The sequence below is a fragment of the Meles meles genome, chromosome 8 (assembly GCF_922984935.1).
Source record: "Meles meles chromosome 8, mMelMel3.1 paternal haplotype, whole genome shotgun sequence".
NCBI lineage: Eukaryota > Metazoa > Chordata > Mammalia > Carnivora > Mustelidae > Meles > Meles meles.
This window is the reverse complement of record NC_060073.1, coordinates 18,597,178-18,667,359: the sequence shown is the minus strand read 5'-3', so window position 1 is coordinate 18,667,359 and position 70,182 is coordinate 18,597,178. Positions and strand designations below refer to the sequence as shown.

Genomic DNA, 70,182 nt, shown 5'->3' with positions numbered 1-70,182 from the left:
CAGAGCTCCTGAAACCCTTGGAATTCCCTAAGTGATGAGAAGAGAAAGGTGCCTTTTAAAAATGTTAGTGAAGTGACTTTTGGAAAGTCCCTCGGAAGCTTAATGGTGGGGGCTGGTTGCCAGGAAAAGCAACCACGTGATTTGAAGGTTGGAACTTTCAGCTCCACCTCCATCCCCAATTTCTGGGGAGGTTTGAGGGGTTGAAGTTTGAGTTCAGTCACCAAAGGCCAATGATTTAATCAACTAAGCCTATGTAATGAAGCCTCCATAAAAACCCAGAAGGATGGTTTTGGAGAACTTCCAGGTGGTGAACCAGAATGAACCCAGTACTGTGCCCCAAACTCCGTGGGGACAAAAGCTCCTACATTCAAGACTTGGTCCTATATATCTCTTTATTTGGCGGTTCATTCACGTCCTTTAACATCCTTTGTGATAAGCCAGTAATCTAGTAAGTAAATAGGTTTGCTGAGTTCTGTGAGCTGCTCTAGCAGAAAATTGAACCCAAGGAAGGGGTTATGGGAGCATCCAATTTATAGCCAGGGGTCAGAAGCACACGTTATAACCTAGACTTGTAATTAGCATCTGAAATGGGAGCAGTGTTGTGGGACTGAACCCTTAGCTTGTGGGATCTTACATTATTTCCAGGTAGGTAGTGTCAGAATTGAGTTAAATTTGTGGGATACCTGGTCAGTGTCCACAGGAGTTAATTGCTTGATGGTGTGGAAAAAATCCCATCCATGGGACCTCCAAAAGGCCTACCTTTAAATACCATCACAGTAGGGATTAGGTTTCGATATATGAATTTTGGGGGGTGGGGAGGACACAAACATTCAGTCTCCAGCACTTTTTAAAAACTTCCAGGGGCTAAAAAAAAAAAAACCTTTTGGCGGCTCCCTGTTGCCCTGACGTCCAAGGTCTTTTACCACTTCAACATAATCTACCTTCTTTAAACATTTTTATTTATTTATTTTTAAAGATTTTATTTATTTGAGAGAGAAACAGAGACAGTGAGAGAGAGCAAGAGCTGGAAGGAGAAGAAGGAGCCCAATTCTGGGCTCAATCCCAGGATTCTCTAGGACTGGAGCTGAAGGCAGATGCCTGATGACTAAGACACCCAGGGGCCCCTACCTTCTTTAAGTTCTTGCATCTCCTTGAGGGAGAAACACTTACGCTGTCCCAACTGTAGACTGCCTTCATACAGTCCTAGTGGTATTTGGTCATACGTGGGCATATTTGTCAAACCTGTGTGATGGGTATGCCTGAAACCTACTTGTTAAGGGACTGAAAAGGGACTTGGGGAAAATTTTTGCCTTAGGGCAAAAGGAACCTGTAGTAATTTGATTTGGGATTTAGTTGTAGTAGAGCACATTGTGATTTGCCTACCTCCCTGGCCTCTGCTGGACTTGGGTCTGATGCCTATGGAAAGCAGAGCCGGGGGCTAGGAGGACAAAAAGACTAAGTACACTACAGCATCTGTGAAACACTGAGGGCCCTTGAGTACTGCATTCAGACTGCTCTTGCTGAGCGTACAAAAAAGGAGAGCGCCAGTATTTCTCCTGCACAAATGACCCTAGAGCAGGTTTTCCAGTTTAAAGTCTCCAGCATATTGTGTGTGTGTGTCGGGGGTGGGGGGAGGGTGCCTTCCGGAAGTCTGGTGACCAAAGGAGTGGGGCGAGTACCTAGCAAGGACTGTTGTCCTGGAGAGCAGGGATGGTCCCCTGAAGGAGACTGGAGCCTGGCCAGCAAAGCAATTCCTAAGAGTAACTCGGTGGATTTACCTATATTAATTGGAAACTACCTGGAAATGGATTATTTCATTAACAGATTACTTCATGAACATAGACACTCCCTGGGCACTCCCAGAAATGCTTTAGAGACCATTTAGCAGGGACTGACGATCTACTGGCAGAAGTAGGTGGGGGAGAAGTCAGTGGAATGTATTCATGTTTTAAATGTAACTGTGCTTTTACCCGCGGTCTGGGGAAATGTGGGTTTTACTATATTTGGACTATTTCACTTGTATATGTCATGCTTGTAGAGTTCTGTGTGTTTTTCTGTATGAGTTTTCCATTGGTGCTATACTAAATTACTACAGTTAGTGGCTTTAACAGTTACATAGGTTAGAAGCCCAACATGGGTTTTATTGGGCGAAGATTGAGGGATCAGTAGAGCTGTATTCTTTCTGGAGACTGTAAAGGAGAGTCCTTTTCCTTATCTTTTCCATCTTCATGAGGCCAACACATTCCTTGACTTGTGTCCCCTTCTTTCATCTTCAAAGCCAGTAATGTCACATCTCTCCCTGACCTCAGGGAAAAGTTCCCTGCTGTTATTAGGTGGGTCCACCTGGATAATCTAGAATAAACTCCCCCATCTCTAAATTCCTGAACTTAATCACATCTACAGAATTACTTTTGCCATGTGAGGTAACTTAGTCACAGGTTCCAAGATTAGTATATGGATATCTTTCCTGCATGTGTGGGGTGGGGGAAGGGGCATTTTTCTACCCACTATATTTATGATTTACTAAATATATCATATTCTAATTTCATTTTTATAACATCCTTGAATGGTAGTATTATTCCTGTGAGATAACTTTTCTGAAGCACTGGTTAAAAATATAGTTCCTATCAGTTGTTACTATCTTAACCCAGAGTTCAGTGTTAGCATTACTCACTGATAAGGACAACCAGATTTGAAGTGTCTTCTGGGTGATACAAAGTGAAGGATATGGCATAATCTGTAAAAGATTTTTAAACAAACATGCCATAAAATTCGCCCTTCTAAAGTCTACAGTTCAATTATTTTTGTATATTTATATAGCTACATAACTATCACGACAATCTAATTTTGAAGTATTCATATCATCCCCAAAAGAAATCTAATACCCATTAACATCATTGCCCGTTTCCCTCCTCCTCGGCCCCTGGAAACTACTAATCAATTTTATGGTCTTTAAAATTATATATTTTATTTATTTATTTATTTGAGAGAGAGAGAGAGAAGGGGCAAAGGGAGAGAATCTCAAGTAGACTCCTTGCTGAATGCAATGCCCAACATGGGGCTCGATCTCACTACCCTGAGATCATGACCTTAACCTAAATCAAGGGTTGGATGCTCAACAGACAGAGCCACCCAGGTTCCCCCCACCCCTTTTTGTTTCTTTGTTTTTCAAGCCCCAACACAGGTCTTGAACTCATGACCTGAGATCAGGACCTGAGCTGAAATCAAGAGTTGGACGCCTAACCAACTTAGCCACCCAGGTGCCCCCTCAGTCTTATGTTTCTATAGAATCGCCTATTCTAGACATCTCATATAAATGGAATCATACATATGTAGTCATTTGGTTTTAACTTAGCATAATGTTTTCAAGGCTCATCTATGGTATAGTATGAATCAGTATTTCATTAATTTTTGTGGCCAAACAATATTCCATTGTGTGAATATACTGTATTTTATTTATCTATTCATCAGTTGCTGGACATTTGAGTTGTTTTACGTTTTGACTATTATGAATAATGCAGCTATGAACATATAAAGTATTCTTGCAAAAATGTTTACTACAGATTGTGGTAGGCAGAATAGTGGTCCCCCCACCCCCCCACGCCCTGCCAAGTATCTACCTCCTAATCCCTGGCACTTGTAATACGGTACCTTATATGGCAAAAGAGACTTTGTATGTGTGAGTAATGTTAAGGACCTAGAGGTGGAGAATGTAGTGTGGATCACCCAGATGGGCCCCATCTAATCCCATAGTCCTTAAAAGAAAAGAGCATTGGGGTGCCTCAGTTGTCGAGTGTCTGCCTTTGGCTCAGGTCATGGTCCCAGGGTCTTGGGATCCAGCCCCACATTGGGCTCCCTGCTCAGCAGGAAGCCTGCTTCTCCCTCTCCCACTCCCCTTGGTTGTGTTCCCTCTCTCGCTGTGTCTCTCTCTGTCAAATAAATACATAAAATCTTAAAAAAAAAAAGAAGAAGACGGGGCACCTGGGTGGCTCAGTGAGTTAAGCCTCTGCCTTCGGCTTGGGTCATGATCTCAGGGTCATGGGGTTGAGCCCCGCATTGGGCTCTCTGCTCAGCAGGGAGCCTGCTCCCCACACCCCCACCTGCCTCTCTGCCTACTTGTGATCTTTCTCTCTGTCAAATAAGTAAATAAAATCTTAAAAAAAAAGAAGAAGAGTACATTTTTCCAGAAAGAGGTGCCAAGGACAGAAGAAAGGTCAGACATGTGTGATATTGCTGGCATTGGGGATGGACCAAGGAGGCCAGGAACAAGGGATTTGGGCAGCCTCTAGAAGCAGGGAAAGGCTCAGAAACAGATTTTCCCCAACAGCCTTCTGAAAGGAATCGAACCCTGTCAACACCTCAATTTTAGTCCATTGATTTTTGCTCTTAGCCAAAGAGACCTGCCTTGTCTTTGATTATACCTCCTGCATCCAGTGAGTGGTCAATGTGGAAAGTCTAAAGGTCCTGCCCCTTACCTCAATGTAGGACCACTCTGAAGGACCATCGCAGCTCCAAAGTGCTGTGTGAGACCAGCCGAGGCCTCAATTTCTCTTTTGCCCAGTCCTGCCTCCCTTAGTCCCTTCAAAGCACTGTTCCTAAGAGCACTCTCTAGTAAACCTTCTGCACTCAAATCTGCCTCCAAGTCTATTTCCCAGCGAGTCCAACATGAGACACATGCACATGACATCTTGTCCAAGGATGGGCAGCCAGCTGGGAACCAGCAAGAAAAAGAATTTGGAAAGGGAAAAAGGTTAAGCGGAGGACCTACTCTCAATTCCAAAATTGGTGATGAAATATTGGAAAGAACATCAGCTGGGCTTTAGAAAACTTGGGTTCAAATTCTAGCTCTGCCTCAGAGACCTCTTGTCACTCGTCAAGCCACCTGTCTCCCTGTCTCCATTTCTAAGAAGACAATGTTGTACTTACTCATCTTCAAGGTGTGTTCTGGCACTCAGCTCCCGGTCTGTGGCCCAAAAGCCAGAGACAGGCTGGATCTTCAACTTCATCTCTCCCGGATTTCCAGGCTCAGAAACGTGCCCCTTCCAGAAGCTCCCCAGGACTGAGGACAGGCATGTCCTTCCTGAGTCAAAATTGGCTTGAGTTGCACAACCCATAGCCTTTGGGACACTTACTTCAAACTGATAGTTTTTAGATGCTTGTCTATCACTATGCTTTCCCTTTGCACTATTTTTTCACTTCTTTGTTGGTAGTTAAATCTTTTTTTCCTGTATAAAAAATGTCCTGCAGTCAATGTGCATATTTTATATAGTCTCCTTCCTTCCTTCCAAAAAGGTTGTTAAGTTGATGAGGCGTCTTACAGATTCCTACGAATCCAGTAATTACAATTTTTACAGTGAGCTGTCTCATACCTTTTCTTATCTTCAACATCCATCAGAGTTCTTGAAACTTAAAGTACCTAAAAATGTTTGAAGGAATTACTAAGTGAATGAGTAAACACATATAGACATCCTTAGAAAACTCAAATACTCTTTGAACCATTGAAATGCTAGTCGCGGCGTGGTTGCAATATAAATGGAATCGTAGTGCCATCTAGTGGTTAAGTAGTGACTGTTTAGAAGCAAAATGCAGAATGTCAAATTATTTGGGCAGCCAGTTTTACTTACAGATACTTCTGTAAGAAAAATACTTTTATGACTTGACGCTATATTCTGAGAATGTCTTGGTTTGCTAGATCACCACTAATGAATAAGTATAAGTGAACAATATTGAGATGGAACTTTAAGGCAGATTTTCCTGACCTAGCTTAATAGCTATTACTTGAAAGGAGAATTTGGTGGTTTAAATAAGTATGGGAAATGACAATTAATAAAGTTAAGCATATTTATCTTCTGCAGAACTTTTCAGGGACACTAATAGGATTGTGTGCTTTGTGAAGCTCCACGAGGGGCTTATGCATGATGTTTTCCAGATGCTTTATATTCTTTTCAAGGAACAACGCATGGGACCATTGTTTTATGGGAAAAAGCTTTCAGAAACACTGCTTTCTTGTCATTTTTCCCATATGTTAAAAATATCTATTAGCGCACAGCATTTCCTGCCTATAAAGCCTTCTTTGACCTTCATTGCCTTGTTCTAGATACAGTCAGTTCAGAGAGCATCAGAATAAGTCAGTAGTCATACCTTACATTTATAGGGATCTTAGTTTTGAGGTAAGAATTTCTTTAATCAATTAGTATTCCATATTGAACACTTTTTTTTTTTGGTTTTGGGTTTTTGTTTTTTTTTTAGATTTTATTTATTTATTTGAGAGAGAGAGAGAGTGGGAGAATGAGAGAGAGAGATCAGTGGGAGAAGCAGACTCCCTGCTGAGCAGGGAGCCCTATGCAGGACTCGATCCCGGGACTCCAGGATCATGACATTGAGCCGAAGGCAGTTGCTTAACCAACTGAGCCACCCAGGAGCTCAAACACTTTTGTTTATTTATTTATTTAAACATAATCTACTTTCTTTTGGATTCTAGGAGTGTGGTTTCCTACTGTTTGGGCTATTACTTTCAATAATTGCTATTAGCGATGGTAGAAATGACTCGGGATTCAACCACAATGCAAATGACTTCATATTTTCTATTTCTGCCTTTTGCTTACATGCTGTGGTATTAACCAAAGCAGCGACTAATTTCTGAATTTCTGGCAAGAGCTTCTTTTATTCCTTCAGACTTTTTTTTTTTTAAAGTAAGCTCTATATCCAACATGGGACTTGAACTCATGACCCCAAGATCAAAAGCCACACACTCTACTCATTGAGCCAGCCAGGCACCCCTATTCTTTCAGTCTTGCACACCTGCCAAGAGCTAGTCTCTGGGATTAGAAAGACCCCTCTGGATTTGAGCTCTCTGCAGTCAGGGATCTTGTCCACCTTGTTTTCTGTTGTATTTCTAGTGCCTGGCACAGTGCCCAGCATTGATGAGGTGTTCAGAAGTATCTGTGGACAGAATACACATTTCCCACTCTCTACTTTTGAGGTGTAATGGAGGAACAAAGGAGAACTACAGATAACAGTTAAGCGTGATCATTATTATAAGAGAATGTACAAGGAGGAGAAAGAGCATTCTAGACAAAAAGTCTTAAAGGCATGGAGAGAACTGGGGTGAGGAGTGGTTGAAAAGGCTGGGGTCACAGTGGAGAGAGCTTTTCCTTTCTTGCCAAAGAGTTGAAATTTACTTTGACATTTCTCCTTACAACTCAGTGCTTAAAGTACTTGGTAAATTCTTGCTGTCGATATAAGAATTTTATTTCAGTTCAAATAAAACTTTGCAAGTAATTTTTTTGAAAGGTTGATTTAACATCAGGATAGAGATCCTTGCTGAAAGGGAGACGATATCGCCGTAAGGTCGGTAAGTTCGTGGGGGAAGCCAGGATGACATTGTAGTAATTAGTAATTGCCCCGACATACTGTCTAGAATTCTGAAACTCTCCCCAGGAAATGCCTAGTGTAGAGCCCTGCAAGAGACGTTTGAAAAGCAAAATTATGGAATAAGTGAAGTATGTCAGTGACTTTTCACTTCCTTTTTCATTATTCTTTTCTACCTGCTTATGAAACCACCATGACTTCAGAGACCAGGGTGCTCTCATGTCGCCTGAAAGCCCAGGGTTCCCAGCCAGACCCGACCCTCCTGTGCTTTGGACTTATCCTTGGGGACCATACACCCTGAATTGTTTTCATTGCCTTTCATCTGATATTTCCCATAAATTTCTGTAGGTTGCGATTCACTCATTACATGCTTAATTAAATGTTTTTTTAAAAGACTTACTTATTTTAGAGGATGCAGAGGGAGATGGAGAGAATCTCAAGCAGACTCCCTGCTGAGAGTGGCACCTCACGTGGGGTTCGATCTCACAACCCCAAGATCATCGCCTGAGTCAAAACTGAGAGCCTAGACACTCAACTGACTGAACCACCCAGGCGCCCCTCAACTAAATGTTACTTTTAAATCTTTGTGAGGGCTTGCACATGATGTAATTCACAAAATCAGAAGAAGAAGATCCTTGCTTGAACCTACAGCCTGAGTTTCGCTTCTAAAAATAGAAATGCTACATGTCCTGAAACCAGCTCTTGGATATAGTTGGAAGTGATCTGACATAGATCCACACTGAGGTGCTATATAAAAGCTAAATAAATAGCCCTTTCCAGAAGAACGAACACTGCAAATGCTTTGCCTTGACCCACAGATGTTGCCTCTCTTCTCTCTCTTACTCATCTTGCTAATCAGTCATGGGAGCCCTTTCCTGCTTTAATATCGTTTCAGTGCAGTGATCCAGACAACTGCTATCAGTCGACCGATACCGGCATGCAGTATATAATCTGCTTACCGTCTTCAAAGGAAAGGTGCTCCAGTGGTGGAATGGGAGGCACCAACAGGAACCAGATTCATCGGTAGCCCCAACAGGGGGCAGTTAAGTCACGTCAGTAAAATACGATTACTATTGACCTTACAGACCAAGATCGAAGCTGATCCAGTAGAGTTTTTATTTCCGTGTTAGAGCCCAGAACTACTGCTTATGTGAAAGTACCCGATAAAAGTAAGCTAGAAATCTGCATTTTATAAAGTAGAGATTCTCCTATAGTTCTGGACTTTTGTGAGGTCACACCCAGACACTCCCATGTCATCTTGTCCTTTCTTTCCTTTTTTTTTCTTAAAGATTTTATTTATTTATTTGAGAAAGAGAGAGTGAGTGCGAGAGAGCACGAGCTGGGGGTGGAGCACTAGAAGGAGAGGGAGAAACAGTCTCCCTGCTGGGCAGGGAGCCTGATGTGGGGCTTGATCCCAGGACCTGAGATCATGACTTGAGCCGAAGGCAGATGCTTAACCGACTGAGCCACCCAGGTGCCCCATCCTGTCCTTTCTTGACACCTCAGGGCTGCTGCTTCTTCAGCTTCTGCACAATCACAGGGCTGCCAATCCAGCTGCTCACGTCTTTGCACGTCTGCAAAATAATGATGGCAATAAATAAAAATGGGAGCATTTTGCCATCTGTTTAATTCTCTTCTCCTTTCATCTGATCCTGAAAGTTAGCCAATGTTTTTCTCCTGTTCTTTTGCTTCAAAAACTAAAAAGGTTCAAATCATAAAAATAGGAAGAATTTTTAGAAGTATTACCCCTTCCTCATTTTGCCTGCCAAGTTTCATTTCAGTGCAGGTGCTGACAGATGTTTATAGGGACATAAACTAAGTCATTTCCATGTTGCAGAGCAAGGATGCTCAGTGGCCTGAGCCAGTGTTAAGACTTTGATTAGAGGCTCCAGTTTGAGGTCAGAGGCCAGTGTTTTTCTAAATCCCAGACTTCAGTTTCTTCTAGCTCGCCTGTGTCATTGCCCGAATCCTGCAAGAATGTCTGGGAATTAAATAAGTCAAAATGGATGCCTGCTATCTCGGGCCTGGCAGAGCTTCTATAGGCAACCACTGGTCCCCACCCAGCGATTGTTTATATTCCTCTTGCATCCTCCAGGATCCCGCTTACGCACCACTTTCTGTTGAGTAACGGTGTGCGGAGCCAAGTCAGGACCGGTAATGTTCCTCGTCTGCCTTCTTGGGCTGGTCGACGCTGGCCCCTGACAATGCCAGGCCCGGGAACTATTTGTTTCTGGTTTCCAGCCAAGAAGTCTAACAATTCTCTCCCTTCCTTCCTATCGCCCTCTTCTTCCTTACCAATGCCAAGTCTGGGATTTTCCTTGTCTAGAGACCGACCATACAGGCAAGGAAATGAACTTTCTTGGGATATGACAGACCTCTTAACAGAAACGGTGCCCTTTGTTCTCATTCAAAAGCCTTTTCCTTAAATGACATTTCTCTCGAAGTCTTCTGCAGATATATTGCACTAGCTCCTTAATTCCTACCAGGTCCCTCTCAGAAGACTAAGAAGTAGTAGGCGTTGGAATTCTGATTTTTCTTATTGGGAAGCAAAAGTTCAGAAAGGAAGAATAATTTGCCCAGGGATTTAGTCAAGCAATTCTAGTAGTTGTGTCTAAATCTATTCTTTAAACTTAAAAACCCTTCTTAAAAATCCATTCTGAAACTTTAAAAATCCTTTTCATTCCCAGCAACCGTGTCTAAGACAAAAAAAAATTTACATACAGAAAATAGAGGCAGGTCTGGCTGTGGATCACTAATTCCACCATGCGTCAGAAAATTTTATTTCTTTTGGAGCGCCTGGGTGGCTCAGTGGGTTAAGCCTCTGCCTTCAGCTCAGGTCATGATCTCAGGGTCTTGAGATTGAGCCCTGCATCAGGCTCTCTGTTCAGCAGGGAGCCTGCTCCCCCCCAACCCCGTCTATCTCTCTGCCTACTTGTGATCCCTCTCTCTGTCAAATAAAGAAATAAAATCTTTAAAAAAAATTTTATTCCTTTTGCACCCACTTGGGGATAGCCCGGCCCCAATTACAGTCCATAGAGACATGGGTCCTACTTGCCTGGGCTAGTCACTTCACTTCTCTGGACTTAACAGTTTCCTCATCTGTAATACAAAGCAGTTGGGATTCGGGGTCTCTTAGGTTTCTTTCCAGTTTCAGGAGTCAGCAACTAGGAAAATGCAGAGATAAAGGCATAAAGCAAACCCATCTGTAAAAAGCCAGAAAAACATCTATATATAACACTTTAAAAATAATCTCTAGTAAATAAGAATTTGTACCTACTTTGGTTCAACAGTTTTACCCTTGGGACTTTATACAAAGAAGCAACCAGAGATGTGCTTCAGATTTGCAAGGATGACTGTCACAGTGTTTGTGTTTAATAAACTTAATTTTAGCATCATTTTAGATATACAGGGAAGTTGCAAAGAGTTCCTCTGTACCCATCCGTCCTTCCTCCTCATTTCCTTTGTTGTTTAACAACTGATACTAGTATTTGATATTTCATCACTACAAATGAACCAGTATTGATATATCTTATTAACTAAAATCCATTATGTATTTCTATTTCCTTACTTCTAATGTACTGTTCTTTTTCTGTCCCAGGATTCTATCCGGAGCGCCAATTACATTTAGTTGTTATCTCCCCAGTTTCCTCAAGACTGTGAGAGTTTGCTGGATTTTTTTTTTTTTTAAGATTTTATTTTTAGGTAATCTTTACACCCAACATGGGGCTCGAACTTACAACCCTGAGATTAAGTCACATGCTCCTACCAACTGAGCCAGCCACATGCCCCAGAGTTTCCTCATTTTTGATGCCTTTGACAGTTCTGAGGAACACGGGTCATGTATTTTGAAGACTGTCTCTTGATATTTAAAAAAAAAAAAATATCACGATTAAACTGGGGTTATTGGTTGGCAGGAAAACCACAGCTGTAAGGTACCAGTCCTGTCACCTATCAGGGGACAGGCTATCTACATGATCTTTCACCAATGATGTTAAGCTTATCGCACAGCAGAGGTAGTGTTTGCCGATTTCACTGTGCTATTTTCCAATAACAAAAGTTCTCAAATAAGATACATGTCAGTAATGAGACTGTACATTCCACGAGGACAGGAATTTTGCCTGTTACCTATATTCACAACTGTGCACCCAGTGCTAAGCACAGTTCTGACTCATAGTGGGTGTTCAGTGAATAGAATTTGTTGGATGAAAAGGAGATTGGTTAAATAAGTTAACATATAATTTGATGGAGGGGGCACCTGGTTGGCAGTTGGTTAAGTGTCCTGCTCTTGGTTTCAGCTCAGGTTAAATCTCAGTGTCGTGAGATTGAGCCCTGTGTCGGGCTCTGTGCTGAGCTTGAGTTTCTCTCTCCTTCTCCCTCTGCTCCTCATGCTTGTGCTCTTTCTCTCTAAAATAAATAAACCTTTAAAAAAATTTGATGGACTGCTAGTGGTCATCATAGATATTTGGTGGAATGGAAAAAAAATCAATGTTCTATTCAGTGAATGAAACAGATCAAAAGATAATTTGTATACATCCTATTTTCTCTAAAGTTTGTGTGTTTTTGTGTGTGTATGTGTGTGTATGTGCACATGCGCATGTAGGTGTGTGGAAAAGGAACCAGAAGGTTGTAAAAATGTTAAAGTGGTTGGTGGTTATTGTGAGGTAGAAGAATTACAGGGGATTTTCATTTTCTTCCTTGTTCAGTAACGATGAGAATCACTTTCTAAATCAGAGGGGGAAAAAAAACCGCAATACAAATTGAGAGAAGTTTTGACCTTCAAGAAGGTTCTCGAGCAAGAAAAACAGATGTTTCAATACAATGCCCAGCAACCGCATTATTTAGCCATCTATTAGTATCTGTGAAGGAACTGAAATCAGTGATGCGGTGCATAGAGGGTGTTGTCCTCAAAATTCTGCAGTTTCTAGGAAACAGGGTACACTAGTCACCATCTGTTTCTGATTTAGGGCATTAGAGTTGCAAGATCATGAGCTGTATCTTTGTTACTCTCATAACAAATTGTTTAAAGTTAAAAAAAAAAAAAGTAAAGAGCAAAACCAAATGCACAGGATGCCAGAGTGAATGGCATTATTGTATCGTTCCCTTTCTCCTCCCTGGGGCTTTGCATTTTCAAAACACATGTTGTGGTTTTTCTATGATTATCTTCCCACTTCCTGTGTTGTATCTCCCTTACTGTAAATAACCTTTTGTATAGTCATGCTTCTCTTTCCCTGTGTCCTGCTTGTGTGTCTTTCTTAATACTCACTCTCTCCAAACTTCCGTATATTCTCCCCAATACTAATTTGTAGGGGTCCGATAGTAGTTTTAGAGATTTTTAGAACCTTGATTTCAAATTCTAGTTCCATCTTCCATGAGCTGCGAGATCTGCACAAAGTTGCTTCACCTCTCTGAGTTTCCCTCTCAGAAAATGAAGAGTATTCCGTACTCACTCAGAATAATCCTTATTCCAAGGATTAAATGAGATTTAATGTAAATAAGTGTAGGATCCATCCTAGTGCCAGTCACAAACGAGGCACTTAGCCTGTGGCATCTCTTACTTCCTTCTCCCTTTCTGTACATACTCTATCTATACTGTGTCTCATGCTATCTTTTGAAAATGCTAATAACATACTAAAGGATCAAGTGTAACCTTGGGCTTTCAGGGTCCTCTTTAAAGGAGGCCCAACGCGTTTTTGCGGTCTCACTACCTTCCAGGCACATTGTACATACACATTATGCTCCAGCCACACCAAATTACTAGCTGTTGCCTAAACACAGGTTATTCTTTCTTCTCTCCATGCTGTTAAGCATGCTGTTTTCTGTGTTTGAAAGTCCTTTGTGCTCCTTGCAGACAACTTTCTTTGTGAAGCCTTCTCTGACAGTTTTGAGGGCCCCCACGCTCACCTCTGACCACGGTAACCTGTTCATGTGATTTCTTTTGCAAGTGTCTACATCATTCACTTACTTATTTGACAAATAGTTATCCAGCTCTCACTATGCACTGGGCACTGGAATGTATCCTTTAGTTAAATTGTGGATTCCAGAAGGTCCAGGGTCTTGTCTTATCTACCCCTTTTCAACCCCGTGCTTAGCAGAGGAGTGAAACAAATACTCAAAGTCTGTTTGTTCAATATTGAATGAAATTCAGGCATTTCTTTTTCAATAATCAAACTGAAAATCATAATGCTACCAAGTACTTCCTCATAAGCAAAGATAAAAGACATATTTTCTTTTACATGTAACATATTCTTAGCTTATTAACAATTCCAGGGGGCTCAGAAATATTCCTTTGCTTTGAGTGTTCTCCATCTGGAAGAGTTTAGCTAATTAAACCAAAGATCATGGATGAGTTGGCCCCATTTATCTCCAATGGATGAAATCCTTTTCTCTCCAGAGGGTTCTTCAGACAAATATCAAGGGTCAGTGTTATTTTTAGTAACATATATTTTTGAAAGTCTTAACATTTTTTTTCAATTTCTAAGTTTGGTAACACATACTTTTGAAACTCTATTTGTTGTTGTTGTTGTTTTTTTTTAAAATTAAGTTTATAGCATATCTTGGCCTATACAGAAGAATTTGTCTCAACTCTAGATGATACTGAGTTACTATACTGGAGATTAAGGTAGTCATTAGTCTGCAAAAGAAGTTAGAAAAAAAAAAATGCTTTCTCTCTTTCCTCCCGGAACGTCCCCCTCCCATAAGTGCAGGATTCTTCTTGGTGATGATATTCTGTGCAGACTGAATGGTGATTCAGAGAGAGCTATTATTATCCTTCCTTTTGAGGGACTTTCAATTTTTGATGATTAATATTTGTCAGTATTTCTGAGTTTTCATTCCCGTCTTTCCCCTGTCCTCTCCTCCATTCTTTCTCAATGCAGAGACACATACAGGCTTTTTGTTCTTAGATACGTTTGGCTTCCCCTTGTATGCATCCCAGGATAGTTATGAAAATTCATGTGCCGATTACCTGCCGATTTCTTTAGGCTTAAGAATGAGAACACTTTATAACCTCACATTAGCAACAATTAATTAAATAATGGCTATAAGAGCTGAGTTTTAGGGATCTAAATTTTTTTTCTCTAGATGGAAACAGTTTGTCCATCTTGAGTTACATCATGAGATTTAGATTGACAGGCCCAGATAGGAAGAAGCTAAATCAGGTTTTCGTGGAAAAGATACCATGCGAACTTGCACAGGGAACAAACCAAGCCTCATGCCTAACACAACTTTCCTTGCTAGGCAACGTCAGCACGGCCCACTGACTCACCTGAATTTCATTATGGCTAAAAAACAATAAAGAGAGCGTGGGGCCAAAGGAACCCATGGAAGTTTATGGGGCCCTATTTAAGTGAGGCCCTCTCTCACGTCCCTTCTTGGGGGTGTTCTTCAGCTTCTTTCAAGATTGCCTCCTCGTAGCCTATTCTTCTGGGGGGGGGGTACAAAAAGTTTGGTTCAAGGGGAAGGGACGGCCATGGCATTCAGATCACTGAGTTTACTAAAAACAACCAGGTTCTGTGGTCATTGTGGCTGTAATAACAGAATTGTTCAAATCCTTAGTTCTGAAGGGGTGTTTGGCATTTTTACAGCGCCCCAAAAGTTATTGGGCTGTCACCAGACACTTTTCTCATTTCTCTTTCCTGAGACCCTCCCAGCATTTCTCTGGAGGTCATTCCACCCGTCCTTCACCCTCTGGTAGTGTTGGAAGAGGGCATCATGTTTTGGTAGCCTCAGGGAGAAATACTTCTGCTAACTGGTGCTTTGGTATTATAAGGAAGGCCTGTGAAATCCTTCACTGTGCTTTGAGGAAGAAGTTATTAGGACACTGTTTTCTTTTTTAAGCTTTTATTTATTTATTTATTTGACACAGAGAGAGAGAGAGAGAGAGAGAGATCACAAGTAGGCAGGGAGGCAGGCGGGGGTGGGGGGGAAGCAGGCTCCCTGCTGAGCAGAGAGCCTGATGGGGGCTCGATCCTAGGACCCTGAGGTCATGACCAGAGCCGAAGGCAGAGGCTTAACCCACTGAGCCACCCAAGTGCCCCAGGACCCTGTTTTCTAAAGTCCTTTGGGAAGACCCATGGGAGACAGCACAGGTATGCTGGTGTGTTTCTCCTTCAGGGGCTCTGTGCACTTTGTCACTCATGTTTCTCTCTTGTGTTGCTTATCAGGAGACTCTGAGCCAACTCTCGTCCCATCTCTAGCAAGGACGTCATGACTTGCATCCTATTTCCCTTGGCTCTGTGTTTCTCATCTCACATTTGTTTTATTTTGGTCCAGGGTTTGCATTTTTGTAAGTAGCCTTCTGTTCTTGCAAGAAGATAGGTTGTAGATAAATAAGTAAAGCAAATATTGGTGGGTAGGAAAATCCAGAGAAAATATGTTCTGTCAGGCCACGCTCAGCTCCATTGAGAGGACCTGGGCCCGCCACAAACTGCCCACAGTGCTGGGTGGATTGTGTTAGAAAATGCAATGCCCTTTGGAGCACCACGGCAATTCCCATGGTATGGATAAATATAGCAATGGATGTATGAATTGCACCCGTCATGAAACTTGATAATCGCTGAATGGATGGTAAAGCAGGAACCCAGGAAGGCCTTTTTCAACTTCTTTGTTGACAGGAGACAGGAGAAAGACTCAAGTGACCCAAAGGAAGTGATTCATTGGGGATGAAGCCAAAGAGTAGTGACAGAAAAGGTCACCAGAGGGAAGGCGGGAAGTGCCAAGCAGAAACTCAAAAAAAAAAAATAAATAAATAAATAAATAAGCATTTGTCAAAAGGCGAGTACATAAGTCTTTCAACCCAGGGTCACAAGCTCCCAGCAAAGTGGCTAGAATTTCTGCTGGTGAATTGAAGGAAATTTGCAATAAGGAAAAATACACCCATCTGAAAAGAAATCCAGTTCATAAGGTCAACCCAACCCAAAACAACATCAGTGAACAGGAATTTCATTCTGTGAACAATACCGATCTTAGCCTTACAGTGGCCAGCTCATTCCTTTCCAAAGAGCATACGGTTCACACCTATTTTTGTTCTGAAAATTCAACAGAGACCTTTTGAAAAAAGTCCTGGACAGTCAGGAACCCTCAAAAAATGTGATTTCTGTTTCCACGATGGCACACGTTAGCGATTGCCAAGTTGACTAAAGCACACAGTGGAGGCAGTGAGACCGCCAGTGACCTCACACACAGAGACTTTCAGGGAAGGGAGACGATGTCACATGGTACTGTCTGACATTTAAATACCAGCATAGAGCCCATGAAGCCTATAGGGGATATTGAAAGCTGAAGAAATGGGTGACGTCACATAGAGGAGGAAGAGGAAGGGGGGGCCCAGGGCTGGACCTCGAAGTTCTGTGTCTGTGCTGAACTCAGGTCCACGTGTCTAGCTGCCTACTCGACATCTCCACTTGGGTGTCTGATAGATTTCTTACACCAAATGTTCAAAGCCCAACCTTGACTTTCACCCTCCTGGTCTTCTCTAATTCTATAAGTGACATTTTCATCCTCTGGTTGCTCAAGCCCCCAAATTTGAGTTAGTTGATCCCTCCTCTTTTTCTCACAATCCCATGTCCAATCTGTTAGCAAATCCTTTCTCCAGGAGCATACTCAGGTTTCCACTTTTTATTATGTTTACCACTGCCTCTAAGGTCCAAGCCATCTTCTCCTCTCCCCTAGATTGTTGGAGTAGCTCCTACTTCCAGCCTTCCCTCCTCCAGTCTATTCTGAACACAGTAGCCAGAGTGGTCCTGTTAGAGACATAACCTGTTTTACGCTCTAAGACATGACCTGTCTTAGGCTCTAACAAACACTCTATTTGCTTCTCATCTCACTTAGACTAAAAATGGTCTCTCAGGCTTTTTATGACTACATCCCCTGCCTCATTGCCTTCTGGAGTACATGCTCTCTTTCTTCTCTTTCTGTTTCCCTTATCCTGGCTTCTGTTGTCCTTCAAGCACGTTAAACTGTTCTGCCTCAGGGCCTTTACATTTGCAGTCTGCTTAGTAAACCAACATTGCTTGCTTCATTTCACTGCTCAAACGTAAACTTATCAGACCATTCCATAAAAAATAGCAACCCCCATCCTTGGCTCTTCCAATCTCCCTTACCCTGTTTTATTATTTTTTCTGTATCTCTTAGGACCATCTAACATACTACATGGTTGCTTACTTACTTGTTGATAGATTATCTCCTATCTAGTAAGAATATATGCTCTGTAAGGAGAAACTGTGACTTTTGTTCACTGTTTATTCCTAGTGCAGAGTAGACACTCAAATATTTGTTGAAGGAAGGAAGGAAAGGCTATGGCATTTCTCATCCAAGTAGAGAAGGAATTAACTAGGAGACTGAGAAATGGCCAGAGAAGTAGGAAAGGAGAAGAAGCCCGGAGCATGAAATATAATAGAAGGTAAGAGAGAAAGCATTTTTTACTGTGGTAAAAATGTATAACTGGGGTGCCTGGCTGGCTCAGGTAGTGGACCCCTCTTGATTTTGGGGTTGTGACTTCAAGTCCACATTGGGCTTAAAGCTTATTTAAAAAAAAATATATATATATATATGTATATATATATATGTATGATAGCATTTACTGTTTTAACCATTTTAAATTACTATTTTTTTAAGATTTTGTTTGTTTATTTGACACAGAGAGAGAGAGAGATAGAGAGAGAGAGATCACAAGTAGGCAGAGAGGCAGGCAGAGAGAGAGAGAGGAAGAAGCAGGTTCCCTGCTGAGCAGAGAGCCTGATGCGGGGCTCGATCCCAGGACCCTGAGATCATGACCTGAGCCGAAGGCAGATGCCCAACCCGCTGAGCCACCCAGGTACCCCTATTTTAATCATTTTAAAGTATACAGTTCCAGTGGCATTAAGTACATTTACATTGTTTTGCATCCATCACGCCATCTATCTCCAGAACTTTTCCATCTTCCCAAACTGATACCCATTAAACAATGCCCCATCCTCTCTTCCCTGCCATCCCTCACAACCACCACTCTGTTTTTTTGTCTCTATGACTTTTGCTACTCTGGGTATCTCATATGAGTGAACTCATACAGTATTTGTCCTTTCGTGACTAGCCTATTTCATCTGGTGTGATATATATAAAAGGTTCATCTAGTATTTATCTGAATTTCCTTCAGCTAAAAGCTTTTTAAAAATATCTTTATATTTTTAAAGTTTTAAAATTTTTATATTTAAAAAAAATTTTAAAAATACTACTACAGAACACTCATGAAAGAAATTGAAGAAGACACAAAAAGATGGAAGACTGTTCCATGCTCTTGGATTGGAAGAATAAACATTGTTAAAATGTCTATACTGCCTAGAGCAATCTATACTTTTAATGCCATTCCGATAAAAATTCCACCGATATTTTTCAAAGAGCTGGAGCAAATAATCCTAAAATTTGTATGGAGCCAGAAGAGACCCCGAATTGCTAAGGAAATGTTGAAAAACAAAAACAAAACTGGCGGCATCACGTTACCCGATTTCAAGCTTTACTACAAAGCTGTGATCACCAAGACAGCGTGGTACTGGCATAAAAACAGACACATAGACCAGTGGAACAGAGTGGAGAGCCCAGATATGGACCCTCAACTCTATGGTGAAATAATCTTCGACAAAACAGGAAAAAATATTCAATGGAAAAAAGACAGTCTCTTCAATAAATGGTGGGAAAACTGGACAGCGATATGTAGAAGAATGAAACTCGACCATTCTCTTACACCGTACACAAAGATAAACTCGAAATGGATAAAAGACCTCAACGTGAGGGGCGCCTGGGTGGCTCAGTAGGTTAAGCCGCTGCCTTCGGCTCAGGTCATGATCTCAGGGTCCTGGGATCGAGTCCCACATCGGGCTCTCTGCTCAGCGGAGAGCCTGCTTCCCTTCCTCTCTCTCTGTCAAATAAATAAATAAAATCTTTAAAAAAAAAAAAAAAGACCTCAACGTGAGACAGGAATCCATCAGAATCCTAGAGGAGAACATAGGCAGTAACCTCTTCAATATCAGCCACAGCAACTTCTTTCAAGATATGTCTCCAAAGGCCAAGGAAACAAAAGCGAAAATGAACTTTTGGGACTTCATCAAGATCAAAAGCTTCTGCACAGCAAAGAAAACAGTCAACAAAACAAAAAGGCAACCCACGGAATGGGAGAAGATATTTGCAAATGACAGTACAGACAAAAGGTTGATATCCAGGATCTATAAAGAACTCCTCAAACTCAACACACACAAAACAGATAATCATATCAATAAATGGGCAGAAGATATGAACAGACACTTCTCCAACGAAGACATACAAATGGCTATCAGACACATGAAAAAATGTTCATCATCACTAGCCATCAGGGAGATTCAAATTAAAACCACATTGAGATACCACCTGACACCAGTTAGAATGGCCAAAATTAGCAAGACAGGAGACAACGTGTGTTGGAGAGGATGTGGAGAAAGGGGAACCCTCTTACACTGTTGGTGGGAATGCAAGTTAGTGCAGCCACTTTGGAGAACAGTGTGGAGATTCCTGAAGAAATTAAAAATAGAGCTTCCCTATGACCCTGCAATTGCACTGCTGGGTATTTACCCCAAAGATACAGATGTAGTGAAAAGAAGGGCCATCTGTACCCCAATGTTTATTGCAGCAATGGCTATGGTCGCCAAACTGTGGAAAGAACCAAGATGCCCTTCAACGGATGAATGGATAAGGAAGATGTGGTCCATATACACGGAGTATTATGCCTCCATCAGAAAGGATGAATACCCAACTTTTGTAGCAACATGGACAGGACTGGAAGAGATTATGCTGAGCAAAATAAGTAAAGCAGAGAGAGTCAAGTATCATATGGTCTCACTTATTTGTGGAGCATAACAAATAACATGGAGGACATGGGGAGATGGAGAGGAGAGGGAGTTGAGGGAAACTGGAAGGGGAGATGAACCATGAGAGACTATGGACTTTGAAAAACAACCAGAGGGGGGCGCCTGGGTGGCTCAGTGGGTTAAGCCGCTGCCTTCGGCTCAGGTCATGATATCAGGGTCCTGGGATCGAGTCCCGCATCGGGCTCTCTGCTCAGCAGGGAACCTGCTTCCTCCTCTCTCTCTCTGCCTGCCTCTCTGTCTGCTTGTGATCTCTCTCTGTGTCAAATAAATAAATAAAATCTTAAAAAAAAAAAAAAAAAGAAAAACAACCAGAGGGTTTTGAAGGGGCGGGGGGGTGGGAGGTTGAGGAACCAGGTGGTGGGTAATAGGGAGGGCATGTACTGCATGGAGCACTGGGTGTGATGCCAAAACAATGAACACTGTTATGCTGTAAATAAATAAATAAAAATACTCCATTGTCTACACATTTGTTTATCCATTCCCCTGTTGATGGGTAATTTGGATTGCTCCAATTATGAATAATGAATTATTGATTATTCATCATTATTATGAATATTGTTTTGATTATTATGAATAATGATGCTTTTGATTATTATGAATAATGATGCTTTGAATGCTCTTTGAGACATTCAAATTTTGAATTTTTTAGGAGGTATCTACCCAGAAGTGGAATTACTGGGGTCTATGGTAATCCTCTGATTCATTTCTTAAGGAGCTGTCATACTATTTTCTATGGCAGCTGCACCAGTGCACAAGGGTTCGGATAGCTCCACATCCTTACCAAAATTATTTTCTGTTAAAACAATTTTTGTTTTTACCTTCCACTCAAGTCGTGATCTCGGGGTCTGGGGATGGATCCCCTGCATTGGGCACTCTGCTCGGTGGGGAGCTGGCTTCTCCCTCTCCCACTCCTCCTGCTTGTGTTCCCTCTCTCTCTCTCTCAGATAAATAAATCTTAAAAATTTTTTTTTGTTTGTAATTAATAGCCGTTCTAATGGGTGTGAAGTGGCACCCCATTGCATTTAAGGGAAAACATTTTCCCTTTCTCTCTTTCTTTCCTTCCTTCCTGAAGATTTTTTTTTAAAGATTTTATTTATTTGACAGAGACACAGCGAGAGATGGAACCCAAGCAGGGGGAGTGGGAGAGGGAGAAGCAGGCTTCCTTCTGGGATCATGACCTGAACCACAGGCAGATGCATAATGACTGAGCCACCCAGGTGCCCCAGGATTTTTTAATCATAAGTAATCTCTACACCCAAAGTGAGGCTTGAATTTACAACACTGAGATCAAGAGTAGCATGCTCTGAACCAGCCAGGTGCCCTTGGAAGAGAGCATTTTATTTAATTTGTCATGGAAGATTTTATTTATTTATTTATTTATTTATTTATTTATTTATTTATTTGACACACACAGAGAGAGAGAGAGAGAGAGAGACAGCGGGAGAGGGAACACAACCAAGGGGAATGGGAGAGGGAGAAACAGGCTTCCTGCTGAGCAGGGAGCCCGATGTGGGGCTTGATCCCAGGACCCTGAGATCACAGCTTAATCGCTGACCCACCCAGGCACCCCGAGCAAAGCATTTGAAACCAGAGACAGTGGTCATCTGTGTGAAGAGCTTCTTCAAGATAGGTAAACCAAGACTAGGGTGTCTGTTGGATTTGGTCCGTGGAGGTGGCGGTGCAGAATGACGGAGGATGTCACCAGATCAGAGCAGGCAGGAGAGTGAATAGGTGGTAAGATGACTCAAGATGCTTGTCCATGCTCAGGAGCAGAGAAATACTCTTTTTGAATGTTTGCTATGCTCTGTGATCATATGAGATGCCAGGGTTAGAGCAGAAGTGCCAACAGATGGCGTTCCTGTCTTCATGGGGCTGACCGTCCATCAGAGGAGAAAGACAGTCAAGAAATTTCTTCAACTCCAGCTTGGTAAGAGCTATAAAATCAGAAGCTGAGGATGCTGTGTCTGTTACGGCCAGATGGCACCTGAAGAAGGGGAGGAGGGTGTTAGAGGAAGTGTCCTGAGGAAGTGACACTCAAATGGGTTGCAATTGGGTGTCCCCTGTGGGTCTGCCTTCAGGAAGAGGATGCCTTGGTTCTGCTGACATGGGCATGTGTCTCCGTGGCGATTCCTTCTCATTGTTAGCTGAGCCACGACAGTGGCTTCTGGTACCTTCTGTGAGCCCTCAGAGAAGCACGTCTCCCACCCCCTTAAAGCAGACTTTCAGTCTGCTTCTTCCTCTTCAGCTCTGGCTTCCATTTATCCAGATACTCTGTCCACAAGATTAGTTGATGGAGCATTCCTGTGGCCAAAGCTGAAGGGTCTCAGTGTAAGGATGGCCAAGTGTGTGCCATGCCTCCTCTTCAGGCTTCTAGAACCACCTATCTTCTGGGTGAGGAGGGCTCACCTAGGGATTGGGATGGGGAGGTGTAATGTGCTCTGTCTATATACCCCAAAGTGATCATGCTTGTACTCATGAACTCTCCCTTGTTCCATTCCAGTTCAAGGGCCAGATGGGGAGTAGACATATACCTTGGGCTAATTAAGTATAACTTCCTTGAGCCTCAAATTTTTCTTCTGTAATTTGAGGATAATAGAAGTACTCATTTCAGATAAAGTAAAAAAAATCACATAAAGCATTAGCACAGCGACTGGCACCTAGGAGGAACTTGGTAAAAGTTAGCTTTTAGTTTTACTTTTGTTATTATGGTTACGTATTGGAGTTTGGGTATACTGAGTGTCTGAGCCCCGGCTCAGTGAGTCTACTGTTCAAGACTCACTGAGTCTTCTCAGTGAGTTTAATAAATTGGTATTCTAGCTTCAGCCATTAGTCTTATAAGCTTAGCTAATGCGTGTCTGCTTCTAAGAGCTAAGGCCCTGGGGTGCTGACAAGATCTGGATTCTGACAGGCTCGGCTGTGGACAGTTGTGGCCTGGACTGTATTCACCAGAGTGGCGAGGCTTCTCAGGGGCCAGGTTGCTGCCCTCCCCGGATATGCCAAACCCTTCCCTTATCTTTCCCTTTGGAACCCCAGTGTTGCAACACCAACCCTGCTTTTTATATACCCACTGGAAAAGAATGTGGGTTTTCTTCTTTTTAAGATTTTATTTATTTACTTGACGGAGAGACAGAGAAAGAGAGAGAGAGAACACAAGCAGGAGAAGTGGGGGAGGGGGAAGCAGACTCCCTGCTGAGCAGGGAGCCCAATGTGGGGCTCCATTCCAGGACCCTGGGATCATGACCTGAGCCAAAGGTAGAAGCTTAACTGAGCCACCCAGGTACCCCAAGAGTGTGTTTTTAAGCACCTGCATGCCAAATGTTTCCAAATGTCTCCGAGTTTAGGGAGTTTTTTTTCTCTTTTTGCACCGCTCCCTTGCTTGACTCAGTGGGCCTCCTGATCTCTTCCTTAGCAAGACAGTGTGATACTGAGCACCAGAAAATTCCCAGGGAAAATCTCTGCCAAATGTAAAAGCAAGGAAAAAGGATAAAAGCAACAGTTGGGGAGCAGGCTGGCATAAACGGTAAACGCTTTGTGCCATATTTACTTTTTCTTAATCTAAAATAACAGAGATAACATACACAATGGACTTTCTAACTTGCCACTTTTCCCTTATCTTTTTTCCCGTTGTGAGCCCTAAGACATCATGTTCTTTCATATGATCTTTCTCTCAAAAAAAAGAAAAGAAACCAAAAAAAAAAAAAATGTTGGCCATTCCATCCCTGCTGCCCATGGAGAAGAACAGACTCTATCTGATATTTCAGCTGGAAGTCAGGGTGGCAGATTCTTTCCAATGGGGTGGCGACTTCCTCCCTACTCTCAGAACACACCCCTTCCCAAAAATACGCCCTCCTGGGCAAGCAGCACAAAGGCAGCAGACCCAGCTCTCGGCGTCAGCAAATGCCCACATCCCTTCCTTTTCCTTTTACACCCAGTGGCCTGGGAATGGCACATGAGCTAGGGGAATCTGCACCACCGATCTTTGTGGCCCCATCAGGCCTTCAAATGGCCTTGCTCTCATCTCGCCCTCCTGGGCCATCTTCCAAGCCAACTGCCAGAAGTGATTGTCCTGAAAGGCACATCAGATCATTTCATTCCATCTGCTTAAGCACTTGCCATGGCCTCTTGGCCCACAGTGAGGGTTCCCAAGCTCCAGGCTGAGGTCTACGCATGGTTGGCTATAAAAGAACCGTCGTATTCAGATGTACATTCTAGAGTTTGGAATGGAACCTGGGAATCTCCATATATAGCCTGAATTCTTTAGGTTGTAAGTGACAGGAACCCCTCTCAAGGGGTAAAAAACAGAGTCCATTATGTCTTCTGACTGGGAAGTTCAGGGGGTAAAACAATCTTAGCTGTTGTCTGCAGGCTCTTAATTTATGGAGGTGACTGAATGATGACATGGAGAGGTCAATACCATTAAAAGACTAATGTTAATTAATTAATTAGTTAATTTTCAAAGAGGAGGGGTTTGCCATGCCACCCAAGGCCATATAGGGAAGCACCACGTGACAGAAGAGAGAAGAGGGCGGGATGGTGGGGGAGGCATAGACGGCAGCCATGACTGGGATTTCTGCAAGAAAGGCAAGGCAGTTTAGGACTGGCTACTTTGAATAAACCAGGTGGCCTTTGGGGCATAGCTACTGTTCCTAGTTGTCTGATACCTGACCCTGGGGTTGACTGAGGGCAGGGGACATAATGTATTTGAGTTAGCTGAAGGAGGTGATTTCAGAGTATGGACGCTGGATCTCAAGGGAGTTTGTGAACCACTTCAGCTGTTAGGTCGGGTGCCAAATAGACCAATACGGAATCTAAGAAGACACAATTAGAACAACAACTGGCTTCAGTGGAAATGGCCTTAGGGTTGTGCTCTTAGTAAAGCAGCGTTGAGCTACTTGTGCTCCTGGCCACTTTCAGTGTGACTAGCACGGACAGAAATGTGATGTAAGTGCGAGACGTATGCTGACTTTCAAAGACAGCATAATAAAGAGAAAACTTGTACGACACGGTGATTTGATGGTCATGTGTGTTGCTCAGTGCTCGCCACCTTGGGCCTGGTTGCCATGTGTCACCACGCAACATTGTTACAATATTATTGACTGTATTTCCTATGCTGAAAAAAACAAAACAGAACAAAAACAAAACAACCCAAAATATTGGATTAAATAAAATATAGCATGGAAATCCATTTCATCTGTTCCTCTTAATGCAGACGCTAGAAATTATAGAAATTTAAACTTGCCTATGCAGCTTGCATTTGTGGCTCACATTCTGTTTCTGTTGGACAGCACTGGTCCATATAACAAATGTTCTCTTTCTCTTTATGGACTCTTCTTCTTTAAAATATATTTGATGTTCATTCACTCCTGTCTTCTTCTGTGTGCCGGTGGAAATGGCTGCTAGTGTTTCCAGGCTTATAGAATTCCAGCTTCTCAATGCCATCGAAAAGGGCGGTTCTTTTTCCTGTTGTTCATACATCAATCTTAGGGAAAGACATTCATTGGCTCCACTGACGTCACAGTCCACCCCTTGGACAAATCACTATTGACAGGAATACCAGTTCCTGTGGCTATTCATGAACTGTGTGTCCATCCAAGTGGAGAGGAAATCCATATGGCAAGGGAGGGGGCAGTACTCCAGGAGATGAAAATAACTCATGGTTGCTATCTGCAATTTCATGATGCTTCCTGGGTGATTCTGTCGTGCAGTGTAGTTTGTAACGTGCCAAACTCTGGAGGTAAAATCTAATGTCTTAGTGTGCTTTGGGGTGGCATATTAGGCGTGTACTCTGGTCTCATCCTGACTTTTTAAATCTCATGTTGGTTCCCTTCTTCCTTCCCCCTGCTATATGCCAACATTGTATTCTTTGGATATTTAAAGTTTCTTGCAGCTCCCTGAACACTCCATGCTGAAAAAAATTTACTATAGGAAATGTCAAACACACATAAAAGCAGAGAGGATAGTATAATGACCCGTCTGTATACTATGATCCAGCTTCAACAATGATCAATGAATGACCAATACTGTTCCATTCATTCTCCCAATACTCTTCCTAATGGATTAGTTAGAAGCAAACTTCCAACATCATATAATTTCATCTGTAAATATTTAAATAGGTATATGTATGAATGAAGGAGCCTTAAAAAGATAATCACAATACCATTATGACTCTAAAAAACACAATATTTCTTACTATCATCAAATAACCAGTAGGTGTTCAAATTTCTTTGGATTGTTAGAGCTGTTTCTCTAGCTGGTATCCAAACAAGGTTTGCTGGTATGTGTCTTACATTTCTTTTAACCCATAGGCTCCCACCCTCTTTTTCTAATATTGCAATTTATTTATTGAAGAAACTGAATCTTTTGTAGTTTCCACATATTAGATTTTGATGATGGTGACCTTATTGTATTGTTTAGCATGTTCAACATAGAATTATCATTTGACCCTGCAATTCTCTTCCAGGGTATAGTCTCAAAGGAGGTGAAAACTGATGTTCAAACAAATATTTGCATGTAAATGTTTGTTGTGGCATTAGTCACAGTAACTGAAAGGTGGAAACAACCCAAATGTCCATCAAATAGTAAATGAATAAGCAAAACATGGCATATCTGTATAATGGAATATTATTCAGCTATAAAAAGGAATCAAATATGGATGCCTGGTACAGCCTAGTTGAATCTTGAAAATGTGCTAAGTTAAATAAGCCAGACATAAAGGCCGTATTGCATGATTTTCCTCTTTATGTGAAATATGCAGAATAGGCAAATTCATAGGGACAGAAAGCAGGTTAGTGGTTGCCATGGGCTGAAGGAGGGGGGGAATGAGGAGCCACTGCTGAATGGGTATGGGATTTCCTTTTGGGGAGATGCAGATGTTCTGGGTCTAGATAGTGGTGATGGTTGCACAACATTGTGAAATGCACTAAATGCCCCTGAATTGTACGCTTCAACATTTTTACTACAATATAAAAGGGCTTGATGGCTGGTTGTTTCTCTTTTAGGAGACATTAATGGCATTGCCTAGATCTATTATTTCATCCGGGGCTTAGGGTTACAAAACAGTGATATTCTAAAATCTAGAATTCCTTCCTCATTTATTATCTGGGGGTACTTTTATCTGGTGAAAATTCCTTGTCAACCACTTGGTTTTCCTGAGGTACTGTGTGCACACCCTCACTTGAGCTCATGCTTTCGTTTGTGTCAGTCCATCAGTCTGGAACACCTTTCTTTCCTCCTCCTCTCTGCCTAATTCCAAATCCTGCCAGATCCCTCAGGACCTATCTGAACTGTTCCTACTGTGAAGCTCAACTCTCTTGATCATAGCCCTTATTGCCCTTTATTGTGATTTTTTCCCTTAGTCTCCTCTACTGACTTTCAGCTCAGTAGGTTCTGTCCCCTAGTCCAAGATTCAGCTCCAACAGAACAGTGGCTTCTCAGTAAACACTGGTGAGACTGAAGTGAGCTGGTCCATTGCAATGGGCAAAAGACAAGGGTTAGTTATCTACTCTATATGAGTATATGAGTTTTTAATTGCTGTGTAACTAATTACCACAAATCTAGAGGCTTAAAACAGCACACGGTCTGGAGTTTGGCATGGCTGGGCTGGGTCCTCTGCTCAGTCCTACTGCTCATCGGGCAGTAATCAAGGTGGCAGCTGGTTGGCATTGTAATGGGCAAAGGCTCCAGCAGTGAAGAATTAATTTCCAGCATCATTCAGGTTGTTGGGAGAACTCATTTCCTTTTGGTTGTATGACTGAGTTCTCTGTTTTCTAGCTGGCTCTAAGCCAGCAGCCTCTCTTAGCTACCGGAGGTGGCCCACAATTCCCACAACTCCTTGCTGCATGACCTCTCTAAATGCCCTCTTGCAACATGGCGACTTACCTCTTCTGAGCCAGCAGTGAAGAGGGAATCTCTCTGGTATGTGCTAGCAGGATGGAGCCTTATGTGTATAATTGTTCCTCTGGTGTCATTTGCCACATTCCATTGGTTATGAGCAAATCAAATGTCCCACCTGCACCCACACAAGGTGGGAGCCTAGGGGACACCTCCTGGTCTGTCTTCCACGACTAGCCATGACTTACTGAGAATCTGTTGTGGACCAGACATTGTATAGGCACTTTCCACTAATTCTTTCCCTTATTCCTCAAACGACTTCATATGAGATGAATATTGTGAGAGAATATTGTGAGAGAATTTTGTAGATCTGGAAAGTGACGCTCAGAGAAATGGGTGTTTGAGGTGTTCAAGGTCTCACAAACAATAAAGGACAAATCTGAGACACAGACCCGAGTTTAATCTTAAAGTCAACTTCTATCCTTCAAACCTCACCTTTTAAATAGTTTGTTCCAGAAAACTCTTAAAAAGTTGTCCCCTCACTCCTGTTTCTCAGAGGTCATAACATACAGAGGAAATACACATTCTTTGCTCCTTACATTCATATTTTAGAGCATAGTCAGAATGAATTCTTCCTGCTAAGAGGGAACGTTCAGATGGGAGCTGGCCCTTCTAGGAAATGTTATGTTGCAGAATTAGGGCAGGCTGCCAAAGCACGCAATGAGACCTGATCTGGATTTTCTCAATGCCATTAGAAAAGAGTCATAATAATACCTCTAGTTACATAGTCAGTTGTCAATTCCTCTCATTTTGTTCTCTGTGTCCCTGGGAATTAACAAGGGCAGCGATTTCATATATTTACCGTAGAGATTATTTGTACATACAAGTTTGTATTTTGGGTTCAAAACCTTAGTATATTATTGCATGAACATTTTCCCATATTATATCTTCTCACTAAATATGATTTTAAATGGCTACTTAATATTCAATTCAATGTATCTATCCTAGCTTGCTAAAATGTTTCCCTAATTTTGGCTATTTAGGTTTCTTCTTGTTTTTTGCTATTACAAAACACATAAAGATGAACACCTCTGATGGTTGAAATGTTCTTGTACATCTGTATGCACACATGCTTAGGATAGAGCCCCAGAAAGGGGATGGCAGAGGACATAGAGATGTGGTTATAATCCCCACTTTTCCAACGAGGACACAAACTTAGAGTGAGACTTGCCCAAGTTTACAAGGCTCAGAAATGCACAGCTGAGATTTGGATGCCAGTCTTCTGCCTCCCAGACTAATGTCCTTCCTTACAACTAGCTCCTCACAGTGCGCCCCCAGCCCGGCAGCACTGGGAAACCCTGAAAGGATGTTAGAAATGCATGATCTCAGGCCCCACCCCAGACTTTGTGGATCTGAGTCTGCATTTACTGTGATCCTGGGGTCCCTCTAGGCACACTGAAGTTTGAGAAGCGTTTCTCACAATACATCCTCCCCTGTAATTCTGTGACGTGCTTTAGAATAAGGCAAAAAACCACCAGCTTTGGTGTTACCAGTTTCCCTCAGCTTTGAGATGCCCCTTTCACATTTCCTTGTTTCAGGACTGTGTGAACGTGCCCACCTCATGAAGAGATTTGTGAATTCACTGTAAAAGAGCAGATTTTTAAACTTGCCTCCGTATTCTCTCTGGGTATGGCCAAACCCTCCTGCTCAGGATTGCATGAATAGCATTTTGGAATAGTTTTCAGGAAGTATCATGAAGGGGAATGTGTACGACACCAGGAATTCTGGTCCAGGTTCCACCATTAACAAGCTGGGTGACCTTAGAGAGCCATTGGGTTATTCTTCATTGAATTAGATACTGTGATGAGAACATACTTAGCTCATCACAAGGCAATGGCGTATCTGTGGGGAGCCTATATTTAGACAGCATCCTCTTTGTGAGAGGAATGAAGGCGTTTAGACCAGATGATCCTTGGGGCAGGTATTCAGCGGACCACGTTCTCCTGAGGCAACCTACTTTAGGTCAGATTTCATCTGTGTTCTCTCCAGGGATATGACAGAGTGCTATGAATCAAATCAGGATGGATACGAGTGAGAGCTGAAATAATTGATCTTCCAAGTCCCTTCTAACTCTAAAAACTTATGATCTTATACCATTTCAGCATGAAAAAAGAATCAGAATCCTAGCATGGGTTGGTCATTTAATGCAGCTACCTGCCACCAGGAAAGAGAGCAGCTATTCTATTCTTTCAAGAATATGGACTTATTCCAAATCCCATTTCTGGGATGAGAGTCTTTCTTTTTTTTGTAATTCAATTAATTTCACTTGCCTTAAGCACATGAGGCAATCAGAGACCAGGCTTCGGTCTTCTCAATCAGATGTAATTACTGAAGTCACTGATCTCTGCTTCATTTTCCTTTTTTTCTCTCCACACATTATCTTTCTTAGAGGAAGGAAGTTAAACTCTTTGTATAGTTCTTTCTGTTTTGCAACCACATTTCTCAAACTTAGAGCTGAACATTATTATGACTAAATAAGCGGCTCTGATTCAACCTCTTGGAAAACCAGATAGGTAGTTAAAGGAATTTATACGTCCCATGCAGAAGATTTAAAGAAATGGTCAGTGGTGGCCATTCACCCCAAACATCACAGTAATGTCTCCAGAAAAAAGAAAACATATCTTTGAGACCAAAATCCAAAATTTTTCTTTTGTCTTAATGTCTTACATAATCTTTTTTCTTGTAATAATTCAGATTATAGGGGCGCCTGGGTGGCTCAGTGGGTTAAAGCCTCTGCCTTCGGCTCAGGTCATGATCCCAGGGTTCTGAGATCAAGCCCCGCATTGAGCTCTCTGCCTGCTTCTCTGTGATCTCTGTCTGTCAAATAAATAAATAAAATCTTAAAAAAAATAAGTCAGATTATATAATCATTTCTTTTTTTCTTACAGCATCTTTGATCTAAGATGCTAGGGGTGTTATATTTGTTATAAGGTGGGGGGTGTTAAATTGAGCTTTTTGATATTGAGAGGTCAGTATTTCTATAACTCCCAGGTTTCAAAGAGCAAAAAAGAGAGAGAGAGAACAGTATTTCTATTACTTTCAGCAGTAAAACATTTATGCAAGGGTCTATTACTTAATGCCTCTTATTTAGGCACTGGTTGGGAATTAACTGCTCATTCATTCCACAGGTATCCAGTAAAAGCTTACTACCTGTGCACTTTGAGGTCCCAGGTGAGAGACATGGCACTTGCCAGTGCTAGGGAAAGTGTAAGCACAGGAACTGTGGAGATATTGAGGGCAGACAATGCTTCCTAAAAGGCTGAAGAAAACTGTCTAGAAGACACATCCCTTGGGCAGAGGAAGAGATAGCCAGGGGGGTTGAAGTACATTTCAAGTAGAGGAAACAGCAAATGGGGGAGAAGAGCAAATGCAAAGGTACAGAGGCAATTGAGAACATTAGCAAAGAATTAAGCCTAACTAGGGGCACCTGGGTGGCACAGTCAGTTAAGCATCCGATTCCAGGTCTCAGCTTAGGTCATGATCTCAGGGTCCTGGGTTTGAGCCCTGAGTTGGGCTCCACGCTCAGCACGGAGTCTGCTTGAGATTCTCTCTCTCTCTCTCTCTCCCCCTCTCCCTCTGCCCCTCCCGCTTGTCCTGTCTCCCTCTAAAATAAATAAATAAAATCTTAAAAAAAGATTAAGCATGACTGGAACATGACAGGTATGAGGAAGAGTGGGGAAGATGCAGGAGTGTGTGGCAAATATTCAACGTAGCACTGGCTGAGCTAAATCAGACAGACTAAGCCAAAGCCTCCATTGTATAAGGACCCCAGAGAGTGCAGTTACTTTACAGGCACTTTAGACATGATACCTGTTAGGAGTGAAATTCAGTTTGGAGAAGGCCCTATATCGAGAAACCCATTGGCACCAGCCCAAAGTAGAGACTGTATTTTCCTTTGGCTTGGGCATTAAGTGCTTCATTTTTCTTTGGAAGAAAATAGTCTCAGCACAGGCGGTGTTTGATGCTGTGCTCATTTGATCTGGTTGATTCAGGAAACAGATGCATCCTCTCGGTCTCAGCACAAATTGTTGGGGTTTCTTTTTTCTGGTTTCACCAAAGCCAGATCTATGTCTCTATCAGCACAGAGGAAAAAAGTAATTACCGAAGTATTAGTGTGATTATTATTTCCTGATACGAATTGCTGCATTCCTTACTTGTATCTGGTCCTCTCCCTGGGCTGAAGCTAGAAAATTTAAAAAACAGATTCTTCTTGGACAAAGCCTGTATTGATTATTTTTTAATCCTGACTGTGTTGGAGAACTCTGAGAATTTAACAAAAGAGAAAAACCCTTTCCTTGAATAATTCACATTTTCTCACACCTACAAAATGGAACATGATTTCAAGAGATTCACAAACCTCTTGAAGCCCCTGAGGACCCTTGAGGAATCTGTACACCGTGGTCAAGAACCCTGGTCTATACAGTCAAAAACAAAATGGAAGAACTGCTTGCTGAAATCGGACAGTGACAGTTGTCTACTAATTCTGGCAGTACTTCTTGGGAGGTCGGAATAAACCTGAATTGCATTTATTCTATAGTTCCTCGAGCCTCTGCTAATGCATTGATTCAGCGGGGGGACCTCAGCCTTCCCAATGCCCTCACCTTCATGCCAACCCGAACACCAGTGAAGGTTCCAGAGAGAGGAGGAAGAGGAGCCAGAAATCATTTGAGACTTTTTATATTCTGAAGTTAAGTCCCTGGCCCTGGAGTTAGAAGAAGACCTGAGTTTTAATATTATCTCTACTTCCCACTTGTGTAATCTTGTCCAGTGACTAAAATTTTTCCAGTATCTACTTCCTCATCCGTAAAATGGGGATACTTTTTTTTAAGGATTTTATTTATTCATTTGACAGAGATCACAAGCAGGCAGAGAAGCAGGCAGAGAGAGGAGGAAGCAGGCTCCCTGCTGAGCAGAGAGCCTGATGTGGGGCTCGATCCCAGGACTCTGGGATCACGACCTGAGCTGAAGGCAGAGGTTTTAACCCACTGAGCCACCCAGGCGAATGGGGATAATTTTAATACCCACTTTTCAGGGCTGTTTTGAGGACTTAATGAGATATGAGTGTGAAAGTATTTGTCAGACATCTGGCTCATAGATGGTGCCTGATAAATGTTAACTGAAATTCAGTTCTCTGAGAGCAGAGTAAAACCTTTTAGAGAACCTCAGTCTTGCAAAAATTGGGGTGGGGGCCTCCAGTTTCTAATTGCAGCATGTAAGGAGCTTAGAAATTGCCCCTCAATCCTAACTAGTAAAAAGCTGAACAAACGGAGAAATCAACAACTTTTCTTAGCTCTGTCAATGAAACGAGGTCACAGAGCAAACCACTATTTCCAGAACTGGGAAAACAGACAGGTGGATACAGAGAATCACAACTTACAGGAGCAGAGACTGCCCTGGGAAGCAGGTCCACCCACGGGAGAAACACCTGAGCTGTAACAGACTGATTGCTGGAGGCGCAGGGTGGTCAACTCTGAGAGTTAAAAACTCTGGGGGGGAGGGCACCTGGGTGGCTCAGTGGGTTAAGCCACTGCCTTCGGCTCGGGTCATGATCTCAGGGTCTTGGGATTGAGCCCCACTCGGGCTCTCTGCTCAGCGGGGAGCCTGCTTCACCCTGTCTCTCTGCCTACTTGTGATCTCTCTCTCTGTCAAATAAATAAATAAAATCTTAAAAAAAAAAAAAAAAACTCCAGGTGACCCATTCATGGGGTGTTTTTGTGAGTTTTCCCTTTGGGGGCTCTAGCAGATCCCCACAGTAAGTATTGGAGAAAAATACTCCTACTTTTGGCAGGTGGAGGGAGGAAAGGAGCCATTTTGAAATATGTCAGAGCATTCTGTGGTTCTTAACAGTGCCTGTCTTTAACTTACCAGAGCTTAACTCACTGGATTTTATTTATATTTTTAAAAATATTATTTATTTATTTATTTGACAGAGAGAGAGATTACAAGTAGGGTGAGAGGCAGGCAGGGCAGTGGGGGAAGCAGGCTCCCCTCTGAGCAGAGAGCCACATGTGGGGCTCTATCCCAGGACTCCAAGACCATTACCTGAGCTGAAGGCAGAGGCTTAACCCCACTGAGCCACCCAGGCACCCCAGCCCACTGGGGTTTTATCAGAGCCTAACCTGCCTGGGGAAAGGGAAGTATAAAATTCCAGCCCTGCCAGCCATCCTGTTCCACCTAAGGTGGGGGCAGGAGCTGAGAAGCACTGGGGAAGCTCACAGTCCAGGGGACCTGCTCACCCACAGACTGAGACCTAATGGTAGCATACAGACCATATCCCTGACACCTACACCTTACCGCCGCCCTCTACTAAAGGCCTATTTATTGCAGTTCATTTTACACAGTGCAGCATGCCTGCCTTTCGACAACAACAAAAATTACAAGCATACTGAACAGGCAGAAAACACAGTTTGAAGAGACTGAACAAGCGTCAGAACCAGAAGCAGATATGGTAGGAAGGTTGGAATTATCAGACCAGGGATTTTTAAAAGCTATGATTGATATGCCAAGGGCTTTAATGGAAAAAGTATACAACATGCAAGAACAGACAGATAATGTAAACAGAAATAAAAATTCTAAGAATGAAATGAAATGCCAGCCATAAAGAAAACACTGTAACAGCAATGAAGAATGTCTCTGATGGGCTCATTAGTACACAGGACACGGCTGAGGAAAAAAAGCTCGGAGCCTGAGGATATGACAATAGAAACTCCCAAAACTGAAAAGCAGAGAGATCAAAAAAACTGGGGAAAAACAAAAACAAAAAACAAAAACCCAGGATAGAATATTCAAGAACTGTGGGACAATTACAAAAGGTTTAACTTACATGTAATGGGAATATTAGAAGGAACAGAGAAAAAGGAACAGAAGCACTGTTCACAGCAATGATGATTGAGAATTTCCCTAAATTTATGTCAGACCCCAAACCCCAGGAAGCTCTGTGAACACAAAACAGGCTAAATGACCAAAAGAACTACACCTAGGTATATGATATTCAAACATCAGAAAATCAAAGATAAAGAAAAAATCTTGAAAGAAGTCAGAAGGAAAACGAAACTCTTATTTAAAGAGGAGCAAAGGTAAAAACTATGTCTGACTTCTCAGAATCCATGCAAGCAAGAAGAGTGAAGTATTTCAATGAAGTAATATTTAAACTGTTGAGAGAGGGGCGCCTGTGTGGTTCAGTTGGTTAAGTGACTGCTCTTGGTTTCAGCTCAGGTCAGGATCTCAGGATCCAGGGATTTAGGTGAACTCAGTAACACCATCAATCAAGTAGATATAACTGATATCTGTAGACTGCTTCACCCAACCGTAGATGACATGTTCTTCTCAAACTCACACGGAACACTCACCAAGATAGACCACATTCCGGGCCATAAAACACAACTTAACAAATTCAACAGAATGCAAATCACACAACGTCTACTTGCAGACTATAACACACTTCTAAATAACAAAGAAATCTCAAGAGAAATTAAAAAATATTTTGAGCTAAATGAAAATAAGACCACAACTTATCAAAATTTGCGGGATGCAGAGAAAGCGGTGTTCAGAGGGAAATTTATAGCATTGAATGCCTATGTTAGAAAAGAAGAAAGATCTAAAATCGATAAAGAGCAGCCTCACAAAGATACACAGATGGCAAGTAAGGATATGAAAAGATACTTAGGAACATATGCTGTTAGGGAACTGCAAATTAAGATAACAATGAGGTACTACCACACGCCTATTAGAAGGACCAAAATCCCCCACACTGACAGCAGCCCATTTGCATTTTCTTACAAAGCTAAACATACTTTTTTTACTATAGGATCTGCAGTCTTGCTCCACAGTATTTACCCAAATGAACTGAAGACTTAAGTCCACACTAGAACCTGCCCATGGATGTTTATAATCGCTTTTTCACAATAGTCAGAACATGGAAGGAACTAAGATGTCCTTCAGTAGGTGAATGGGTCAGTCAACTATGGTGCATTTAGACAACGGAATGTTTTACTTCTAAAAAGAGATGAGCCATCAAGCCGTGAAAAGACATGGAGGAAACGTAAATGCACACTGCTAGGTAAAAGAAGCCAACCTGAAAAGGCTACCTACTGTATGAGTCCAACGACATGACATTCTGGAAAAGGCAAAACTTTAGAGACAGTAAAAGGTTGAAGGATTGTTAGCGGTTAGTGGGGAGGGGGATAAATAGGCGGAACACAAAGAATTTTTAAGGTTGCAACTATTCTGCACAGTCCCGCAATGGCAGATACATGTCACTATAGATCTGTCCATACTCAGTGCAACACCAAGAGTGAGCCTAAAGGAGTATGGACTTTGGGCCATGATGGGTCGATGTTGGTTCATGGATTGTATAGCAAATGTACTGCAGTGCTGGGGGATGTTGATAATGGAGGAAGTTCTGCTTGTGTGACGACAGGGGTGTATGGGAACTCTGTACTTTCCATTCAATTGTGCTGTGAACCTAAAACTGCTCTAAGAAGTAAAAGTTATTGATTAAAAAGGCAAAAAAGTCATGGTACAGCTCTATTCCCACAAGTAATTTGAACTAGAAACAACATATAATACATAAACCTAAGGGGAAATATTTTTTCCTATGATGGCATCAGAGCTTTAAAAAAAAAAAACTGCACACTTCCCCTCTTATTTTGCGTCTATGTGTGTGTGTGTGTGTGTGCGCCTGCCTGGCTGGCTGTTGTCCTAGGAACATGCTTCATCTTCCAACTGGGTAGCCAGCACTGAATTTCCCGAGCACACGTGTCATAACCAGGGTCATAAGCAAGGAAGTCAGGAGAGAAGAGTCCTTTGGCGGTGGCATCATAGTCAGGTTCACAGGCACCAGAACAGGGTCCTCATCAGGATTCCTGCCCATAGGTTGCTTTCTTGGCCAGGCTGCCCCTTCTCTCTCCCTGCATCCTCGTCGCTGCTGTGTCAGTGGATAGAAAGTTCTTACGCATCCCACGTAGCTAGCCCGTTGGAGGGATGTGTCACCGCATGCCTCAGGTGCTTTTCTCTTTCTAAAGCAGAACTGAGATTTCACCTGAGTAGTCAGTTCTAGTGACCACAGAACTTTCATTTCCCTTTTATTGTAGGGAGAAAGTTCTGAACACTACGATTTCACCACGAGAAGCTGGGTGCTGGGTGGGGCTTGGTTCACACCTGTGGTTCCTGACCAGCAGAGCACTGGAATCACCTGAGGGGAACTTAGTCCTTGGCCAATGCTTAGCCTCCACCCAGATGGGTGAGCCTGGAAGGTAATTTCTTTTCTCATTTTTTTGTTTTTTAAAAAATGTAATCTCTACGCCCGTGTATGGCTCCGACTCATAACCCTGAGATCAAGTGTCACAAGCTCTACCAACGGAGACAGGCAGGTGCCCCTCATTTTTATTTTATTTTATTTTTTAAGATTTTATTTATTTATTTGAGAGGGAGAGCACATGTGATCAGGGGAGGGGCAAAAGGAGAGGGAGAAAGAGAATCTCAAGCAGACTCTGTACTGAGCACAAAGCCCAACCCGGGGCTCGATCTCACGACCCTAAGATCACGACTTCAGCTGAAATCAAGAGTCAGATGCTTAACTGACCAATCCACCAAGGCGCCCCTCATTTTTAGTTTTAAATCACTGCTTTTATTTCTTCCAGTTTTATTGAGATATAACTGATATGCAGCACTGTATTCAAGTTGACAGCATAATGATCTGACTTACATATTAGTTGAAATGATTACCACAATAAGTTTAGGTAACAACTCTTATCTCATATAGATACAAATATAAACATATATACGTATATATTCACCCTCCTGATGAGGACTCTTGGGGTTTGCCCCCTTAACTTTCGTACATAGCATACAGCAGTGTTAACTATGGTCATCCTTTTGTACATTACATCCCCAATACGTATTTATCTTATAACTACAAGTTTGAGCCTTTTGACCACCTTCATCTCGTCTCCCCTCTCCCACCCCCCATAACCTCATTTCTTTTTCTATGAGTTTGGTTTTTTCTTTTCTTTAGGTTCCACATATAAGTGAGATCATTCAGTATTTGTTTATCTTTGTCTGACTTATTTCATTTAGCATAATGTAGCAAGTGGCATGATTTCCTCATTAAACAAAAAGATTTATTTATTTATTTTCAAAGATTTTATGTATTTATTTGAGAGAGAGAGAGAGAGCGTGCATGCACAAGCAGGGGGAGTAGCAGAGGGAGAGGGAGAAGCAGGCTCCTGACTGAGCAAAGAGCCAATGTGAGGTTCAATCCCAGGACCCTGGGGTCATGACCTGAGCTGAAGGCAGATGATTAATGACTGAGCCACTCAGGGACTCCCCCCCGCAGCCGCCATGTCTAAGATTTTAAAATAAGCTCTTCTCTGGGCTGATCTTTCTCTCTTTTTGCAGGAGGGAGTGCAGAAGAGGGGGAAATTGTAGAAGTTCCTCCTCATTGGCCTTCACGGATTCTGAGATATACAAAAAACGTGGGACAAGATGGTAGGAAGTAAAACTTGCTTAACTATGGGCCAAACTCGGGGATGTCGTTAGGAAAGACCAGCGCCCACTTTTGGCACTTCTCTATTGATGAGAATGATCTGAATGAGGCACTGGGACCTCTGGACGTCAAAAGAAGCTCAGAATTTTTTTTTTTTTATTTCTTGATAAATGGAAATACAAAGAAGGCCTAAAGCAGTGTGATACAAATGTGGCATATTTAAAATGTTTGGATTTAATAAATGAATATTTTTACCGCAAAAAGGAAAATTAGATTTATAATGTTATTCACAGATTATGATGAAGTTCTAAAGCTGATTCAACGTAGACTCTATGTGACATGGTCCGGTATTGGCTGCCATCCTCCAGCACTGCCCAGGGACTCTAGGGGTAAGTTTTTTTTTTAAGATTTTATTTATTTATTTGACAGAGAGAGATCACAAGTAGGCAGAGAGGCAGACAGAGAGAGGAAGGAAGCAGAGAGCTTCCTTCTGAGCAGAGAGCCCAATGTGGGGCTCGATCCCAGGACCCTGAGATCATGACCTGAGCGGAAGGCAGAAGCTTAACTCACTGAGCCACCCAGGCGCCCCAGGGGTAAGTTCTTTTGTAGATGATGCCGGAATTCTGAGTATGAGGTCTTTGTCACTGTGAATTTAATCGACAAATTGAGTTAAATGTCTCATTTCTCCCCCCGAAAACCATATCAAGTCTCAGATATGATCAGAGAGCACTGTAGACTCCATTAAGTGGGACGACTCCCTGATTAAATGGGCTTGACGCTCAGATCTCTTCCTTACAAGTTGTGGGACTTTGGAGAAAACACGTAACTTTTCTCATCTCAACCTCCTTATTTGTAGTGTGGAGATTGTTAAACTGCTCTGCCTACTCCGGGATGATTATGACACTCGGATGGACTGTAATGCATCAACAGGAAGAAGCTCTCGTTGGTACTATACTGGAATTGCAGAGACACCGTAGGAGTTAAACACTGAAGCTCTTTAGTGGGAGAGACGGTGCTTAGTCACCATCAAATGTTAGCACCCGCCCCGTGTTGGCCCTCAGAATAAATTTATTTATTTATTTATTTTAAAATATTTTATTTATTTATTTGACAGAGAGAGAGAGATCACAAGTAGGCAGAGAGGCAGGCAGAGAGATAGGAGGAAGCAGGCTCCCTGCTGAGCAGAGAGCCCGATGCGGGACTCGATCCCAGGACCCTGGGATCATGACCTGAGCCGAAGGCAAAGGCTTTAACCCACTGAGCCACCCAGGCGCCCCAGAATAAATTTATTGACTTTACAAATGACATAGATAAACTATTTCCTTCTTTCAAATCAGTGTGGTGTTATTTGAATAGACTGGAGCAGTAGAAGCCCACAGTGAAACAGTGACTTGAAAATGGAACACGGGGGCGCCTGGGTGGCTCAGTGGGTTAAGCCGCTGCCTTCGGCTCAGGTCATGATCTCGGGGTCCTGGGATCGAGTCCCACATCGGGCTCTCTGCTCAGCAGGGAGCCTGCTTACCTCTCTCTCTCTCTCTGCCTGCCTCTCTATCTACTTGTGATCTCTCTCTGTCAAATAAATAAAAAAAAAAAAAAAAAAAAAAAGAAAATGGAACACGAGCCACTTAATTTTTGGAATTTAGCTGCATTTGGGGAGTATTTCTGGAGCAACTTGCCTAAACAGCTTTGGACTTGCAGAAAAGACTCCCATCAGGATATTACATACACATTTCCAGCTCCGCTCAGATATATTGGAAGTGTTCCATAATTGAGGGAGGGTTTTCCCTCAGGCCTTTAAAAATTTCTCATCAGTAATATCCTCATCGCAAGAGAATCCTAAGCCATCTGACCGAGTACCCCTGGGACAGTCACTTGTTTCAACACCGATCTCGTGGTTGGACGTGACCATGTGCACAGACTCCCCAGACTCACGATACCTTGACTTGTTAAGCAAGTCAAGGGTTTCTTTGGTGTTTTATAGATGTGTCATTGCCCAAAGAGACTAAAGATAACAGTCAATTATGAGTACTACCAATGCCAATAAAAAGAAAATGAAGCCAAAACCTTAGTTTCATTATATCCTAAGTCAGATGCAATAGTCTCATTTGTCTTTCTGTTTTGGAGGCAGCATTGAACAGTGGAAAGAACAGGGCTTTGGAGCCAGCCAGACCTGAGTTGAAATCATGATGACAGCATGTTAGAGAACAGTGGCTTTGTGTGGTTGACTTCCTCTCAGTTGTACATCTTGAGGTTGTCGTGAAAGTAGGACGAGTCTGTGGAAATGAAGGCACCGAGCACAGTGCTGCTGGCACCCACTCTTGGGTGGGAGTGGAGGAAACTTCTAAGAGATGGGGGTTGTTGTGGGCTGAGGGGCGTCCCCCACAGGAATCCACTACAGTGGACTTCTTTCAGGGCTTTGCGTTTTGCTCATCATATTCAGGGTCAATGAGACCTCTCTTGGCTGACAGTGGATGATCAGGGTGGGATGGGTGGGGTGCGGAGGGGGGATGTTCTTAGGCAAACTTGAAAGAGTGACCAGAGACTAGTGGGCAGGAAGAGAGGTGTGGGTGACCAGACTGTCCCAGGGAAAGGAGCCACCACCAGTGATCAATGATCCCTTTGTTCATTCCCTGGTAATGTTCCCCTCCATTAGCTTCTATAATAAGGATTTGTCTTCAGTGAATGTAATGCAGTTGCTTTTGTAGCAATTTGAGAATATGGTGTACTGGTTGGGAGAGTTGGCTTTAGGATTAGGCTACCTATTAGGCAGGTTACTTGGCTTCTCTGAGTCTTAGCTTCCTCATTCCTGAGGGTAATAGCATTTATTCTATATCCTCTGTGTTATTGTCTTGCCTCGTGGCTCCTGTCTGCTTACTGTGGCAGCTCACTCATGGTCTTCAAAGGTAATCACTGAGGTCACTGAGGTAATCACTGAGGTAGAACTGTTTGTGTTAGACACTCTAGAAGCTGTTGACCAGCTTATGGTTGCCTGCCCACCTCTGGTCTAATTAGCATGGTCAGCAGCTATGATCACATAAAGTAACTCGAGGTGGCTGCTTAGCCAAAGACTGTGGACAGAGCCATTTCTCATAGGAGATCATTGGTGTGATGGGTGTTCAGGATGCAGAGATAAGACAGAGAGATTTAATGCAAGGTAGACAATGGTAATGGCAACAAAAGAAATGCTGTTAAAGAGTTTCATAAGTTCAAAAGAGAAAGAACTTGCTTTGTATCTAGGGGAGTAAAGGAAAGTCTTCATGGAAGAAAAGGCCTCTAAGTGTCTGTTACCTTAGGTCAATTAGGGCTCATACCTGAACTTGAAGGTGAGGGTCAGTCTCCCCAAACCTCATGACTGAGAAATTCGGGGAGGGTTCATCCAATGAACCCATCCCATCCCCTGGCTACAAGCGTTGATTCAAGGATGGTATATGACAAAAGTCAAGCTAGTCAGGGACAGTGAGATCTACCAGGAAGCAGAGGTTCCTATTCTCTGCTGAATTTGAACATGGAAGCATGTGACCTTCAAAGTCATTGCCAGATACAAGGGGAGACACTTTTGAGAACGGAACTCTCTTTAAGGAAGTAGAGTTGGGAGTGAGAAAGAGACAGAGAGAGAAACTGGGTATCATTTCTCGATGTATCATTTTGGGAAAATATGGGAAGTGGAGGGCATTAGTGAAAAATATAATTTGCTGGAAGCCTTGCAGCAAGGATGTTAATACTGCAAAGATGGATTAGAAAGAGCTCATTCTATAGCCTTTCTACAGGCAGTAGAAAGTTGCTGAAAGTATTTAAGCTGTGATATGAGTGGTGCCGTGGGTGAATTACTCAGTAAAGGGTGCAAAATAGATTGGAACAGAGAAAGGTTGCGCATGGGGAGGCGATGGGGGTTCATTGCAATAATCTGAAGCCCTGAACTAGAGCAACTGCAGTGGGGCTGGAAACGGGAGGGTGTGGACACCAAGACCACAGAGTCAAGAGTTGAGGCGAAGATTTTTGTCTTGTCCTTTAGTAAAGGCCCCATGGATGAAGGAGGGAGGGTGGTGCCCTGCTAGTCAAGGCTGGAAGAGCGCCCCACCTCACGTTCTCGAAGGACTTCTACGCACTGGTTTATCATCATAAAAGGTGGATGGAAAAGATTAGACTAGAGATTAGATAAACTTTCTTTAGACACAATGCTACAATGCCAATGGCTCCTGGTGATGTTTTCTGACATTGAGAAAGTCTGTGGTGTTGACTCACAGTCTGTACATTAGCAAACTTCAGGAGGTATTTATAAATGTGCTAGCAAAATAACTTTTGAAGGGGGTGCATAAAGCATATGTATCTATTTGTTTAGATTTGAACTGTTTCTCTGGCTGGCTGTGTGACTCTGAGGAACTCACTCACCCTCTCTGAGCTATAGTTTTCTCAACTGTAAAAAGGGGAAGAATACAACTTCTTTCTGGGGTTGTGGTCCTGACCTCATGATCTCATAGGAAAATCCCTTGCCCATTTCTCATAAATCAAAGATAACTAAATACAAAGTAAAATAGTAAAAATATTTTAAAAATTAAGGTAAATGTGCTTCAAACTTCCCTCTTTTCCTTTCTCCCTTTTCAGTTTTTTCTTCTTCTCCTTTTTTTTTTTTGTCCTGAGAATGCTTTGTGTTTGCAGGCTACTCTTAAACAGGCAGTACTTGTGTTGTCACAGCTAGTCCGTAGGCTTCATGTAACTTTTTAAAAAAGATTAATTTTTTTATTTTATAGGTGGAGGAGGGGCAGAGGGAGAGAATCTTATTTATTTATTTATTATTTATTTATTTATCTATCTGAAAGAGAGTGAGAGCTAGAGAAAGAAAGGGCATACACACAGAGAGGGAGAGGGAGAGAGAAAAGTAGACTCCACACTGAGCAGGGAGCCAGACGTGGGGCTCAATTCCAGGACCCTGGGATCATGACATGAGCCATAGGTGGATGCTTAATTGACTGAGCCACCCAGGCACCTCAGAGAGGGAGAGAATCTCAAGCAGACTCCCCACTGAGTGTGGAGCCCGACCCCCAGCGGGATCCCAGGACCCTGAGAGATAATGACCTGAGCAAAGTCGGATGCTGAAGGGATTGAGCCACTCAGTAATTTTTATGGTTAAGGTTCTAGTGCCATCTGCATTACAGAATGGGGATGGCCTCTCCCTGCCCTGACTTTTATAATGCTGGGATGACTAATACACAGTATTTTATGATGATGATTTGCTTTAAGAGTCAAAAACTACTCCTGATTTATAATATTATGGAGAACAAACCGCAGCAAAGGGCTGTGGGTGTGATAAGTGATATTGCGAGTGATATGTTTAGAGCAGGGGTATGATAGGGAGGGCTAAAATGCATGGGCCAGGGATGAGGGCCATAGAAGGAGTAGAGGGGAAGTGCTGTGGCTAGGGGAGAACCACTGTTATGGATCTAATGTCATAGATCTGTCAGCCACTCCCCAGTTCCTTCCACTACCATTTATTATTTATTTATTATTTATTATTACATTTATCGAATGTTTACTATGTGCTATGTGTTTGTACTATTTTGTTCAATTCTTGGGATAACCCTATGAGGCAGATAAATCATTATTATTAAGCTCATTTGACAGATGAGGAAATTGAAGCTTAGGTCACTTGTGCGAGGTCATGAAGACAGCTAGTAAGAGATCGAGCAAGAACTTGCATCCTGGGCTTTACCCGTGCCAGAGCCCACGGTTTTAACGATCATCCCAGATCGCCTGGGAAGCTCTCTCTTATCTTTTCTTTTATAGGCAGTTGATTTATGTCACCCATCTGGAATGGGATGGAGTGAAAAAAAGGGGATTTGGGAACTATTGTCTCCTCAAGATTACTCAGCTCTTTGTTATCTCTCCTGGGAGCCACATTGACTGTCAGCTAGAAGGTGCTGGAAAAAAATAGATTGCTCCAGGGTGTTCACTTGTGTGCAATTTATTATTTCTAAAGATAAGGCCTAAAGAGACTTCTACACTGCGTTCTATTTCTTCCAGTGAATGAAAGCAGAAGGGCATCTGCTTAGCATTTGAGATATGCACCTGGCTAGCTCCGGTTAAAAGAGAAAAATAAATGCTAAAACATAGTAATCCAAATAATGACTCCCTCTCTGGCTGACCTGCCCACTGCTTTGAGTATGGGACTCAAAGACGGTCATTTAACTTTGGGACTGCCAAAAAAAGGGTGTCCTTGCACTTGATTCATTGGAAAGGCTAAAGATCTCCCCAGGAGAGGGTTAGATCCCCTTCTGTTTCTACACCTTCTGGGTGCTGGTTCTGAAGCTTGGGGGAGAGGGCTGACACTCTGTCAGAAAGGGAGTTCCAGAGAAGACATCATCTCACTTAATACTTCCCTTTAACTGTGGAAGGCATTCAAGCCCAGTGGGCTAGATTTCTGCCAAATGCCCCTCCAAGACCTGCTCTCTACCCTTTCCTGCCTGTGCTGTGTCTGGGGAAGCAGGCCTATGTGGACTGCATTCATGGGTTTCCTGACTCTCTGGTTTCCAGTTTGATCAAGCCAGAGGGAAGCACCCACAGCAGATCAGAAGGCAGAGGAGAGCAACATAAGGGTATTATTTTTTCCTGTTCCTCCCTGCCAGAGCACCTGCACAGGCTGCATCCCTCCTCTGAAGGCCAAAGCTCTTGTGGGTGGTCCAAATGACTGCTCCTCCCTTGCACCGTCAAGCCCTAGGTGTGCTGAGGGCTCTTTGCAGTAACTAGTCCTGAGATGCCGCACTATCCATTTTGTGCACACGTCTTTGTAAGTAGCTGCGTTATTACCCTCGAGTCAAATCACCCAGTTTGGACGTGCCATCTGTTTCCTGCTGGGACCTTGACTGATACACCCAGAGAAGTTTAATGACTTGCCCAAGGTCTCAGGAGGATTTGGCTCTGTACCAGTGTGTGCTAATGAGAAGAGATAACACTGGCATATTTTACTGTTTACGAAGCAATTTCATCACCATCGTCTTGGGTACAGGAAAAGCTTTCCACTTAGAGATTAGAAAATTGAATTTTAGAGGAGAGGAGGAATTGGCCCCAGCTGATGAGCGTCAGGGCTCTCCTCGAACCCAAGGTGTGGGTTCTGCCTGTCACACCCTGGGCACCTCCAGGTCAGGCTGAAACTCTAATTCTTCACTAGCACTGTTCCACCGTGGAGCATTGGGGGAACAATCGCGCCCAGAGTTCCATCTTCCAGGCCCCCGGAGCTAATGATGCTACACACACAATCCAACCATCATGTGTACAAAGTGAGGACACCCGCATCTTCTACATGAGAACACTGAGGCTCAGAAGGCTGAATGTCTTATCCAAAGTCATGCAGCTGAGAGGCAGCTGGAACTTGAACCCAGGCCTGTGTGCCAGCTGTTTCCGCTGCCCTGCACTGCCTTCATGTGCACAGGTGTGGATTTCTGAAGGCACTGCAGGCTGAAGACCTAGTGCATCCTTTGCACTTTCTCTCATCAAGCCAGTCCTAGCCTGCCCTCCTACTAACTCTGGGACCTTGGCCTGGATTTCCTACTGGGAAGCCAAGGAGGCTTTTGTGGATGAAACATGGTAGAAAATGGAGAGCAGCTGATTAAGATCAAGAGATAACATGGCAAGGTCTGGCAGGCCCTCGGCTGAGATAGCCTGGGAAAAATGCAGCCAGGGTCAGAGCCACCTCCTGTCGCTACTGCAGGGCAAGCATTGCCAGAGGCTGGTGTTCGGCTTTGATGAGCATCCCAGCTAGCAGCGTCCATCTGATGAAGGGTCTATCTGATCAGCCATCTTCATGGAGAAAGTTTTCCCTGGGCCCATTAACTTTCATGACATAAAAGCAGAGTCAGGGGCTATTGTGGGCTGAGCATTGACCTGGGGTCACCTACTGTCTGTGCAACCTTAAGGGACTCATTTCCCCACTTCTGACCTCAGTTTCCTTTTCTGAAATATTGGTTGAGATGGATGAATCCAGCTGCCACCTATCTTCCCAGTTTGTCCTTTATGAGGTGGGGGTCTGGGAAAGTATGTGGGTCTTTCAAGCTCCCCAACCCCCCCACAGTCCCTTAGCAGGATAACAGCGTTGTGTTGTTGGTGGATTTGCTTCAGTCCATTCACATTGTCTTCCCTATTTACTCACATCCATAAACTCCTGGCCAAGACCGGGCAGTGGCTTGTATTTGTAGAGTGGGGAGGACTGGATTCAGGACTCTTGGCATAGCATTTTTGCCAGCCACCAACCTTGAGGGGGGATTCGCAGTCTTGCGAAGTATTCTAGGTGAAGTGCTGGTCCAGCCTGCCCTTATGTTACAACAGTGACAAGCAGAGCCTAGGATGCTAAGTGACTTGCCAGAATACCCATGACCTGGGGCCTCCAGCCTCCTGGAGCATGTACTCTTACCGCCAAACAAGACTCACTGTGCCTGGTGAGGGTCTCCAAAGGCTATTGCTTTGAGGATGAAACAGAAGTGATATACGTACAGTGTAGGCAGAAACAACATAGAAAATGTGGATCAATACAAAGAGGGAGATGAAAAGAGTGATTTGATGCCACACTGTTTTGGCTTAAGCAGAGTAGGGCTATTAGGAGATGACCTGGAACTTGGCTTGAAACCCTGGAGCGACTGAACTTCTTGTTCTTCTTGGCAGGTTCAAGGGTTAGTGGCCACTGTGCTTTCTGTTTTGGGAGGGCCCTTGGCCAGAGTTTCTGAGTACTCAACCCAAGCCAGGTGATAAAGCAATTGGCAGTAGATAGAGAAAGGGAGAATGCTTCTCCTGGCTGAATGAGGAGACCCATTCCATGGTGGTATGGTCTGGGGGATGGGGTGGTCTCTGAGACAGGTGGGTAAATCTATAGGGACATTTGCTCTGTGGGAAGATTTGCCTCCCCCTCATACCCACCTGTAGGTGGGGATCTGGGGTCGGTCCTCCTTTCATGTCTCCTAAGATGCTTCCAGATGGGTTTTGGCACTGAAGACTGCCCCCTCCACCCAATTAAAGAAAACCCAGTTCAAGCCTTAAGGTGTAGAATTTAGATTATCAGAGCCCAGAAGGCCCTTACAGCCCAGTTAGTCACAACCTGGTTATTTAACCCTTGAGGAACCTGAGGTTGAGAGATGGGAGTTGGCTCACTGAGTATCACGTGGTGAGTTATTGGCAATGCCAAACCTAGGATGTGGGCTTTCTGGTTCCACTTAGTGAGCTCTCGGGCTAGACATCAGTTTCAGACAAATTGTAAACGTATTCTCAGCCAGGCTGGGAAGGTAAAAGGAAGTCAATGCTTGTAAAGAATAGGTAGCCTTAATTCCACATACATAATAATAATGAGCTGAAATGTACTGAGACCTTACGTGCTAGCGATTTCACATTCATTGTCTCATTCAATGCCCACATGACCTATGACAGACGGGTTTTTATTGCAGGTTGTTCAGATAAGAACACCGAAGCTTAAAATGTCATAATTTGCCTAAATTCACATAGCCAACAAGTAGCCGAGGGAGGGTTAGAACTTAAGTCTGTTTGATTCCAGACCCTGTCTTCAGGTCCCTAGAATAACATAAAATAATCTTATAAAATTTAGTCTGAAGTGAGACACAAATTTTAGGCATCTTTTCCCTTTCATATTTCAATTTATTTATTTATCTATTTATTTTTATTTTTTTAAAGATTAAAAAAAATTTTTTTTAAGATTTTATTTGTTCATTTGACAGACAGAGATCACAAGTAGGCAGAGAGGCAGGCAGAGAGAGGGGAAGAAGCAGGCTCCCCGCCGAGCAGAGAGCCCGATGCGGGGCTCGATCCCAGGACTCTGGGATCATGACCTGAGCCAGAGGCAGAGGCTTAACCCACTGAGCCACCCAGGTGCCCCTTATCTATTTTTTTAAAAAGATTATTTATTTATTTATTTGACAGAGATCACAAGTAGGCAGAGAGGCAGGCAGAGAGAGAGGGAAGCAGGCTCGCTGTGGAGTGGAGAGCCCGACTTGAGACCGGATCCCATGATCCTGGGATCACGACCCGAGCCTAAGGCAGAGACCTTAACCCACTAAGTCATCCAGGTGCCCCCCAATTTATTTTTTAACATTTAAAAGAATTGAGGGGCACCTGCCTGGCTTAGTCCATAAAGCATGTGACCCTTGATCTCAACCTGGTGAATTTGAGCCCCACATTGGGTGTAGAGCTTACTAAAAAAAAAAAAAAAAAAAGTTGACATGTAGTTCATATTTGAATGTTTTAAGTTAATTCATACAGGACTGAACTTAGTGGTTTAAAGCAGAAGTTCTCAAGCTCTAGTGGGCATCAGAATCACCTGGGGAGCTTCTGAAAAACCCAGACTTCTGGCCTCTCCCCCAGGGTTTCTGATGCCTCCAGTCTGGGGTGGGGCCTGAGAATTTGTATTCCTAACAAATTCCCAGAGGCTCCTGCTGATCTAGGACCTCACACAGACAACCACTGACTTGAAGGAATCATGAAAAGGCTTTGTGTCTGCTGAATTTTCTTGCAGTGGGTCTCATTTTCCGAGTAACTATTCAAGACCAAAGCAGCTACATGTCAGTGGAAGAGGCTTGTCAGGAAATTAGAGAAACGATACTATCACTTGATTTCCTAACTACCATTTCAAAAGTGTTGCAGAGGGCTCTCAGTTAGGATGAATTGTCGAGAAGCCTAAAGCCTGAAAAGCATAGGCTGCTGCAGCAGGAATGAGTAAGTTCCAGACACGCCTTCCGCCCCAGCCCTACCCTCAAGATAGAGGGTTCTGGGGGGAAAAAAAAAAGAATGACTGAGCTTAGGTCACGGGTCTACTCTGAGCCAATCACTATGGCCAGGAAAATATGATGTTCTGATTGGCTGACTCTGAGTCACATGCCCACTCCTAAATCAGGAAGTGAAATGAACTCCTGGAAATAATTCCACCCATGTGCAGAGTCCGACTAGGGGATGTGAATGGTCTTCTTAGGGGAAACCTGGGGATGAGGAACACCAGAAAAAAAGAGGGTAAACCCGTTGCCAGGTGGCAAAAGCACACATAGCTCCCTTTCTGGTTGCCAGGCAACCCTTTACATTTTAGTTCTGGTCACTCTTTCCCACAAAGTTCTCCTAGCTCAACAGCTAATTTTTCTTTCTTTCTTTCTTTCTTTTTTTTTTTTATGATTTTATTTATTTATTTGAGAGAGAGAGTGAGAAACGGCATGAGAGGGAAGAAGGTCAGAGGGAGATGCAGAATCCCTGCTGAGCGTGGAGCCTGATGTGGACTCGATCGCAGGACTCTGGGATCATGACCAGAGCCAAGGCAGTCGCTCAACCAACTGAGCCACCCAGGGGCCCCAGGGCTAACTTCTCCGTAGATGAAAGTGAGCCAAAGCCAGAAGGTCTCGAGTGAAGCAGACAGAGATCTGGGCTGGAGATTTGGGTTTTAGTCCTATTCTGCCATGGACTGCCTTCCCTCTATGAGTCTGTGCTTTCCTCAGCTGTAAAATGAGATCCTGGAGGATCTCTTCGGGCCCTTGCAGCTCTACGAGGCTGCGGTTCTGGGCGGGGACACTGGCAGTGGGGCCCTCCCGGAGCCTTTCCCCTGGTAGCTCAGAAAGGAAGGCAGCTTCTTCTAAACATGGGAGGTCCCTGACATGGAATGACATGGCTTACCAGGAAGAGCCTTGACGGACTTGGCATCAGCTAGAACTTGTTATGATTTGTTTGTATTTGTTTGTATTCCTAACGAGTCCTTTTTTACCTGTGTGGGACCTAGGCAAATTAGATTAGCCCCTCTGAACTCCTTCTAGAAGGTGGAGTTAATGATAATTGCCATCTGGTCTCAAAGGTTGTTGAGAATGAGAAGATGGATGAGAACATGCTTTGAAAATCCTCAGGGGCCAGGCAGATGGAGAGCTACCGACTCAGGGCTCCTGCCTCCCAGGCCAACCTGCTTCAGGGACTCAGTGCTCCTGAGAAAAGGTTAATACCCACATTCAGTGAGCATGAGCCCTTCCACAAGGCACATGTCTGGCACTGGCAGGGCATTTATACTAAACCTTGTTATTCTGCACACGAGTGCCATATCAGGTGGTAAACCAAGCAGCTGGAAGTCACCCCGACGACTCTTTCCAAGTAGTCCCCACCACCTACCAGTTTTCCTCGTTCTCTCTCTCTGCATATTTCCTCCATAGCACTTATCATGATTCATATTTCTCATTGTGTTCATTTAGTTCATTTAGTTGCTATGGCCTAGGTCTGCTGCACTGTAAGTTCATGACAGCGGGGTGGTGTCTTCTTGTGGCGTGCCCTGCGTATATGTGCTCGATAAATACTTTTTGAATTAAAGAACACATGCAAAAACATTAGAGGTCTGTCCCCGTGACTTCTTCGGGTTTTCTTCAAAGGTGCTATACTGTGAACCAGTAATTCTAGGCACCTTGTGTGAGCCAGGAATGAAGAGAAATACTGGCAATGCCTGGCTCTTCTCAAATTGGTAGAGAGTGGGTTGCCTGCCCTGTCCCTGACCCTTGACCTTGAGCATGCATGCCCTTGCCTTCCCACAAGGCCATGGGTACCTGGACTCTGAAGCTCTCCTAAAATGTTCAGAAAGGGATCTGATAAAGTCAGATACACTGGTGAACGAGAATACTGTATTTTTCATGACAAACAATAAACCACACTTGAGATGACAAGGATTTTTGTGATAATTTCCACAGGACTGACTATGTAATTTGTAGGGCCTAGTACAAAATGCAAATATGGGCCACTTGTTACAGATTTGTTAAGAATGTCAGGATGGTGATGGCAGAGCATTGAGACAAGTGCAAAGACTCTTCTAAGTGAGGTTTGCACACCTATGAAGCTAACCCTGCTTGCTCCCTTCAGAGCTGAGTGAGGAGATTAGTTTGGATTTCCTGGGCTGGCCCTGCTGTTTGTGGACACTGTAGCTTCCAAGAGGCCCTTTTCGTCAGCTCAGGGATGGTACTGCCAGTATATACCATGCACACAAGAGCCTACTGCTGCTTCTTTACCCAGAAATTTCCCCAAACGGGGCACCTGGGTGGCTCAGTCGGTTAAATGTCTGACTTTGAAAGCTCAGGTCATGATCTCTGGGTCCTGAGATTGAGCCCCACTTGGGCTCCCTGCTCAGCAGGGCCTCTGCTTGTCCCTCTGCCCCTGTCCTCCCCCCTCCCCCTACTCATGCTGTCTCTCAAATGAATAAATAAAATCTTTAAAAAAAACATCCCCAGACTCCATGGTTTCCAGCTGAGCCAGGTAACTCAGCGAAGAGCCAAGTTTATTTATTTATTTTTATCTAGTCGCTTAAGGAAGCAGGAAAGTTGTTTTTGTAAAACTCCCTAGAAGGTAAGCATGATGACATTCTTTACTGTTTACAGGAACACCCTGGCACGGAGGGAATTCCTGTTGCCACCACACGCTACTGTTTACCTCTCCTTCACACACCTACAGTAAGCCAGTGACACAGCCTTCTTGGGGGGGGGCACCTTCAGGAATGTGACCTTATTTTACAGAAGGGGGGAGGCAGAGAGAGGAAGAGCAAAGGCAGGTTTAGGAGCGTGACCTTGAATGAGAATGGGAGGGGATACTGTCTCATGTTTCCCGAAAGTCAGCGAGGGAAACTCTACATCAAACTAATTATTCAATCAATAGATATTTTAAATAAATGAACACGGTTGTGGATTTAATTGACTTTATTTTTGAATAGGTAATACATTCTTATGGTTCAAAGCTCAAAATTTACAAAAAGGTTTATGAAAAATCCTCTCTCCTGCCAAGTAATCGTGTTCCCCGCCCCTCCAGGTAAACATCACACCTAGCTTTTTCGCACCCTGGTAGAAACAGCGTTTGCACAAATGAGCACATATGAACACACCCTCCCATCCTATTGTCCCCTCCCCCAACCATGATTGCATACTTAAACACCGTCCTGTACTTTGCATTTTTCACTAAAGATTATACCCAGGAAATCTTTCTATGTCAGTTCACAAAGAGCTCCCTTGTTCTTTCATAAGTATGGATAGTGTCTTTATTGTCTAACTGTATCGTAATTTATTTAACCACCTGGACATTTAGGTTCTTCCAGGCTTTTGTTATTACAAACAGTGGTGTAGTAAACTGCTTTGATGAGGGGTTCAGAGCTTCTCTTAGTTCCTTAAAGGAAAATGGAAGTCAGATGCACTCTTCCGTGTTTCATTTTCAGAGTGGAAGGCATGTGCATTTCTGCATCTAATGCATACACCATTCCAGCCTCTGTGAATTTCCACTGTTACTTTGCACAAGTACTTATGGAGTAACCACTTCATGCTCACACTGTTGCAAAACTCTGGGGATACTCCAGTGCCGTGATAGACCCGGCTCTTCTGGGGGCACAATTTGGTTGGTGCTGAGGGAGGAGACCTATGATTGACAAGAAGCCAAAAGAATGAACAAGAGAATTTCAGATCGTGATCAATGCTATTAAAAAAAAAAAAAAATTAAGGGATGGCTGGGCAGCTCAGTCAGTTAAGCATCCCCCGACTCTTGACTCCTGCTCTGGTCATGCTCTTGGGGTTGTGAGATTGAGGCCCATGTCAGGCTCCATGCTCAATAAGGAGTCTGCTGGAGATTTTCTCTCTCTCCTTCTGCCCCTCCCCACCCTGTCCTGTCTCTCTCTCTCTCAAATAAATACATAAATCTTTAAAAAAAAATCAAACTCAAGTGATGCGATGGAACGTGTGTGGAGGCCACCACTTAAATAGGGACCAGGAATGGGCTCTCGTGGATCACTGAGCTATACTTGGGGGGATGGTTCCAGATGCAACAAAAATAAGCCTCTGACTTTGAATTTGTGTGATTTGTAAAGCTCGTTCAGACTTTCCCCATCAATTGGTTGGTTGCCTCAAGAGCAGGCATGACTTTCCCAGGGTAGAGGGGTTGGAGATGTTTTCTTTTTTCCTCTTTGTATTCTGTTTTTGCAAAAGAGAAAAGAATCTTGAATTATCCACTCCAAAGGAGGGTGGCCCCTCACACCGCTGAAAGAGGACAGAGCACTGAGCAGCGGATTGGGGGCCAGATCTGGGGAGGTCTCAGTCTTTGTAACCTAAGCCACCGGGCTAAGGTTGTCATCCAGTCCAAACAGCCCGAAGCCTGGGTCTTGGGGGGTGTGGGCCCAGTGGTAGCAGCTCAGCCGTGAGGATTCGGACTGTCCTTCTGTTCTTCAGGCTCTCGTCCTTCAGCCTCCCGATGTGGGTGCTCTCAGAGCTCGGAGCATTGAAGAGAAGGAAACATTGATGGGAAACCCAGGCATGGAATCCTTCCTTCATTTAAGGATGATGTTAAAGACTTTGAGCCATCTGGCCGGCACCAGCCCCCACTGATCTGGCAGGAGCTGGCTCCTGTGTCCCGTGTGTGCTTCCCTCCCATTTCCTGCCTCCGTGCACACTTTCCTCTGTCCCTTCCAGCAGCAAGTCAGGCTGTTCTTCCAGTTCCAGCTAGAGTGCCCCTCTTCCCTGAAACCCCCCAGCCCCTGAGAGCCAGGTTTAAAGCCTTCAGGGCAGGCCAGGCCATGTCTTTCTTCCCTACAAGGTCCTTGGGGGCAGAAGCCTTGACACCCATGCCCACTACTGTCTCTCCCCCAGAGACGAAAGAGCCTTGGCCATAGCAGGCCTTCAACACATGCGTGTTATTCCGGCAGAGTAAAAGAGCCGCCCCTGGTTTGTAAGGCGACACTCTGTCCATAGCAGAGGGAGCTGGTATGCTTGGGGGATGGCGACTCGCACATTGTTGTTACTTGTCGTTGTTCTAGCAGGTCTATTTCCCATCCAAGTCAGCATTCTCTTGTTTTCTATTTTGGGTCCTGTTTCGCCAGAATGATTAAACAAAGGGGAAATCATCAAAAACCACAGCAGAGCCTGGTGGGGCAGAGGAAAAGGCAGAAGCAGCGTATGGGGTTGAGGAGAGGGTGATAAAAATACAGTAAGTGGGTGGGAGTCTGAGAGACGGGGCGGCCCAGACGGAGGCTGTGGCAAGCAGCGCATGCAAAACAGGACCATATGGCAGAGTCTTTGGGGAAAGAGCCTGATGAGAAGGGGGTCTGAGGTCTGAGTAAATTCACCCTGGGAACCGGCTGATTGTCCTGACTTGGGAGAGAAGGAAGCCAAAATTGCTTCAGATTTTTTTTTTTCCTTCCTGGAAAGAAGTGTGAACAGAAATTCCAGCTGAAGGGCCAGTTTCCTCCTTCTCCTTCCGTTCCTAGGGCAGGGCATACAGCTCCCGTCTCTGGAGAAGGGAACTCTCTGCATGCATTCCTTCCCTGGGCTGCTGGGAGATAGGCTCTGGTCCCCATATTCCTCCCCTGGGTGGAGGGGGGTGACCCCAGATTCTCCCCACTGCAGAGTCTGGTTCTATAGTGGGTCACTGGCGTATTCCCAGTGGTGCTGGTGGTGGTGGTGGGGAATGCCTTGATGTGGAAGAGACGCAAAAGGGTCAGGAATCCACAGTACCCAAGGGAGACCCATGAGCCTAAAGTGGCCGGGAGCAGGGCCTGAGGGAATGAGAGAGAATGAGCCTGCCTTGCTTCTGGAGCTTCTGCCCATGTGAGCTTTTCAGCAGCCTTTTTGGACAGAGGTCCAAAGCTCCTGCTTGGGCACTATGTACCTTGTAGCCTCTCTTCCAGAGACCACAGAGCTTTGCTGTGACCACTAGCCACATACGGCTATGAGCACTTGAAATGTGGCTAGTCCAAGTGGAGATGTGCTCTACGCATAAAATGCACCTTGAACTTGGAAGTCTTTGTATGAAAAGAGAACGAAAAATATCTTTTTCCCCCCCCAAGATTTTATTTATTTATTTGAAATAGGGGAAGAGAGAGAGCATAAGCAGGGCAGAGGGGTGAAGGAAGAGGGAGGGATGGAGGGAGTGGGAGAGAGGTCAGCAGGAAGTCGGAAACGGACCTGGAGATGATGACCTGAGCCAAAGGCAGATGCCCAACTGACTGAGCCAGCCAGGTGCCCTGAGAATGTAAAATATCTTATTAATAATTTTTGTATTATTACATGTTGAAATGATGATGTTTGGTTATATGGAGTTAAACAAAATATATTAGTAACATGAATTTCACCTGTTTGTTTTTTCCTTTATTCAATGTGTCTACCAGAAAATTTAAAATTGCCTATGTGGTTTGCATTGTATTTCTGTTGGTTGGTGCTTGTCTACATAGTGTTTGTCTTAGGCTGGGAAAAGGGCTGCAGGGGCCTGGTTAAATTTTTACCTGGAAGGTACCTCTGGTTTAAATACTTAAAAAAATACATGGGGCGCTTGGGTGGCTCAGTGGGTTAAGCCTCTGCCTTCAGCCTCAGGGTCCTGTGATGAAGCCCCAGGCTCTCTGCTCAGCAGGGAGCCTGCTTCCCCCTCTCTCTCTGCTTGCCTCTCTGCCTACTTGTGATCTCTGTCAAATAAATAAATAAATAAATAAATAAAATCTTTAAAAAAAAATACGTCATCTTACTGAATCAGTCATCTGTGACTAATAACAAAACTCAGGGGGTCATAGGGGGAAGGGGATTCTGTGCCCGGGGATAGACCCCCAAATCTGGAAGAGGACTCCAGAGAGACTGGAGCTCAGCGTTCATTTACCCAAGGATCTAGCGGGGAACAAAGCAAAGACTCCTCCTGTTCTCATGGAAAGGATAAGACGGGAGAGAGAAATAGTCTAAATGCATTCAAGAAATGCAGGAAAAGACACTGCACGTTAGCAGGGTTAGAGTTAGGGTTAGGGTTAGGGTTAGGAAAAAAGTAAAGTGAGTAAGAGGGTTTTGATTTTGAGTATGGTGGTCAAAGAAGGCTTCGTGGAGGAGATACCAGAGCCAAACTTTAAAGGAGGTCAGGGAGAGAACTGTGCAGGGAACTTGGGGAGGGGCATTCCAGCTGAGCAGCCCAGAGGCTGGAGGGGGTCTGTTGTATTTGGGGACAGCAAGTGGCCAGTGTAGCTGGTGTGGAGTGCGCAGGAGGAGGCTAGAGGGGAGCCGGTCCGGAGAATGGAAGGGGGCAGACTGCTTAGGGCCTTGCAAGCCATTGCAATGCCTTTGCCTTTTACTCTTTGCTCTTGGAGAGTAGCAGGGCAATTGTGGCTGTTGAGTAGAGACAGACTCCAAGGCCACAGACGGAAGCAGGAGGCCAGTTAGGAGAGTGGGCATCCGGGTGAGAAGAAAAGGCGGCCCACCAGGGTGGCCAGAGCATAGATGAATGAGGAGAGTTGCCTGCTGGCCCTCTGGGTTTTCTTTTCTTTTTTTCTAAAAGATTTTATTTATTTATTTGAGAGAGAGAGAGAGAGAAAGAGCATGAGCTGGGGGGAGGGTCATTGGGAGAGGGAGAAGCAGACTGCTGAGCAGGGAGCCCTACTTGGGGCTCTATCCCGGGATCCTGATGCTTAACCAACTGAGCCACCCAGGGGCTCCTTTTCTTTTCTCAGGCAATAGCTGAGGTGACACTATTCCCAAGGCAGGGACAGCTGGCCCTCTACTTAATGAGCCCCAGGCTTTCCTCCCTGGCTCACCAGCTGGGCTGAGCTGGTCACTCCTTGCTCACCAAGCTTCCGCCCGCCTCTGCCTCGAGGGGGCATGCATGCTGTCATTGCCTTCACTCTCCCTCCGGCTGGTTCCTTCTCATTCAGGTCTCAGCGCAGATGTCACCTCTCAGAGGGGCCTCCCCTGCCCAGTGCTTCAAGGAGCCCCATCCCCATCGATGTCTACCATGGTAGCCTGTTTTGTTAACTTCTTTGCCTTAGTCACTGGCTGAACCAATTAATTTATTTGCTACTCCATTGTCTCTCACCAGCCCCAACGGTGGGGGCTTGGGTGCATTGTGTCCCCAGTGCCTAAGACAATGCTGAAAGGATGACTAGCACTTATGACACCTACTGCGACCAGCTAGAGGTCTGTCTTGCCCCTTAAACTTGAGGTAAGAAAGCAATAAGGCATGGACTCTGGTGCTGAGTAGACTGGGTTTATCTGCTCACTTTGTCCTTGGGCAATTTTATCTCTTAAGCCTCAGTTTTCCCATTTGTAAAACAGGGATAATATGTGTATCCGCCTCATGAGGGTGTTTTAAGGAGTGACAGGATGCATAAATCGCTTAACTCAGTACCTGCAATTATTATAATTATTGTAATTGCTAACAGTCGACCATGTCGTTCTCATCCTCCCATTGTCTAATTTTCTGTTAAGAGTTCCAAACTCCATTTTCCCTTCATCAAACACTCCGAAACAGTGCTTTCCAGTAGAACTTTCTTTGATAATTGAGATGTTCTATGGGTGGTGGTGGCCCAGGGTGGTGACCACCTGCCCCATGTAGCTTCGAACACTAGATATGTGGTTAGTGTAATCAGGGACTGATTTTTAAACTTGATTAAATTTTCATTAATTTAAATTTTCATCTAAATAGCCACAGGTGGCTAGTAGCTACCATATTGGATGGCACAGCTCTAGAAACTATGAGTGATGGGAAGAAAAAGCTTCTCCTTTAATGAAAAACATTTGGAAGAATTTTAAATAAATGCAGAACTTTTTAAAGGAATCTTTACAGATCTAAATTTACTATATCTGATTTGGAATACAAGAATATATTACATAGACTTTGATGGTTGGGATGGTTAAATATATAAAAATCCTTAACAAAAAGGGACCTTTCCTTCCCTTTCTGCTCCTCCACTGTCTTCTTCCTCTTACTTCTCTAAATCCAGTTTTTCCATTTCCTTTCTGTTTTTCTCTTTTCTTAGCGGGGCCTCCATCCTCTGGCTTGCGGGGAGAGCAACCTTGGTGGATGGAGGGTGGACAGGAAGAAAGCTGCCTTGATTCATTTCTCTCGTGTTTCCAACAAGGTCCTGGCACCGTCTCTGGACTGTCCGAACCTGGGGAGGCCTACCATTTGGGTCATTCATTAGAGTCAGGTAATTAAGAAAAATGCAGCACAATCCAGTTGGAAAATCATGAATTTTTGAACTGCGGAGTTCCTTAGCGGATGGTCTGGTCCAAACTCTTTATTTTATGAACAAAGACATAAAAACTCAGAGAGAAGCGACATAACCAGGACCCGGTACTCCTGACCCCCGCCCTGTGCTGGTTCTAGAACTCCCAGTGGAAAAGCCCACATATTTTTCCAATTCTTTTTCTTAGAAACAAAAGCAATTAAAACTCAACTACACTAAACCAAACCAGACTTTCACATTTTGTTTTCCTACTCCTGAGCCTTTTAGACAGATCTCAGTAAAAATGTTTGGTCTCAATGCATGGGGAAAACATTAAAGGAATTCTTTGAGTTCTTTTGAAGAATGACTCCATTCTAGAAATGTTTGCATCATGTGTAAAGTCCTTATTATAAATGAAATTACTGAATATTGCCTGGCTACTGTAATTTATTTTGTACATTTGCTTTTTTAAAAAAAAAAAAAACACTTGGCTGGAATGTTGGTGGAAAGCTACTAACCCGAGTATGACAAGAATTTTAATTTCATTTTCAAAGCAACTAAGCAAAGCATAACAAGGTGTTTTTCGTATTTAATGTTCATCTGATATGGAAAATAGCCTGTAACAAACAACTTGAGAAATAGCTGAATTTAGCAGAGTTTGTGTAAGAGTACTTATTTCTTCTAGAAATTCGATATTGGTGTTTTTAGAGTTAAATGTTAAAGCTTTCCAGTAAAATGATTGTTCTGACGCTTGGAAGCTGTTTGAGCTTGGGCAAGTGACTTAACCTTTCTGAGTCAGCTTCTTTTTCTTGTGAGATGGGGCTAATAGGGGCACCTGGGTGGCTCAATTGGTTAAGTGTCTGTCTTCAGCTCAGATCACAATCTCAGGGTCCTGGGATTGAGCCCTGTGTCAGACTCCTTGCTCAGTGGGGAATCTGTTTCTCTCTCTCTCTCTGCCCTTCTCCTTGGCTTATGTTCTCTCTCTCTCTTTCTCTTCAAATAAATAAATAAATAAATAAATAAAATCTTTAAAAAAAAAGAAAGAGGGAGAGAAATGGGGTTAGTAATAGTACCTGCCTCAACGATTAGCTGTAAGAATTAAAAGAGAATCTATGTAAAGCTTATAGCACAGTACCGGCCACGTACAAGCAAAGAGTCACCATTGACTTACTTTTACTATTGTAAGATAATGTGAGCATTGCAAAATAAGTGCTGCACAAATGAAAACTATTTTAATTATACTGATGTTTTGAAAACATTTTAATTATAAAAAGGACCTCAGGTTCCTTAAGGGAAAATCTGAAAATAAAGTAAAATATGGAAACAATAAGGATCACCCATAACGCTACCATTCATATGCAACCTCTGACACTTCTATTTTTTTTCTAGACGCTGTGCAAGTTTACCCTGTGTATATCATTTAAAATTGGATTTCTGGGGGCGCCTGGGTGTCTCAGTGGGTTAAAGCCTCTGCCTTTGGCTCAGGTCATGATCTCAGGGTCCTGGAATCAAGTCCCGCATCGGGCTCCCTGCTCAGCTGGGAGCCTGCTTCCTCCTCTCTCTCTCTCTGCCTGCCTGCTCGTGATCTCTCTCTGTCAAATAAATACATTAAAAAAAATCTTTAAAAAAATTGGATTTCTGCCTTTCACTCCATTCCCCTGTCTTCATGTTGTTTGTTAGAGCAAATTTCTCACCCACTCAAAGCAAGCTTATGAGACTTCATGCATGCTCTTCTGCTATTTCCCCCATCTCCCATTTTATCTTACTGTACTTTTCTGGCTCTCTGTAACTTGTTCAGTGTTCCTTTTGGAGTTAGCAGAGTAGAAATCAAGGACTCTCAACTCGGACTGCACAGTTGAAGCACTAGAAGAGTTAAAAAAAATACTAATACTCAAACAACATCCTAATTTTATCAACATGTCTAGGGATGGGACTGGATATCGGAATTTTTATTTTATTTTTAATTATTAAAAAAAGATTTATCTTATCTTATTTTAAAAGAAGATTATTGGGGTGTCTGGGTGGCTCAGTGGGTTGAAGCCTCTGCCTTCAGCTTGGGTCATGACCCCAGAGTCCTGGGATCGAGCCCCGCTTCGGACTCTCTGCTCAGCAGGGAGCCTGCTTCCTCCTCTCTCTGCCTGTCTCTCTGCCTACTTGTGATCTGTGTCTGTCAAATAAATAAATAAAAACTTAAAAAAAATAAAAGAAGATTATTTATTTTTGAGAGAGAGAGAGAGAGAGCACAAGCAGGAGGAACAGGGAAAGGGAGAGAGAATCCCAACCAGACTTCCGCACTGAGCAAGGAGCCCTCTGTGGAACTTGATCTCACCACTCTGAGTTCAGGACCTGAGCCAAAACCAAGACTCAGTCACACAACTGACTGCACCACCCAGGCGCCCCTATTTCATTTTAGAGAGGGTGGGGGGAGGGAACCCATGTTTTGGGGGGAGGGCAGAGGGAGAGAGAGAGAGAACCTCAAGCAGACTCCCCACTGAGCATGGAGCCAACAAGGGGCTTGATTCCAGGACCCTGAGATCATGACCTGATTCAAAATAAGAGTCGGATGCTTAACTGACTGAGCCACCCAGGAGCCCCCGATATTTTTAAAAAGCTCTCCAAGTGTTTGTTTATGTAAAGAAACACATAAATAGGGGCGCCTGGGTGGCTCAGTGGGTTAATGTCTCTGCCTTCGGCTCAGGTCATGATTCCAGGGTCCTGGGATCAAGCCCCGCATCGGGCTTTCTGCTTAGCAGGGAGCCTGCTTCCCTTCCTCTCTCTCTGCCTGCCTGTCTGCCTACTTGTGATCTCTGTCAAATAAATAAATAAAATCTTTTAAAAAAACACATAAATAATCGTATAATTTTCTATGTCATTATTGCATATCTTTCCTAAATACATACTGCCTTTTTTTAACTGAAAAAAACCTAAATTTTTTTGGTATTGCTGCCAAAAATGCATAGCTGGAATCTAATCATTAGGAAACATCCAACAAACCCAAATAAAGGAACATTCTACAAAATGTCTGGCCTGAATTCTTCAAAAATGTCGATGTCTTAAAAGACAAAGAAAATTTTTGAAACTATTCCAGAGTAAAGGAAACTAAGGGGACGTGACGACTGAATGTGTAAAATGGAATGTGGATTTTCTTCTGCTAGAGAGGTTACGGAAATAATCTGAGAAATTTGAATAAAGTCTGAAGATTTGAAAATAATATATCATCATTAATAAAGGATAGAGGGATAAAAGGGCTTCGTGTCTAATTTAGTCTCAAAGATTCAGAAAAAATATATGCACTAGATACATATGTATGTATATATTGAGTCTGTGTCTATATATACATGCAGAGAGAGAGAAACAGACTCAGAGAGGAAATGATAAAGCAAATTAGGTTAAGTGTTAACATTTAGGGAACCTGGGTGAAGGATATAGTGAATTTTCTTGCAAATTTTTCATAAGTCTGAAATTATGTCAAATAGTTCATTAAAAAAAAAGACCCGGGGTGCCTGGGTGGCTCAGTGGGTTAAGCCTCTGTCTTCGGCTCAGGTCATGATCTCAGGGTCCTGGGATCGAGCCCCACATTGGGCTCTCTGCTCAGCAGGGAGCCTGCTTCTCCCCCCCCCCCCCCGGCGGCCTCTCTGATCTCTCTCTCTGTCAAATAAATAAATAAAATCTTAAAAAAAAAATAAAGTGACTTGAGTCAAACTGTGTAGTTTAAAAAAAAAAAAAGACCCAAATTCTTATAAGGAACTAAAAAAGGAATAAAATAAGGACAGGATTTTAAAATGCAGGAAAATCCACCTTTTTTTTTTTTTGGTAAATATAATCTATAGCTACATGGAAAGAGTTGTTACTTAAGAAGAGATTATTCTCAGAATATAGGCAAGGGAGCTCTCTCTGCGCTTTTCTACGATTTGAGGATTCAACAGATGCTGGCACAGTACCTCCAACAGAGGGCGGTGCAACCTTATGAAGACTGAATCACAGCCCAAGGGTTTTGGGTAACACTACCCAAGGTAGATTCTAAAGCCTTTAACAAATGGAACAGAGGCATTGAGAATCTTAGAGCTGAATTCTAGCTACATCCCATTTTACAGATGAGCAAACTGAGGCTGAAAGAGGTAAAACCACTTGCCCAAAGTCATCATCACAAGCAGCCCAACTGTATTGCAGGTGATAGCCACAGTTGCCATTCATCAGAAGCTTACTATGCGCCAGGCACCGCATGTACTAAGCTCTTTATATGCGTTAACTCTTTAATTACCCCCCTCCTTTTTTTAACCTGAAGTTGAGGTTCAGAGACATCAGTAACGTAGCTGACGTCACGAACGAATGAGATTCTGGCTGTGCTCCTAGCTAATGTGCCATTCTGTCCTACAGCTCTGCTGGGATACCTACCCTTGGAGAACTGATCCCCTACTAGGGGTATACAACACAGCTGTCAAAACAGAAATTTATCTTGGCACCTGCTGATGGTTGGATGCACGCACACAGGATCCAGACAGTTAGTGAAGGAAGATTCCTGGGACTGAGGAAGGCAGAAACAGCGGGGCGAGCGGGACTTGTGGAAATGGGTAGGTTTGGAGACGGTGAAGAGAAGGCAGACACAAGAGAACAGACAGAAAATGGGGAGAAGAGCATAAGGTCTTGCTGGGGAAGGCAGTGAGGCTGAAATCTTGACTCTTCTCCTTGCTACCCTATGTCAGCCTCTAATGAATCCATCAGCTAGTCTTATTAGTTCTTTTTTTTTTTTTTAAGGTTTCATTTATTTATTTGAGAGCAAGAGCACACAAGCAGGGGAAGGAGCAGGGGAAAGGGAGAAGTAGGCTTCCTGCTGAGCAGGGAGCCTCATGTGGGACTCAATGTGGGACTCCATCCCGGGAGTCTAGGATCATGACCTGAGCCAGAGGCAGATGCTTAGCTGACTGAGCCGCCCAGATGCCCTAGTCTTATTAGTTCTGCTTCCAGAAACATTTGTGGTTCTCCATTTCTCTCCATCTGCACTGCCACCCCCTGGCTCAAGCTACAGCTGTCCTCACCTTGACTCTTCAAAAGACCTTCTAGTTGATTCCCTGCTTTTTTCTTGTACTAGCCACAGTTCATTCTCCAGACTACACTCAGAGTCATCTTTTAAAACAGCTATCAGACCATGTCACTCTCCTGTGAACATCTCAATGGCTTCCCATGCACTTAGAACAGAACCCGACCTCCTCACCAGGCTCTGCCTGAGCCGGCCCCTGCTCACCTCCCTGACCTCATTTCCTACCAACCTCTTCTTTGCTCTCATTGCTTTGGCCACATGGTCCTTCTTCTCACTCTAGAACACATAAAGCTTGTTGCCACCCTAGGGCCTTTGCACTTGCTGTTCCTTTTGTCCAGAACACTTTTTTCTTTTTTTAAGATTTTATTTACCCATTTGACAGAAAGAGAGCACAAGCAGAGGGAGCAGGCAGAGGGAGAGGAGAAGCAGGCTTCCCACTGACCAGAGAACCCGATGAAGGACTGAATCCCAGGACCCTGGGATCATGACCTGAGCTGAAGGCAGATGCTTAACTGACTGAGCCATCCAGGCACCCCTCCAGAACGCTTTTCTTCCAGGTCTCCACGTGGCTGTCCCCTTCTTTTCCACTTCCCTCAGTGGAGTGGGGTCTGAAGAGAACTGGAAATGGAATCAGACCGGCTGAGGTGGCAGCTTCTCCTCATTCTGCAGTTAGGGTTTGTGGATAACACCATTCGATTAGGTTTTTAAAGGGTTAACAACCAGGGCAGGGGATTTTAGAGTTTAAAAGTCTTAGCCCCAAATGGGACCCAGTCCACATCTTTTCATCTTAGAGATAAGAAAAAATGAGATTAGAGCCGGGAAGTGACTTGCCCAAGGCCAGAGGGCCAGAAGAGCTTCCTCTGTCTTCCGGAAACATTCCATCTCTCTGAGTTAGCTTTCATCACCTAGAAAATGCAGAGACAAAGTCTTGGGCACAAAAGCGAATAAATACCGTGAGAGGGCTTTGCAAACTGAAATGAGGGGCTCAGGTAATATTTTGGTATTATCTTGCCATAACTGCCAGCTTGGCTTCAGCTCTGGCCCTGATTCATTCTTGTTTTATTTTATTTATTTATTTGACACAGAGACAGCGAGAGGGGGAACACAGGCAAGGAGAGCGGGAGAGGGAGAAGCAGGCTTCCCACAGAGCGGAGAGCCTGATGCAGGGCTCCATCCCAGGATCCTGGGATCACGACCCAAGCCAAAGGCAAACACTTAAACAACTGAGTCACCCAGATGCACCCCAACACATTCTTCTTCTTCTTTTTAAAAAGATTTTATTTATTTGACAGAATGAGAGAGAGAGAGAGCAAGAGAGGGAGTAGGGTCAGAGGGAGAAACAGACTTCCCACTGAGCCCAGCACTCCATGCCAGACTAGATCATCGGGGGTCTCCATGATCATCACCTGAGCCAGAGGCAGGCGCTTAACCAAATGAACCTCCCAGGCCCCCTCCCCATACATTCTTTTAACAAACGTTTATTTAGTACCTACTAATGCAGATCTTGGTCTCAACACTGGAGACATTACAGCCCAAACAGCCCCTACCATTCTGAATCCTCACAGCACTTACACTGTGGTCAGGTGTGTGCGTGTGCATGCCTGTGCATATGTGTGCATGTGTGTGTGAGTGCCTGCATGTGTACGTTCTGTTGTGATAAGTGGTATGCAGAGAAGTAAAGCAAGCAAGGGCAATGGGGAATTGCCAGAGGTGGTGGAAGTGCTGGGATTGCAAATGGGGCTGGCGTAGTGGTGTCAGAGAGGGCGTTTTAGGGAAGGTGACCCAGATTCGGGACTGCACTTGGCACAGTGAAAGGGGAACCTTTTAAAATTAATTTTTTTAAAAGAAATGTATTTGTTTTGGGGCAGTGGCGTCTTGAGGGAAAGGCTGATTTTGCTGGGGTCTGCATCCATGACCACCCAATGCTGCCTTGGAACGAAGGCTGCAGAAGTGAAACCGTTGTCATCAGCACTCTTCAGACCGTCAGATGCAACCTTCTGCTTCCCTTTCACCCACCAGACCCAAGCAAATGACCTCAGGGAATAGCAGCAAGAATTTGCATAAAGGCTGATTGTCAAATCTTCTTTGAGTAGTTTGAGCCCTACTGTGTGCTGAGTGCAATGCTAGGCTCCCAGGTACCCCATTTCCTTTCACCCTCCCGGCAGCCCTACGGGTGGGATACTATTGTTCCCATTTTGTGGATGAGGGGAGCGAGGCTCAGAGTGCCCATGTGAGTTGCTCCACATTAGCACAACCGGGAAGTGACAGACCAGAGATCAGCCTGGCTCCACATCCTGTGCTCTCTCTTGGGACCTCACGGTCCCTTCCCCGGACTCCCGGCTGGAGTGGTTTGAATGCAATTGTTGGAATCTTTCCCATTAGGAATTCAGAAATTACATTGTCTGAATCCTTCGTTTTACAGATCGAATGAGTTAGCAATATGAATGTGTGTCTAGACACTGGGTAGTTGTCCTGTGAGTGTGGGCTTCTTGTCCTTTGCAGATTAGATGTTTAGGGAGGTTTCAGGAGATGCCCTGATTACCTGCCGGAGGTTACACAGCAAGTTTGCTGCAAACCTGTTCCCGAAGGCTGCTCTGGCCTTCTGATCTTTTCACACGCCCCTCCCCCCACCTCCCCAGCCAGGGAAGGCTTAGAAGTCAAGGGCTGTAGTGTCAATGACAAAGAGAAAGAGGAAGAGCTCTCAGGCCTACAGAGGCCCTGATGCTTACTTAGTTCAGAAGGAAATTGAGAAAGTCTAGAAGTCCCGGGTCCCCTACACCCCTGTCCCCTCCCTGCCCCTCCTCCTCCAAATAGGGATGGGGATATAAGAGAAAACCTCTCTGGATGGCTTGTATTCTGATTACAGCCAAGCAGTGTTTATTCAACCCTACTGGGTGCCAGGCATCCAATCTCAGCCCTTTCGGCCCTGGCAGGTTCGTGAGGGACCGAGAAGCAACCACACGCTGAAATCTGAGAGTTTAGTGCCACTGCTGGGGTCAGCATCAGGTACCGTGGAGTCTCAGGTTCAGGAAAAACGAGGTTGAGTGATGTCTTCAAGGCCACAGGGCTGGCAGGGGCTTTCTGTGATGTCTTCACATGGGGATGCCTCAGCAGAAGTTCTTTGAAAATATCCATTCCCGTGTTTGTCACTGAGCAGTGACCTCTTAAGGCTCCTATGAAAGTGATTATTGCAGCGGACTCCTGGGTGGCTCAGCTGGTTAAGTGCGGGAATCTTGGTTTCAGGTCAGGTCATGATCTGGGGTGGTGAGATGGAGCCCTCCCCGAGCCCTCCCCACCCCCAGCCAGGCAGCTAGGCTAGAGCCTACTTAGGATTCTGTCTCTCCCTCTCCCTTGGCCCCTCCCTCCCTGTGTGTGCCCCGTGCAAACTCGCGCGCGCGCTTTCTCTCTCTCTCTTTCACACCCCTCCCCCCCCGAAAATGATTATTATAGGTGAGTGGCTGGGGTGAGGGGGGGTATGGAGCCAATGACAGGGAGCAGCCACAAGCCTGTGTGTGACGCTGAAGTCACTACCAAGATTTGGCTCTCATTTCTGTTGCACAGACTCGCATCTTACATGGGCCTTGCTTTTCAGAGGGCCTTGCTTGGAGAGGCAGGATGGGGGTGAGGGGGTGGGCATTGAGGGCTGCTGTGTGGGGCTGGTTGTTTTGACCCGGCATTCAGGGGGTGAACCCAAGGAGCAATGGTAATGGCAAGAGCTAGTTTAATGGCCTCTCTGCAGGATCTGGGCTGGATCTTGGAGATGGGGTAGGGGCTGGTGTGTATGTGTGTGGTGTGTGTGTGTGTGTGTGTGTCTCCCACCTAGAACCTGGTCAAAGGCTAACAGGAAGAGGAAGCAAATCAGGAGGAGGCTTGGCTCACATTGAATCTTCCCACTACGGGCCAGCAGGTCACTTGATTTTTATTCCCATTTCAAGGATGAGAAGGCAGAGGCTCAGGGAACATCAAGGTCACACAGCCTGTAAAGGTTAGAACTCAAGCCTGTCTAGGCTCCATTTTCCCATCTGTCATGGATGTGTGTGTGTGTGTGTGTGAGAGAGAGAGAGAAGGGGGGGCTTAATTTTTTCTATTTTAATGAGCGAATGCTATGGAGGGGGTGGGGAAGGGGAGAGGGAAGGATGTTGGCAGTTTCTATTTCTAGGAGTAAAGGTTCCACATTTCTGGAGCTGTCTTTGTTTGGAAAATTTACCAGGATGGGCCTTTATACAAACACAAGCAAGTCCCCGCCTATTGTCCTTGAGGAGGAAGGTGGGGTCACCCCAATCTCTACACAGAGGCAGGGGACTATACAGAGCACTGATGTAGTTCTCTTGAATGATGTGAATTGGGGTCTTCTTAATGGACCTTCACCCTTGAGGAGTAGGGGAGAAATAATTCTGGAGAGAGACTCTAGCTGGACAGGAGATGCCTCCCTGGGGGCTATTGAAGATTAAATAATGGAGGCAAGGAAGGTACCAGGGCCCTGTATGACTGCCTCGTCTGAGCAAGTCATTCATTCATTCACTCATCCCTGTGTGTCATGGGCTCTGCTAGGCTTTGGGAATACACTGGTGAGTTGTCCCAAGCTGAACCTTGTGTTGGGGGGGGGGGGGGGCAGGTGGGTGAAAAAGGCAGCAAAGCAGTCCCAAACAGGGTAGGTAAAATTGGAGCTGACTGTTGGACTTGTGAAGCTGGGGTTTTGATCTCAGGATGGTGGGAGAAGGAGAGGCTCTGAGTCATCTTAATCTTTGGATATTTTAAAATTGGGAAAATCAAATGGATGCTAAGATAAGCTTACAGTTAGAATCTGGAATCAGGGAAATGTAGTTTTGAGGTGTGTTTGGCTAGTAGAGATGATCTTTTTAATTTTAATTTTAATTTCTACAGGTGGGGATTGCATTCCCAACTTCCTTGGTCCTCACCACTCCCGGGCAGCCCTGCCTGAATCACATATGTACCTTATCACCTGCCCAGCCCCAAGGACTAATAGAGTTTTCCACTCTAACTGTAGATGTTACAGAGCTTCGAGAATCTATTTATTCAAGTATCAATGAACAAAAAGCAGATTTGCAGAATGCGGTAAGTTTTAAACTTTGAACTTTTCTCTGATTCTCACTGTAATGGAATAATGTGATCTTGATTGGTGACCTTTATCGATAATAATGATGATTGGTGACAAATAATTGTGAATAAGCTGACATTCCTTTTCCATTCATCCCACATACGGTTACTGAGAGCTGCTGTGTATCAGCACTTTTGTAAGTCTGGGGATTACAGCGGGGAGGAAGACAGACAAAAATGGAACTTGAATTTCAGTGTGGGTGGAGGGAGATAGACATTAGAGAAGATACATGAATAAAATGCATAGTCTATGCGATGATGATAAGTACTAAGGAGAGAACTGGGAAGGAGTAAAAGTGTTGGAGGAAGAGGAGGGGTCACATAGGGAGGCCATCACAGGTCTCACTGAGACAATGACTCAAGACTGGATTAAGGGAAGGAGGTGGCCACCTAGGGCAAAAACATTCTAGGGAGCGAAAACAGCAGGTGCAAAGGCCCTGAGGTGGGACTGGCCTCATGTGTTAGAATGGGTGTTAATACATCAGCACTGCTCTAAGCTCTTTCACTCCATTGAGGGAGGTACCATTATTGTTCCCATTTATAGATGGGCAAACTGTGGCCAGAGAATCTAAGGAACTTGCCCTGGATGAAGTAAAAGGCAGAGCCAGGCTTCTAACCCAGGCAGTCTAACTCCAGAGCTTGTGTTCTTAAATACTAAGCTAGGTTAGAGAAATGATTTCTTTAGCCTGGGTAGACCCAGGTACTGAAGATTTACACCTCCAGCTCTAAGCTGCCTTCCCAACACTGGAGGAAAACCCTGGGTGTGGCAGGGGAGGGAGTGACTCAGGCCTTGGCTGGCTTCCTGCTGAGTCACTGCTGATGGGCTGTGGAGGGAGGCCAGTGGCACTCAGGCCTTACCTCCTCATGCTGGCAGGTTCCTGCTCTTGTGGGGGGGATGCCTGGCAGCAGGCCTTAACCACACACCATCAGTGGACGAATTTGTCTGACTTTCCCAAGAACTTCATTGTGAAATTGTGGGTGGGCTCCATTTCCTGGCGTTGTCCCACAGCCAGCAAGGGGCAGCAGCCTTGGAGACTGACTTTCTGCCCAACCTAGCCCTGAATTCTCCAAAATGTCCTGGATGGACAACATTCTGTCCCTTGTCAGGCTGACTGTTTCTCATCTCAGGTTGAACCATCCAAGAGCAATGAACTGTGTGTTTGGCAGGCCCCTGCAAAGAATATGGTGCCCGGGGGAGCCACACACACCCCTGGGCCTCATGATGCTTACCCTCTTGACATATTCATTCACAGATACAGCAGGGAGGGAATGGGTAAGTGCTATAGTAGGTACATTGAGTTTATTAAGATTTTAAAATAGGGATTCATGAATAATAATAGCTAACCTGTCTTGAGCCCTTACTATGTGCCATCTTTCTCAGCACATGACATGTGTTACCTTAGTTCCAGAACTCCCCCAACACCTGATAAGAGAGAGGCTTTTACCATTTTATAGGTACGAAAATGGAGGC

At 44.0% G+C, this 70,182-nt stretch overlaps 1 long non-coding RNA gene across 1 annotated transcript; it reads left to right on the top strand.

Moving 5' to 3' along the window:
• Positions 1 to 38,531: 38,531 nt before the first annotated feature.
• Positions 38,532 to 58,503, top strand: LOC123947901. Its single transcript, XR_006819880.1, has 3 exons — positions 38,532 to 38,621; positions 38,913 to 39,008; positions 58,367 to 58,503. It is a non-coding gene; the product is annotated as an uncharacterized LOC123947901 (long non-coding RNA).
• Positions 58,504 to 70,182: the final 11,679 nt, after the last annotated feature.